At 45.3% G+C, this 70,621-nt stretch overlaps 1 protein-coding gene across 1 annotated transcript; it reads left to right on the top strand.

Moving 5' to 3' along the window:
- The first annotated feature begins 15,418 nt into the window (after positions 1–15,418).
- SIM1 (SIM bHLH transcription factor 1) lies at positions 15,419–63,210 on the top strand. The gene is made up of 11 exons (XM_049818327.1): positions 15,419–15,593; positions 26,309–26,391; positions 27,415–27,504; positions 27,642–27,750; positions 27,872–27,957; positions 29,120–29,319; positions 29,431–29,537; positions 30,454–30,601; positions 51,345–51,510; positions 58,886–59,291; positions 62,480–63,210. Exons 1-11 carry the CDS (start codon positions 15,419–15,421, stop codon positions 63,208–63,210), a joined length of 2,301 nt encoding a protein of 766 aa, XP_049674284.1.
- Positions 63,211–70,621: the final 7,411 nt, after the last annotated feature.

The raw sequence follows: 70,621 nt of genomic DNA, 5'->3' as shown, positions 1-70,621 counted from the left end.
GCATATGTAGAATTAATCAGTCTAAGCTCTAAACTATCCAGATTATGTAATTCTAAATTAATATACAAATTTGTTGTCTTTTTTTTTTTAAAAAGTGACACCTGGGTAAGAAACTGCTAAATCATTTTTTTCAAAAACATAACTAAATTATGAATTAAAGTAGTTGTAATAGTAGAAGGAATTGACTTAATGAATTCATTTAGTCCAGACCTATAGAGCCAAGAAATGCTACCAATCTCCTAGAATTATGTCCATTCATAAAGCCATGAGACAAAAAGCAATGACATTCAAACTCCTTAGGTGCTTAGGAGAAATGACATTTGGGTTATCCAAGCTGAATGAAGCATGTTCATGCAGTTGCAATATAAAAGTTATGAGATAATTATTTTTATTTTGTTGATGTGTGGAAAGTGTTTGGGGTTTTTTTTCCTGTTCAGCTTTTTTGGGACAGAAAAGCAGGTTGTTGTGCATCATCTTTGGCACATAGATACGATCTGAATCTCCCTGGAAAATTGTCAAAGAATGTGCAATGACAGCTCTTCCCTTTTATTGCTGAAACCAAAATATCTGCATCAATGTTACTCTACACTCTGAGACCAGGAACACTCTGAGAAAGATTGACACCAGACATTTAGTTCATTTTCTGTCTGGTTTGCAGGAGGTTCTCAGTCAGATGCCAGCTCTGGGGTATTGTGCTGTGACTCCTAAGCTGACAGAGGCACCCGAGCTCCACTAGAGGATGTGAAAATTTACACCCACTCCTCTGCCCTACACATCCTACAGCAGAGGACAAGTATGTCAGCCTTCCAGGTCATGCTTCAGCTTCCTTCACCAGCAAAAGAGCGTGCCCAGAGAGATGCTCCGATACACTGTTTTGGCAACAGGAGCATAAATTTCTATTCCAAACTTAAATGCACCTCAACTAAGCTGAGTCTTGTCCAAAATTTTCCAAGGACCAGGGTCCTCAGGGAATGCTGACCTTAAAGGATCAAAATCTTTAAGATATAGGGGTTTTTTAGAAATAAATGGTCCAGATGGATTGCTAAAATATTCTATTTTTTGTAGACATGAAATAAAAAATGAAAAATCTCACCAAAAAGATACTGACAAGAATACCAAACACTTTGTTTCTTCATGTTAAAAACATGTAGTACCTTCTTATTTGTCTGAAAGTCTTGGGAAACAGCTGGATTAATTTAATTGAATCAGTGAAAATCTTTCGGGAAATACAGGTGCTGCTAAGGAAACAAACAGAACCTGGAAAGAAATCCCAATATTAAGTGACCAAAACATGCACTAAAGTTTCTTTTCTGTTGATGCATTGCCCTTTTGCTTCAAGACCAGAGGATGAAATGCATTCTTCACATATATTATTAGAAGATCAAATTTAGCTTCTGCTATTACTTTCAAAGGATTTGATGAATAGACAGTAGCATTAGTATTATCTAATCCTTCACTCAGACCTAGGACTTAAAGATTAACAGCTGCAGATTTTATAACATTTCTAATTCAGGGATAAATTGTATTTTCTTGAATTGGATGGGTAGGTAATGTCCTGAAGTTATTTAATTCTTAGGAACCATTGACTTTACAGGAACAGACTAAGAACTCATGAGCATGAAAAATTGCTAATCGAATGAAATTAGATGAAAAAAAATATCCCTAATGAGAAAAACAGGATAAGAATCCCATCTCCAAAGAGGGAAAGAGGGACAGAGCTTTGAGTCATGCAGACAGGGCTGCTGTGAGGCAACAGTCCTGTTTGGTTTTATTATACAATCTCATCTGCTTTCATTATGCCAAATATTTTGGTATGATGGCACAGTTTCCACAAAAACATACCTCTACTATTTACCTGGTGATTAGGATGCATTAGGGGAAACCATGGTCAGAAAAGGGAAGAAAGAACTGAAAGAAGGAAGGAATTTTGTACAAGAACAAATGGGTTAGTGGAATGCAGCTAATTTTTAAATAAAAAACCACAAGTCTTATTTCTCATTCTGAAAGACAGCAAGCCTCCATTTTCACAGGAAAGTTCCAAGTAACATATCCTAAAAAGACAAGCACTTCTCCTGTTATCTTAGGCAAGGTACCAAATGTAAGTTACATTTCTGTGTTCCATCTTTGTGCCAGGCTTCCCTCTTCATATGCAGTTATCCAGTCTCATTTGAGATACCTAATTTTCCATATTCACCAGATAGGGGAATTTCAGCACCTCACATCTTGAATTCCACTCTGAGTGCATTTAGGCGTGAGATTCTTGCTATTTAAAAACCCTTTCTTAGCTATAGCCCTAAAGAAGTATATACTCTTCATTTTATAAATCACATATGCTCTTCTTTCCATTTTACACACGTATGCTTGTAGCTGTCATGTTACATCATACCAACTTGATGTTAAGGATAAGTAGTCTGCATTAAAAATTGGTCCATATCCTTACATTTGGAAGTATAGCATATGACATTAATAAAATATAGTCAGTAATGTCAACATTTCTCAGGGAAAGAAGAATAAACAGATTCATAGTAGAAAGTTATTTGTGTGTGTATATATATATATAACCATATAAATAAATATTATAGTAACATGAACACGTTACTTATTAACATGAACATAACAAGCCACTGAGATTACCAGTTACTGTTGCCACCACTATTGAAGGAAGGCAATAACCCACCAAAACTAACATTCAGAAGAAAAATGTCACTTTGATCTTTTGGAAGAGCAAAGAGATTACTGATTGGAATCAGATCCCTGTATATGTGTTAGGTTTATGCATAACTGCAGAATACAATCTCTTCCAAAATTAACTTCCACTGCTCCATTTCTTTACTTATACCCCTTTATTTTCCTGCAATTAAAAAAGGGGGAAAAAAAACCAAACAACTTTTATCCATGATCATTATTTCATTCTTTTATCTGCCACTTATCTTTCCATGTAAGAATCCCTGTCCAGTTCAGATCACCAATGCAACATTGTTCTGCCATCTCTTCTCTAAATCACAAAACTTCAGGCTATGAGGAATAGCAATGTAATATGATGCAGTAATAAGGATAAATCAAGTAATTCCTTGTTTGAAATTTCTATTTTTCCTAATTCTTCTTTCTTTCCCATAGTTACGCTCACTCTTCTACTTCAGCCCTTAACTTACCTCCATTTCCATTTCCCAATCTGTCTAGCTTTGCTTCTATTTTATTTATACACCTCTTTCTCTTTTCTGTGGTGTACCTTCTTTTCTCTTGTAAATAAACACATACACCTGAAGAAGTTAAAAAATTATTTTCTTACCACTGCTGCTGCCCAGAGCACCTTTCTCTGGGCTTTCTGTACTTTCCGTTGCCTTTTCCATTTCTATGCCTTTATCTTCAAACTGCATTCCAAAGACTGATTGTGGCCTTCCCCCCCCCCCCCTCCCCCCCATCACCTTTGTTATGTGATCTGTTATAACCCTTCTTAGAGTAGTTTGGTTTTGATCCCAAGCACTAGTCACAAATATCTTTGTGGCAGATCAGGGTCTCCATTGACGGAGGTCCATGTCAGCATCTAATTGTGAGCTACAGTAAAAGATGAGCTAAACCAAGACTCATTTTCACATTTTTTTATCCATCCGTTTAGTGTATTTGCTGAAGATTACTCCATGTTTTGGGTGATAAGCAATAACCAAGGCCTATCTTCTCTGTATGGACAGGAAGAGGAAAAAAGCACTCCTTCCCTTGGGCAAAAAGTTAAACAGTGTTAGGCATCTTCAAGAGGTATCAATATGCAAATACCTATGCTATCAGTAACAACTAGTAGTAAGATTAGACTACCCCAGAGTCTTCCTCTTTCCTCAGAATCTTTCTCATTTTGGTCACCCTTCACTTGCACATTAGAACACCATCTGTGATTGCACTTTTCCCCAGCCAAAAAAAACACAAAACCAGGAGGTTTTCTGCAGCCACACTTTCTTTGTTCTTTCACTCATACTGAAGAGGAATGAGCAACACAAACCTGAGTCAGAGGAGATACATGGTTTTTTTCAAGCCTAGACTATGCTCTTCTACCATCTGAGGCCCTCAAGCAACCAGTTAAACAACAGCCAACTGAGAAACCAACCAGGCCGCAAAGTGTCTACAGAAAACTTCATCTCCAGGGTTAATTTCAGCTAATACTCTCTTGGTCATGAAGTACTACTGAAACTGTCACAGGCAAAGATTGCTTATCACATGACAGTTTAAGAACAGATTCAATTTAGGTATAAAATAGCAAGTTCAAATATTCCACACTCAGACAGCAACAGTTATCAGGCCCCACACATGCACTAGATTGGATCATGACACAGAAGGTTATAAATCCACATCCTTCAGATCATAAATCAGTCAAACAGGCTGACTGACTGCAGACAGGACACCCATAGGACTGGGTTATTCTCTAGCTGCCCATGACAAGATTCCCCTGGTGCATTCAGCACTGTGAGAACCAAGATACTAGTCTGATTCAGTTGGATCCTCTTGTGTTATGTTTCAAACTGTTGAATATTAATATCTCATGATGTTAAAAAATTTGCGGTTCCAGTGTTCTGACCCTATACAGTTCTTCCCTTGACAGATCAACACATTTCTCAGCAAATGTTTTATTTCTGAAATAATTCAAAAAAATTAATTACATTCATTTGAAAACAGCTTGCCTAAGCACACATTTGAGGCAGACATACTCCTTTCACTTCATGCTAATTCTTGGATCGATATTAAAAAAAAAAAAACACACACACACACCCCACCCTATGGGTTTTTTGCTTTCAAATGAGGGGAAAACCCTATAAGAAGATCAGATCTGGGGTACAAGATAACACAGGCAATTTCCAACATAAATGCTAGTTATTAGGTGTCATGTAGAGTCAGGAGTTGCCATGGAATCCATTTGCTTCTAAACCAGCTCCTCCTGCTGGAATACTTTCTCATTATTATTTCTTTCAGTAGCACAAAAGGAGCTGGCTATAGAAGAAACATTATTTTAGGGTAAAGTTTCTACTTTGTCTGCAATCAGACATGAAATTAAAATCTAAATTTAAAGCTATATTTCTGTCCAAATGTAAAGCTACACTACTGCGGTCAGAAGAACAAAATCATTGTAGACTTTTTATAGATTCAGTAAAGCAGAGAAAACAAATTATAGCTGAAGTCTTCCTTTCAGCTGTCTTCCCATGAGTGAAAATAAATGTCATATCTGATGCCTACTGTTTACATTTTTGCTACATTATTCTCCCTTTATGCTTAAGTTTTAACATTTTCATACTAGTTTTTCTATGCAACAGTAGCCTCATTACCAGCCTAATTACTAATGTCCTGGTATACAGAACAGTGTGTGCATGCTGGACACTGGGTTTATTAGGCCAATGAACTCACTTGTTGTGATGTCAGTTTCAATAGATGGATTCTAGAAGAAAAAACGCAATCATGCCTTCAAACTCTTGACACGCCGTTTATTGGGTTTCAATTCTTTTGTATACAATGTGCTGCAGTAAGACTGGAGGACAATACTGGAAAGTAACCAGCAATATTAGAAAACTATGTCAGTGATTTGCAGCTTGGCATGTTAATACTTATTATTAATATTATTGTTTATTATAGACATTGACTAGCGTTGCATCTGGAAGCCCTAAACAGAAATAGGATCCTATTGTGATCAACACTGTATGGAGATAAACACAGCCCTTGCCTCCAAGAGCTTGTATTGTATGGTGCTAGCCTTGTAAACTGATCTGGGTACATAGATTCTTGTGCCCCTGTGGAGTCCCCCAGCCCTCCAAGGTGGTCAGAGCTTCCTGTGTAACCCTCCTACATGGAGAAGTGGCAAGCAAGTTTCGGGTGCAGGGAACTTGAGCCTTTCTAATCTGTTCCTTTCCCGCCTTTTAGCAGTTGAACTACACCAAAGCTTAAGCAAGTCCACCATCTTACCAAACTTCTGAGCCTGATTTACATCTCTCCAACTCAAAAATTTTGCTCCTACCAGGAAATCAGAGGAAGCTCTGTGCCATGCGACACCCTTCCCCCTCCAGCCCTGTATTTTCTAAGGTTCCGTAACTGCAGGTACACTCCTGCACCCATGGAGAGGTCTGTGGTACCTCTCAGTAAGCTCCCCAGAGTGCAACAGCTGCTGGGACAGGCACTACCGTTGGAAAAGCAAAAAAGCACAGACAAGCAGGCTAGAGACAGAGAATCCTTTGGACTGGAGGAAAGGCAGAAGGGTCATTGAAGCCCTACAATGAATAGAAGCAGCCCAGCATCAGTAAATAGTGAAGGCTGGGCCGTGGGGACAGGACAGGGAACTGCAAGCCAAGCATGGCAGCCAGGCCATTAGGGCAGAGGCCTCACCAGCCAGGGCTCACCCCATACTACCTGAGCAAGGAGAGCAGGGCTGGCACAGGGACAGCAGCCAGGTTCAGGACGGTCCAGGTCATCAGGCAAGTCCATAGCGGCAAGGCAGGTCCAAGGTCAAGCCAGGAAGTCAGTCTGTGGATCAGGGACCATATCAACAGGGTCCCTAGTGAGGTACAGATATAGCTGCAGTGCTTGCTGCTAGAGCCAGGAACCCCTACAGCCTGGCTCAGGCAAGCACTGAGGGCAGAGGGTGTGGGTGGAGCTGCCGGGTGAGGCTGGTCAGGGCAATTAAGGCTTATTAGTGCACTCAGGGACCTGACACCCACAGTCTTCTCTCTTGCCGGTGTGGCTGCTCTGACAAGTGGTTGACTTGAGGCATGCACCAGGAGCATTTTATGTTGAAGCCAAAATTAAAACCAGACTCCGATACATCCTAAGGTTTTAGCACATTTCAAAAATGTGGCATTAACATCACCAAGCTAATGCCAGACCAAAGAAATGACAACTCCTTGTTCATCTACCAGCTAAATTACACAGAGTAAGTGAGCCCTGGAGCTTCCTCCTTCCAGCTGCAAGTAGTGGACACTCCTCAGGAGAGGCACTGCAGGGAAATTTTCCTTTTAATAGGCTCTAGCTTCAGCTGGTTACATCCAGCTGCCGCATTATGTAAACAGAGTCCCACCATCAGCGAATAATAGTCAGAATTCAGGGTTTAGAGAAAACATCTCAACAGTGAGGCAAAACCTAAATAAAAAAATACTAATTGTGGGCGTATGCCAAGCCTTGGGAAACACCCCCACCCCTCAGCAACAGATCTAGCATAGTCTGAAATAGGTTAAAACTGGATTCAGGCTTACAAGTCTGGTGCCGTTTCCCTGTGCCCCCTTCCAATGTAAGCAACAGATGCCATGGTGTTTTCCTCAGAGACATCATCTCCTCCACATCACTTCTGAAGAAAACAGTTACAAACTCAGTTCATACTGCAGTCGCAATAAAGCATCTATTCACCACGTGGGGAATGCAGAGGAGAGTAGTGACAGGCTTGCAGAGCGCCCAAATAATTCAGAAACTGTTAAGCGACAAGGGGGTTGCTCCCATCTTAGTGCGCAATGCTCATAAATGTAATTAGACTTGTAACCAAACAGGTATGAGACTAAAACAAGTAAAGCTCCTACTAAAATCTATGCAGGGAATGTTTTTCCCACCTTGCCTTACAACAAAACTATAAGCATCCTGATGATTAGAATACACACCAAGTGCAATGGGCACCAGCTCTGGAGCTGTCAGGCAGCCTCACACCCTGCATCCCTCCTTTTCGGTTTGAGCAAGCCTATTCTTTGAGGTGATGGGAGGCCAAAGGCAGAGTTTCAGAGCAGCAGAGGGGGGCAGTTCCTCTTGCTATTGATTTCATCTGAAACAGCATGTGTTATTTCAAAGCGAAATGCGTCCTCGAAACAGGTTAAGCTGCTTTTCTCCACTGAAACAAAGCAGTGATACAAGTCTATTTGTGACCTCTCAATTATCAGGTTGATAGTAAGAACAGACTGTGGAACGGATCCCACTATTTTAAGCATTATTCTTTGGGGTGCTGAAATTTAAACAGGCTTCTGCTGACAGATTTTCCCCCGACTAATGAAATAACTTCTTTGCTAATGAAAGCCAGGCCTTGGGAAAGGAGATTTCAGTGATAGTGAGGGGTCGGAGGAAGCCCAATGCAGCTCCAGCTCCACTAGCATACGTGAGCCAGCGCAGATCTCATGCTGTACCTGAGGCCTGGAGAAGACCACCCTCCCGAGGAGGTTCCCCCCGCGGTGAGGTGGCTTGCCTGGCGCCGGCCTGTACCAGGGTGAAGCCCCAATAAAGACGGTCTCGGTTTGGGACAGGGAAAGCGAAATCCAACCTAGCAAGCCAAAGCAAATAAAATAACGTACAAGGGATGTTTCCTCCCCATCGGCCCTTGCAAGTCTCAGACCCCCTTTCTTGTAGGGGCGAGGAGGGCAGGTCCGACCCCAGGCAGATGAACGTACAAAAGGGGGGAGAGGGCGAACACCGGCGGCCGCCGTCGGGCGGGCCCCTCTCCCTGCCTCGTTACCCCCCCTCCCCGCCTCCGGAGGGCCGCGCCGCAGGTGAGGGGACGCCGGTTGGGGCGGGGGGGGGACAATGTGGAGTCCATGCAGCGCGACGTCTGTCCGCCCGTGTCCGTCTGTCCGGGGCGGCGGCGGCGGCGGCGGCGCCCGCCGCTGTGGGGAGGGGGGCGGGGCGCGCTGTGAGGCGCCGCTTCCCGCTCTGGCGCGCACAGGCGCGCTCGTGCCAGGGGCCGGCGCGGCGCGTGGGGCGCTGCGGGTCCCGCGGCCGTTGGCGGGCGGCCGTTGGCGTCGGTGCGCGCCGAGGGGAGGGGGAGGGGGAGGGAGGGGGGGACCGGGGCGGGAGGCGGCGCGGGGCTGCGCTTGCTGGCCGCCGCCGAGTCAGCAGGCAGCCCGGCGGAAACACCGCCGCCGAACAAAGCCCTCGGCCGCTGGGAAGGGGCTCGGCGGGGCGGGAGCACACCGGCAGCCCGGCTCCGCCCTCCCACGGAGGACAGCCGTGAGGGAGAGGCGGCGGACCCCGGGGGCGCCCTGCTGGCTGCGGCCCCGGGGCCGTGCCGCCCTCGGCGCTAGGCTCCCCCCCCCCCCCCCCCCCCCCCCCCAGCCCCCCCAGGAGGAGGAGGGAGAGAAATTGCGGCGCGGCGACCTGAGGGGGAGAGGGGTCACTCGCGACCGAGATGAGGGCAGCGCGCCCTGCGTGGGGGCGGGCCGGGCGCGGGAGGCAGCGAGGGTGCCGGGGGAGCGCCTGGGGGCGGCCTCCCCGCCGCCGGGCAGGCCGTGGGGCGGGGGGAGCCCGGCGCAGGTGAGGGGGGAGCCGGGAGGGCAGCACCGACACCGCCCGGGCCGCTGGTACCGTCCGGGGGCGGGAGGGGAGAAAGATGAACAGCCGTGCAGAGAAAGGAACACAGGAGCTCAGCAAGTTGTCTGTGAAGACGTAAGGGAGGGCAGGGGACACTTTTTAGAGTTTGCAATTTCTTCAAAGTTCGTTTCCAGTCCCGTATCCCTACCGAGCAAGGGAGTTTCAGCTCGGTTCGGACGTTCGGTATATCAGGCTCCTCTGGAACTGCAGAAGGCAAGAATAACGTGCCTGGGGGTAGTTGTTACTGACCATAAAGTAGATTTTTTGACGTTTCTTTAGTTTATGTTTTTATTCGCTGCTCCGCTTAACAGTAAGAAAGCTTGACTTCCGATCATTAGCAGGAGAGTATTCAATAAGATAAGGGCTAAAAGGTAGTGACCTTTGACTCCACTGGAAAAAAATGAATATAAATCATCTCGTTACGTTTATGCCAAAAACAATAAAATTGAGAGGGAGTGCGTGGTCAAGAGAAGTCCCCCTCAAAGCATCGCTTAAAAAATCCACGGATATACGGCCAGAAATTGTTCAAAAGAGTTCTCGAAAATAACTAACGATCCTGCCGGTGGTCGAGTACTCTCATTTTGCAACGTTTCTGTAATTATTTTTGAGAGATGCATTCGGAACCGCTTACATCTGAGAGCTGGTATCCAAGGGTCTGCTAGCTGTTTCCTGTGTTTTGTTAGAGAATCGGCTTTCTCGTTGTCCTGAACATCCTAATAACATTAGCAAAAGAGCAGGAATAAAGTACCTAGAGCATGGCTCGAATCTTGGAGGTTAAGATCTAGATCAGTTAAAACATATTAATTGCTTCTGAATGGTCTCCAAGAGCATTTGCCGTGTATATTTATGTCAATAAAGCCTTGATTAGGGCACGGATGGAAATGCACATCACACTCCAATTCACCAGGGTACCCCGAGTGTCTGAAGTTACGGGTCTCTTACAAGCAGCCTGGGGCTCCAGGCGCCCGCACTCGCATCCATCCCCGGGGCCGCGCACCTCCGGCGAAGGGAAGGCACCGCGCCTGAGGACGCGGCGGTGGCGGTCTGCTCTCCGCAGCCGCCCGGCTCCGTGCGGGGTCGGATCCTGCCCTTCTCGCCCGTACAGGGCGGAGGGAGCTTCGGCGTCTCAGAATCTGCCCCTTGCTTAATACCAGGCCGATGGGGGGGTTTAAGCAATCGTGAGAGCCACCCGCCTGCTTAATTCGCCAATAGTTGCCTTTTTAAAAAGCTATCAGGAAAGCAGTGTATAGGCGACGTCTCATGCGTGGAAAGATTTTTCTCTGCATAAAGAAATGGCCACCTTATTTGGGGGGGGGGGGAGGGGGGCGTTGGTAAACGCGTCCAAATTCGTAAACTAATAAATACATCAGAGTACGCCAGAATGTGCTGGAGAAGAAACTGGATCAGACGTGTCCCGTAGGGAAATGACCCAGTGGGGTTTTTCTTTCTTCCCCCGCCGCTTTGATTTGTACAGTTCTTCCCCCCGCACACGCACGCACGCATCCTGCAGTATACGCTCCACATTGTGTCTGCCTACACAAGTTTTCTACTACGTATAGTTGGAAACCTGTCTGTGAAACGCTTTGTTTTCACCCAGCCTTTCTTCAGATATCCCATTTTATTATGCGCCTTTAAAAATCAAATTGCGCTGCAGTACCTGTGTGCTCGGTTTTCCCAATATTAGCTGTTTCCCAGAGTTTTCTCAGCCGAAAATAAATGCATCTGGACTGAGCGCAGCTCCCCGGGGGCTTCAGGCAGCCAGAGGGTCTCCCTCGGCCCCCTCCCTCCCAGCCCCGACCGCGGTGCCGGCGGCAGGACGCGGCCGCCCAGCCGCTCCGTTCGCCGCTGCCGGCGCGGCGGGGGCGGGCAGCGGGGGGGGGGCGGACCCCCCGCGCCCCGCGGGGCTCAGCCCCTCCGCTCGCAGGTGTCCCCTCCGCGCCGGCAGCGCGCTCGCTGTTGTGAAGTCCGCTCCGACGGCTCGTACGCCGAGGAGTAACGGCAGAAGGGCCATCCCGCGGGGGTGCGTTCAGTGTATCTATCAAACAGGATCCCGTAGTCCCCCCCGGGACAGAGGAGCTTCCCCGAGGGGGCGAGCGACATCGGGCTCTCGGCTGGTACGAAGACCACGAATTTAGCTGCGGCGGGCTGCCTTTCTCTGTACACCTGGAACGGGGCAGTGCTAGCCCTGATCTCCGCTGGCAGAAGTCCCGTCCCTGTTTTGACGAAGGAAAACAGGGCTGGTGGCCCTGGAAGGGCCAAATTCTCCCCATCGTTCGGGAGCTGCCTCCTGAAATCCGCCGGGCAGTGTCCCTAGCGTGCTGACCCCGCGCGGCTTGGTCCGGAACGCCGTGACTTTGTCCACGTTCCGTGCAACTTCGAAAGCTGAATAATCAATCGCCTTTCGTCCGCCGGTCCTTTCACATCTCGCACTTTATCTACCGTAGCGTTTATACACTCAAAAATCTACACAGAGGGGCTCGCCGAGTCCGAGCCCCCGGGCTCCGGCCGCGGGGGGAACCGGGGCGGCTTCTGACACCCACCCGGGCTGCGGCTGCGGGGAGGAAACCGGGTCCCGGTACACCAGGAAAGCGGATCCTCGGGGAGCTGCTGTCCTCGCTGGGGCTGCCTGGGGTTGGTTAGGTGGATGCTCGTGTTCCCTGGTATAAATTAGCAGAAGTATATCCTACTGATTTATTTATTTTTCCCAAACCAAGGGTGTTACAGAAGACACTCGCTGCGGCTCATGTTGACAAATAACTCGTGAGCTACCTGACAGTGTTAGTCCAGTTGTTGCCCATATGTCTAAATACCCTCCAAGAGACGTCAGTGCCGTTGAGCAAGAGAATTACCTCAAATGAAAACCAGAAGGAAGATGGGGTGGGTTTTTTCTCTCCCCCAAACCACTTTACACCTGATGGCAGTAACACACGGGGAAGATTTTTGAAAATTCAGTATCACCTTCCCCCATAGCAGCGATCGCTTTGCAACACGACGGGGAGCGGGGAGGGTGCGCTTTTTTTTTCTCCTTTTCCTACTTTTTTTTTTTTTTTTTTTTTTTATAATCCATACCTTCACTAAATGACTTGCGTTCGTGTTTGTTTAACAACGGGTCGCTTCGGTAAACAAGACAATCAAAAGAACATTTGAGACTACGTGGATACATTTCTCTGCTGCTTGTAGACGCCTGGACACCCAGAGGAGTTGTTGAATGCTTCTCCTTCCATCCTTCCTTTATTTACCCAAATGAACACAGGGAAAGCTTTTAACCGAAGGGAGGTTTAAGGTGATAAGGAGCGAAGCTGCGCTTCGAGCTGCAGCCCTCCGTGGAGCAAAAGGGATGGATGGGGTGCTTCAAAGGCTATTTTTTTTGTTGACTTTTTTCTTCTTTCGAAAACCGAGACCGTTTCTTCTTCCTCGAAATATTCCGACGGTTGCCTTGCCAGTGCAATCTCATTTTAAACAACTATTTTAGCCGAACACTCGCACCGACTGGTTTGGCAATTATTTCAAGGCTTTTGAGCGTCCCTTATGGTTTTAGGGAAGACTCTACAACCCTTCTCTTCACACACACCCCCAGGCGCTCTCTTTCTGCCCTATCTACTCTTTTTAGGAGCCAGCAGTTTTAGGAGCCGCGCCTGTTGGGTTTTTTGTTGTTTTTTTTTTTTTTTTTTTTTCCAGGGGACTAGCGAGATTAGGAATGGTCCCGCTCCCTGGGAAAGACAGACCCCCCCCTCTCTCCACATCCACTTTGCGGGCAGTTTTAAAGTGCCTCTGTCTCCTGATGTAGGAGGTTTGGGGTTTGGGTTGGTTTTGGCTTGGTTTGGTTTTTTGCTCTTTTTTTGGTCTGTTTTGTGGGATTCCTTGTTTTTTTCCAGCATGTACCAAGAAGATTTGTTAAAACCTTTCTCCATCCTCCTCCCCCCGCTCCTCCGACTCGGTTCACGCTGTCCCACAGCGCATCAGCCCGGGGCTGAACCGTACCCCGTTAAGGGGGGGGGGGGGAGGAACACGACTACAGGGGACGTGGCTACAGCTTATTTCTCCCAAGCACGACCACTTGCCTTGGGGGGGGTGGTGGTGGTGTTAAAACTGCCGATCCTCACAACCCACAGTCCCGAGGGACTCCGGCCGCTCCTCTCCGGTGCCCACCGGGGAGACCGGATCGTCGCCTGGATCGCGATAGCTAAAAAATCCCACCTAACACCCCCCCAAATAAACCTCAACAGAGCGGAGCGGGCAGGTAGGCGCGGGGGGGGGGGGGAGTGGGCGCCGCGCGGGGACGCGCGCGGGGCCCGCGCGCGTCCCCGCGCGGCGCCCACTCCCCCCCCCCCCGCGCGGCGCCGCCAGGTCAGAGGGCGGACGCGGGGAAAGAGGGGAGGGGGGGTGTGCCCGGGGAGCGGTGACGTCAGTGTCCCCTCCGCCAGTGGGAGGCCGGGCGCGGTGCGGTGGCGGCCAATAGGAAGCGAGGTGGGTCCGTGAGTGGCATTAAGGGAGGTGCTCGGCCGGGGAGGCGGGAGGGGGGTGGGGGGGGGGGGGGCTGGGAGAGAAATGAAGTTGTGCTAAAAGGCTTTTAGCCATCAAGAAGTTATTAGGCATTTCTCAGCCGCAAATTAGGGATTCTTCATTAATACCAACCTCGCCCCCCCCCCCCCACCCCACCCCCCAACCTACCCCCCACCCCCCCGTTATGTGAGAGGGAGAGCCTGGGAGCCGATAAAGGGGATGGGGAGGCGGCAATGTCTGTCTGCCCATCGGTGTGAGGAGCAGTGACAGGCGCAAACTTTTCCCCGTGCCATTAATGAACCAATTAAAGAGTTGGGCTCCTCACCCCGGGAGAGCTCTCTGCAGGCTGCCGGGCTCAGGGACTCAAGGTAGGTACAAGAAGAAGACCACAGCCCACCACAAACTGCCAGCCTCAGCAAGGAGCCGCAGTGATGTGCGGGGCTAAGCTGTGGGTCGCTTCGCCCCCGGTGGAAAAAGAGGAAAAAAAAAAAGAAAAAATAGTAATTTGGTCGGGAAAATGTGATTTTGGGGGGGATTCCGGCTCGGGGCAGGGCTGGGCAGAGCGTGCCTCCCCTGGATGGGGAGCGGCTGGGGCAGACAACCCCCCACTCGGGGAATGAGGGGAGCACCAGAGACGAGGGAAAAAAAAAAAAAAAAGCAGAAATACTCCGGGATCGGAGGCGCTTGCCCCGCCGGTGCGCGGGGAGGTCTGGCCGCCGCCGCCGCCGCGGTGCCAGCCCGGGGGAGCGCGGAGGGGACGGCGCAGCCCCGCCAGCACCGAAACCAGCCGGTAACTCCTCCGCCTTTGCCGAGAGCCGGTTTCTGCCTTGGTTTTGTTCTGGCCATGCAGCGCACACCTGGGCTGGGAGTGCGAGGGCTGTGGGAGGAGAGTGCGGGGCCGGGTCCTCTACGGGCGCGCTAGATGGGAAAATATACTTCTTTTTTTTTTTTTTTTTTTTTTTTTTTTTTTTTTGTTCTTTCCCCTCTGGTGGGAGAAAATACTACACCCGCCGGAGGCTGGTTGTTGATTATTATTTCTCGCGGCTCCGCTGCGGCGTTGTGTACCGGCTCTCTCACCCCAGGACTGCTGTTGTCTTCACAGAGGCCCCCGGGAAGTCACCCAGCGCCCTGGGAGGCAGAGCACGGCCCGGCGTTTCGGGCCTCGGATTGACAGCGGATCACGGGAAGAAACGGGATTATTATGACCCTCTTCCGAGGAGCTATGCTGCCCGCCATGAGTAGGAAAAAAGGCCAGAAATACCTCATTTGGTTGCCGTGTGGTGCCGCAAGCTTCTAGCTTTTTTATTTTATTTTTCCTGCAGTTGCTTGGAGTCTCTGAGCTGCATTGGATAGATGCCTTTCCCATCCGATTGACTCTGCTTTTCAGAGATTTTTTTTCTTCTTTTTTTTTTTTTTTTTTTTAAGAACACCTCTCTGGTCTTCAATACTTGTTTGCGTTTTACACAACTGAACGGTTTTTCAGAGTAATGGCCGCGCTCCGAATTACTGCCTGATGCTCCGGAGAGATGAATTGCAGCTGAAAGTTTCCCTTCCACCTTTGGATGAATCTCTGGAGTTTAAATTGTAGGAAGGAAGGGGGGAAAAAACCACGATGAAAGAGAAGTCCAAAAATGCTGCCCGGACTAGGCGGGAGAAAGAAAACAGTGAATTTTATGAACTGGCGAAATTACTACCCCTGCCCTCCGCTATCACCTCTCAGCTGGACAAAGCATCCATAATCAGACTCACCACCAGCTATTTAAAAATGAGGGTGGTTTTTCCAGAAGGTAGGTGGGAATGCCTATTCGCCTCTATTTCCATTCCGATCCAGGTGTCGCTTGTCGCTTTTACTTAAAAAAAAAAAAAAAAAGTAAATCGCATGGGGTGGTGTGCTCGGAGGCCGGGTGCTCTCTGCTGTCACTTTTCTCTGTCGTAAATACTTTCCCTTCAGTTTCTATGACAGGTTTGGTTTGGGACTTTACGGTGCTTTTGTCAACACTTGAAGGCACTGAGCTCTGCTGCGTGTTCCGCTAAGGCAAACAGGGGTTTTCTTTTCCCCCAGTCTCCCAGTAAGATGTGCATCCCCCGCCAAGCACGTGCGTGGCGAAAGAGGGGACGATTCACCCCTATTTATAGCCATACTATGGGGGGAGTTAATATATGGGTAAATATTTACATAAGTCTATGCAAAGTCCTAAAGCCTTAGTTCAAGTCTCGAGCAAAGGTGCGGTTTACAGGTACAGCACAGGCGTACAGGCGTGCTCGCACACACACGCACAGCCTAAATAAATAAGCCAAGCACACCGAATCGCATCAGGAATGCGATGTGTCTCGCTCTGAGGATCATTAGGGCAGTTTGAAGGCGTTAATCGACCTAGGAAATTTTTAACGGGAGTTTTGTGCTCTGACATACTCAATCCCCCTGCCCACCCCAGCGTCCGAGCCTGGGCCTGATTCTCCTCCACGGTCAGGCAACAGTAAACTTCACGTTGACTTCCACGGCAGCAGCAACTGTCCTGCCTGTCTAGCAAAAGCAGACTTAAGCGTCCGAAAGTATGTCTTGCTTTTGTGTAGAATTAGGATTTAAAGCGACCGTCCTGGGGCTTCTAGATCGGCTGCCAAGGAAAACAAAGAGCATAGAAAGTTAAGAGGGTCGGAATAAAGTTCTCCTGTGTTCTCACTCTATTGCTTTTATAAGAAGCAGGAAACAAAATCAAAAATACTTCCGTAATCTTGTATTTGGATCAATGGAGATATCGTCTGCATGAAAGAAAAAGTATTGAGAGCTCTTTCCGACCTGTTAACAAAATTTGCTATATCTTTCTCTGAAAAGAGTGTGTTCATAAGAAATGGTATAATATAGGCATGTCCCTCTGTGTTTTCTGTCTCTATACCTCGAGTCGGTCGGTCGGTATGGCTGTCTATTATGTTTTACAAATCAAGGGTGTGTATACGGCCGGCTTGTTTGTTTGGCTTTTCTTTCTTTCTTTTTTTAACCTGATTAAGTGTGTGAACTACTGGTCCTAATTCTACTTTTTGAAAGTAAACATGCGCTCGGGCAGTCGTTTGGACTGGAGGAGCTACCCCCACACATCCCGGTTACGTATGAACGCTTATACCTAAAGTCCACAGCAGTAATTTCCAATCCAGTGCCTCTTGCAACAGTTTCTCTAAATAACTTTCCGTATCTCCGGGTCACTTAGAACCAAAGAAGGGGACAAATGAAACCTTTCAAAAAAAAAAAAAAAATAATTAAAGCCTTCATCAAGCCACTTTCCTCTTCTATGTGATCTGCCACCTTGAAGATCATTATGCGGGACAGTCCTCAGTTTCAAAGGAGAGCGAGCTGTCCTTTATACTGTCAGCGCATACTTTATAAAAATGAAGCTATAGCAAACTCCGGTGCCCACGATGTTCCTAAAAGGATTATTAGCAATGATTTGTCAACCCCTGCGGTCTCAGTAGGCTACCTTTCTGCGTGATTTCGAGCAGGTCTCGTCAATTACTGGTGCCTATGTAGCGGGTTGTTTGATCAGAAGAAGCATATGGTGTTGCTTGTAGGCTGTGAGTAATCACGGGAAGAGAAGAATAGCTGATCCCCGTCCCTCGGTGGCAGCGCAGGATGTTTGAATGCCCTGGGGAACCGTGCGGCGAAGTGCGCCGGGGCCGGGGCCGCTGCCGGCCGCAGCAGATGCTAATTTGAGCGCGGAGCCGGAGGGGGCGGCTGAGCGGGGGCTTCGCAGGCAGCACAGCCTCCGCGGCCTAATTAAAGGCAAACTGCGAATTAGAAAGGAAAGGAAGGCAGCGAGCAGGCACGAAAGGGCTGGCCCCTCCGAGGCGCGCTGCCGCGGCAGGCCCGCGGCACCCACGCGGGACCGCCGCGCTGCCCACCCCCTCCCGCCCCCGACTCCGCGCATCGCCACGCAGGTCCGCGGGACGGGACGGGACGGGGCACACACGCGCTGCGGGCTGGGCGCGAAGGCTGGAGAGCGGGGGCCGCGGCGTGGCGCCGGCCCCACGCGTGCTCCCTCTCCCTCCCACGCACTTCCGAGGAGGGGGGAGCGGGGAGCGCACCCCGGCCCCGCGGCGGAACGGCGGCTTTCCCTGCGCTGGCCGGTGCCGCGATTAATCAACCACGAGCGAGGGGGGGGGAGGCGAGGAAGAGGGGGGCGGCCCTGGTCTCCCGGTGCCCCCGGCCAGAGGAAGAAGTCATCGCTTCGCTGGGAAGGGAGGACAGGTAGTGGCAGCCAGGGAAACGACGCACCCGAAGGAAAAGCCTTTCCGAAAGGAGGAGGCAGGGTAGGGATGCTGGAAGGGTTGAATGGCGGGTCCGTCTGCTCGTTTTTCCCTGGGGAGGAAAGCGGCACAAGCCTCGGGACAGACCCGACGAGTCGGCCGGAGGGCTGGAGGTGGGCAGCAGGAGGCTCGGGACCACGGCACAGTGTCACGTCGTACATTTAAAGAGATCTCGGAGGAGTCGGCACAGAGAAGCGTTGTCTCTGTAAGAGCGAGCTGCCCTCCCAGTGTAACTCACACCCCCTCTCCCCGGTACAAGAGCGAATTTCCATCTGCCCGGAGAGTGCTTCCATAGGGGCTGGTTGTAAATAGTCACGTACAGAAAGATATACGCTCCTCATCGCCGCGCACACGCGGGGCTGGGGACTGGGGCACAGGCGGAAAGAATTGGTATGCATTTCTCCGCATTTTTTTACGTCTGCAGGGTTCCTGTAGCGAGAGAGGGTGGGTACATTTCGGGTTCATTTTGGAAACAAGAGAGTTTCCTGGGAGTAAAATGCCAGGAGAGTCACACGCAGAATAATCACGGTACCGTTCCCGTCTCACTCCCAGAAATCTAAACGCAAATCGGTGACACCGAATAAACTTCATAAACCGAGCAGAGATTTTCCAGCGAGCTCCCTCTCATAATGGCTCTGTAATTCTCACAAGCTGTTAAAACGCCTGGGTTGTTCTCTCTACCCCTGATTTCACTTTACTAGGTCTCCAGCAGATTAAAACTGTCAAGGGCGAAAAGCGTTCAGCGGTTTAGGTAGCTTGCACCGTTTCAGTGCTAAAACCCTCCTGTCTCAGGAGGAGAAAGACTATAAGACATATAGTAGTTTTCGGTGATCAGAGAGCTTTTGGAAAGGCTGAAGATCTGCTAAATAGCCAAGGACAGTGAGGAGGATTTTTTTTTTTTTTTTTTTAAGCAGAACTTACTAATAAAATCACTCGTGAGTTAACATTCATCTATTAAAAAAAAATCATAAAATTGCAATTTAACATTAAACAGTTAATAGCAAGCAACGTAGCCTCAAAAAATATCTCGAAGAATCTCCGGGATGTCGAAGGACTAAAAGAGTTTTCCTTCAAAAAAGATCCGGTCGCAATGACTAGGGGGGTAAGTCTTCACCGACCCTCGCCAGTACCCAAAAGTGAAGGGAGAAAACAAACAAACAAACAAACAAACAAACTAAAAAAAAAACAACACAACCAAGTGGCGCAATAAATAGATTTTTGTTTGTTTGTTTTTATTTGGGTTTTTTGTTTTGCTTTTTTAGTTAGGAATATTTTAAAGGTCCTATTCTCCTCCCGCGAACAGAGAGGGAAAAGGAGGGTTTGCAGTCTCTGTCCTAGCAGGGATGGATCGTTTCGGCGCGGAGAGGCGTTCGCTTTTCGAGACAAAAGCAGAGGCTCCGTTTACGTAAACTTCGCCGAATCAGGATGGTTAACATTTCAATATTGAAACCCTTAACCTTGTTTTATTTTAAAGGGGGAAGAGATCAGCAGAAAAAAAAAAAAAATCCCTTTCCCACGTGGATAGGTGATTTAATGCTGTTTTTCTTACTGCTAAGGGAAATGATTGAGCATTAGGTTTCAGTGTTTATTTTCTTACAGAAGTTTTTCTCATTTAAGCTGCAGTTTACTCTCCACGCTGCCTCTCTGTTTAATTCCAGTTTTGATGTGAACTTAAAATGTGAAGTGCAGAACTAAACTACTAGCATGATCGTTGAAAAAGCAGATTTATGTGTTAGAAAGAATGCTAAGTGAGATAAGTGGAAAAAATCATACTTTCTTTAGAGACATCCTCTCCCTTCTCAGCAATATATGACCGTTTTAATGTTGGAGGATATTTTTCAACTTGCATATAAATAGCGTGTGTTCGCAAGTGCATTGGTGCAAACTCTTCCTTCCCCCATTTCTTCGGAATAAGAGCTATTTGAATTTGCGTCTTCTGTAGAAGCGAATAAGTGGTTGGCGCTTGAAAATTTCCCTGATTATCCCCCCCCCCCCCCTCCAATTTGGGCATGGTTCCGTTTGTTTGCATTTCAGAGCGCAATTCCGTTACCCCGTGTGTGCCAAAATGCTATTTCTTTCTAGAGGGAATCAGTCTCAGCATTATTTCCACTACCGTTTGCTTAACAGGGTTGTTTGTTTAGTCAACAGGACTTTTCCTCCCTCTTATTATTATTTTTATAAAGAAAGCGGGATGCTAACTTATCTCTGCTTCAAATGAACACATGTGATTTACCGAGATAATAAATCTTTACAAAACCTTGCTAATGGCCTCCGCAGGCAGTTGGAAATGAGCAGCCTATTTTTTTATTTTTTTTTTTAAACTTAGCTTATTCCATTTCATCTGAACCCTCCGACGGCGACCCACTCCTTCACAGAAGCCTCATTTGGCCGAGATTTTGAGTTATCATTAACCACTGCCTGTTAAATTAACTGAGAAATCGGCCCTGTCGGGCGTCAGGCGATGGCAAAACGGAGCGCTGGCGGTGGACTATTTAATTAAACGGTTAATCGAATCAAGCGAATTCCTCGATACAACATCCAGTTGCCTTTTCGCTTGCCGGCGACTAGGGCGTACAGCTTCTGTCCCTGCGGCTCCCGCTGCCGTTATTTGTCATTTTCCCTGGGCAGCGAGGGAAAACGACCGCCTCGAAGACGGGGACCGAGCCGCCCTGCCTCCCTCTCCCCAAAAAACCGTCCGTGCCCGGCTTCTCCCCGCAGCAGCCGCAGGGAGGGTTATAGGGCAGCAGCGGGGCCGGCGAGAGGGAGGTAGGAAAGAAAGATGCTGCTTTACGAGCCGCGCACCGGGGCGAAACGCCCGTGCCCGCCGTAAAGCTTTGCGAGCGGCTTCGCCGAGCAGGTTGCACGAAGCCGGCGTGCGGGGACGGGAGGCGAGAGGGGCCCGGGCCGCCCCTCTCCGCCGGCTCCCCCCTCCCGCCCCAGCGCCGCGGGGGAGGCTGGCGGGGCCCGGCCTGCCTCGGTGCCGCGGGGAAGGGGCGAGCCCCGGGGCGGAAGCGGCCGGCGGCCCCGCATCCCTCGCCCCTCCGCGGGGTCAGCGTCCCCAGCGGCGCGGGCGGCGGGCGAGCCGCCTCTCCTCCATCTTTAATAAGCAGAGGGCGGCCGTTGAAAGGGCAAAGCAAACGCAGCGGAACAAAAGCGAGCGGAGACGTCCCCGGGCCGCGGCCCCCGGGAGGCGGCGGGGAGAGCCCGGCAGCGGGGCGGCGAGGGCCGCTGCCCGGAGGGGGAGTTCGAAGAAGCCCCTGGGAAAGCGAAACGCGCCGTGGAGCTGCTTGGACCCGCCTTAAGCCAGAGCCCCCCGCTGCTGCCCCGGCGGGCCGGAGCCCGGGGCGGCCCCGCAGCAGGGGGGCTGCCTCCGGGCGAGCCCCCCGCGCCTCTCCCCCTTCCCATCCTCAGCCACGGGAGGAAAGCTCTGCCCGCGGGGCCCTCGCTGCGAGGCAGCTTCCACCCGGCGTGCACGGCTTCCGTGGGCCTCGCGCCCCTACCCTCGCCCGTGGGCCTCGCCGGGCCGCGCGGGGCGGGGCGGCCAGGCAGGGCGCGGGGGGCAAGTCCCCGGGGGGGTCCCCAGAGGTTCTCCCGCCCCCTCCCGGAGGCAGCTGCCCCTCAAAGCCTGGCCCCCCCAAAGAAGCGGGTCTGGAGCTCAGGCCGGGCTCTCCACTACGTGATTTTTGAACGAGGACGTCAGACCGCCCGTTCTGCCGTTGTTTTCGCCACCGCGAATCCGGATTGCGCTGAGATTTCACGACGGATAGTCCGTTGGGGAAATCGTAGTAACCGCTTTTAAAAGCCGGCAAATCAACACAAAGTAGATAAGGGCTCGCATCTTCTGGCCACCCCACCCCCACGTCCACCCCCGCCCCCCTTTGCTATTGCCAGACAAAGGAGGGGGTCGAGGTGGGTTCTGCGCTGCAGATGCTCGCAGAGGGACAAGGAACCCGGAGATCAACCAGGGCCGAGGAGCTTCCCGGGCCTCCTGGAGTCTCACTTCCCGGCGCCTGCCTTCCTCCGTCCTTGCCTAGATCAAATTAGAAATGACTGAGGGATCTCTTCCCCCTTCCGTGGGACAGAGGAGCTTCTTGCGACAGTATCGCCACTGGGTAGGGACGATATCCACCCAACCGCTCCATTGGCTGCCGGCACCAAGGCTTGCATCAATCAAAAGATGAGGGGAAGGACAGGGCCAACGCAGCCGAGGGCTGCGGCGCTGGCCGTGAGCCTGGCTTGGGGGGCAGGCTGTCGGCGGGGGCCGGCTTGCCTAGTGCCGGGGGTGGGCACGGCTGGGGAGAAGGCATTCCACACGGCCTCGCCGGCGCAGCTATCCCATGAAACCGACGGAGGTGCTTTTTGATGTGGAAAGCGCCCTGGCTTTCCATTGGGAAATGCCGAGAGAAAGGATGAGTCAGCACGCTCGCCCCGCGCGGGATCCGCGCGGTCTCGGCGCACGCTGTTAGGTAACGAGGCTGTTGCTCTCAAACTAAGCAAGAGCCTGGCTAAAAGGCTTGCTTTTTTTTTTTTTTTTTTTTCTTCCCCCCTTTTTTTCCCCTTCTGACAGCGGACGCTTTCTTGTGCCCCAAGTTGTTTATCTTCTTAGAAAAAAAAAAAAAAATCCTCGAGTGGAAGAGATTGTTAGGTAGGAGCCTATAATCTACATTTTGTCAAGAGTATCAAATTCATTCCGAAAGAAAAGCTTGATCCATTTATTTTTGCTGCTTGAATAACACAGCTGGATGATGCCTTGAGCTTACTCTAGACGGTTGCTCATCATTCATTCGCCAAGAACTGGCCTAAATGGTGCCTGTGGGATTAGGTCAATTTTAGTGGATCTACTTCGCCTCATTTGGTTACTAATTGGTTTCTTGTTTTATAAATCGAAATCTCATTTTCAGGAAATTACAAAACCCATGCAGCCAGTCCATTGAGGTAATCCGTGGGTCGGGGGTATTTAAATGGAAATGGCTCTACGATGCATCAAGTATTAAGCAACAGTAAAACTTCGCCTCTGTTTCCAGATGAAATGTGAGCTCGCTAGCTCCTTAGATCCATAATAGATACATCCCTTCTAAGGCTACTTATGTAAATATGATAAACCAGACCTTGGTGGGGGAGGGGACGCAGGGAAGAAAGCAAATTTTATCTGCTAAGGTTAATGTGGCATATCTTGGAAATCTTCCAAAACAGATTATGTTTTGCTTTGTCTTCGGCCACTTTAGCTGGGAAAATCCTTTGCCTAAAAACGATTTAGTTATCCTTCCCCTCACAAAGCTGCTTGTTTCTGTTCCAAACCTATTATGCTACTGGCTCTCCAAATTACAAGAGAATCTTTAGATCTTGTTTCCAAGCGTAATCCTGAAGCAAAAGGGAGAGCTGATTTCCTTGTTTTGTTTTAAATAGACAATCAAAGGATTTGCAGAATTTTCTGCGGTAGGTCAAGTGCAAGAAATCACAGTTTGCCCCCTCGATAAAAGGAAATTGGATGTTAAAGCGAACAGACAGGGGGGAAAAAAAGGGGGGGGGGGGGGATATTAATGGAGAGGTTTTCTGGTATAATCTTTAAAAACAGTATTTAAGGGACATCAGGAGAGCCCGTCGGTCTGGGAGAGGCTGGGCTTGGCAGTGAATAGAAATAGTCTCCGACTTGAAAGTGCTAAAACATCTGGATGTACAAAGAATCTCTCGTGATAGGATTTCAAAAAGACGGTACAGGTAGACAAGTGAAAACGTTTGATTATAAACCATTAACAGACACAACCCAGCAACGCGGGGTTTCCACCTGAAACACGGCGAGGAGTTCAGCGCCCCGTGAAGAACCGCCTTCCCGGGGGGAGGTTAACCTGTAATGCCCATGAGCTGTTCATTAACCCGCCGGGGTCGGGTTATTTTCCCTTTTAGAAGAAGAATAATTAGAGCCGTAAACTTCGATTAATAAGCAACTTAAATCATAGGCGGGGAGCGCGGATTTAGTCCGGAATACAGAAACCTGTCACTCACATTTCCCTCCGGGTGGGGGGACGTCGCAAGGAGCCGCTTTGGCCACCCCTGCCCTAACAGGCCGTCCTGGCTCCCCAGCAGAGAAACTTCTGAGGGGCTTGGGAAAAACAAATATACAGCGGGTTTTTTTTCCTCTTTCCCTGGAAGCTGTGCAAGATTTGCCAGCTCCTTGCTGATTTCGGGGGGGGGGGGGCGAAGGTGACCCTCCGTCCTGGCGGCTGGCTCCCGGGGCGGGGGGGGACACACACAGGACGACAGAGGTGCCTGCGGAGCCCCCGGTGGATGCCCCGCGGGTCTACCCGCCCCGGAGGGCGCAGGGAGGAGTGAAGCCCAGGGACTTAGGAAAAAGTCAGTGGCTCCCCGCTAATTGGCGTGGAGGAATTAATGGGAAGGAGCCTGTTTCTGGCTGGCACACTGGTACACGCTGGGGGCTGCGGGATGGGGGTCAGGCCAGAGAGACGCCCCTGCCTTTGTAGGGCTGTGAAGTTAAGGAGAAAGAGAGAAGTGTAGGAGCGGTGAAGAGACAAGTTGGCGTGAGGAGGTGGACGGAGCAGGCAGGGGCAGGCGGGGACGAGAGGGGGCTCGTCGCTCGCCGCTTCGGCGGTGGGGAGGGCGGGCGGGCGGGCCAGGGTCTCCGTGGGATGCCGCGTTCAAACAGCGCGGAGGAAATCGTTAGCTTTGTTTGGACCGGCAAACACCTAGGTGAAGCCGGTCAATAGCGAGGAATGCCCGCGGCTGTCTGCTGTCGCAACCTCGCCCGTTTCCTTCGAAATAGCCGGGAAACGGGGTCCTGCCTTCCCCGAGCCCGCCCTGCGGGAGGGAGACCTCGCCGGCTGGGCTCTCGCCTCCCCTGGGCGATCCGCACCCCAGCCATCGATCAGGATTTGCATTTTTTTCCCTCCCTTTTGCTTTATCTAAGTGTCTGTGCGTGTCAGGCTGAGCCTTATTTCACGGCATAAGCGTAAAAGGCTTTAACTGCCCCGCTTAAATTATTTCAGCAGCAACGCTGTGAAAAGGCATCGCCCCTAAATAGTTTCACTCCCGTGGAATAATTTCCGTGTGGCTGTTGTTCCTCCTCACTTTGCACAGAAGAAAACAAGCGGCGCCTGAAGCGTTAGACGGGTCCGGAGGGATTCATTTCTGGAGGGGGCTCTTTGGGGGCAGATCTCCCCCGCCTGCAGAGACCCATCCCGCCCGCCAGAGCAGCGGGGAGGAGGGATGGCGGGAGGGAGGTGAATCCCGGAGCCCCGGCTTCGCGGGGCAGGAGCGAGGACGGTCCGTGCCGTCGGGCAGTGACTTGCCTGGGCCGCCCCAAAGTGCCCTACCGCAGCCGTGAAACCGCGCTGGGCTTAGCGACAGAGAGTTTGCTTTTCGTGGGCTTGCGTGGGGATGACTGAAAGGGAGAGCGTTTTAACACGGGGCTCGGGGAGAGCTGGATGAGTCGCATCTGGTCGCTCCTCTCTCCCTCCCCGAGTACGTAATTACAAACCTTCCAGGTGAGAGGACGGTGGCCCCGAAGAGAGAAAGAGGCAGGAGGTCACAAATCAAACTGGAAAGTGATCTCTGGCGAGCAGGGGGTCTAAGCCCATCCTTATCCCTCCCCGTCCAAAGCCTGCTGGCTAATTACCCGTCAGGTTGTGGCCGAGCTCTGCCTCCCGCGGGGGGCGAACCCCCCCGCAGGCAGCGCTCAGGAGCTGGCCTGCCCGAGAGGTTTCTCTTCCCCGGACACCATCGTGCCACCTGAACCGCATCCTTCGCTCGACATCGAAAGCTTCCCCCAGCACACCTCTCTCCTTCTTTTTAAATAGCTCTCGGTGCCGTCCAGGAGCCCTGCGGAGGCGTCAGGAGGAAAGCGCTTTCCCTGAACCTCAGGGAGCCAGTTCCCAGGAGCCGAAGGCAGCACTAAAAAGCCCTTTTATCCGGCACGCTCTCTCACTTAGGTCTTAGGAATGAACTTCACCGTTAACTCAAAATAGATATTTTGGTATTCTCCTCTCACGGGAGTTCGGTCTTAAAAAAATATCCACAAAAGACGCTTCTCTGCGCTACGAAATCATCTCTAGTTTTCCAAAGATCATATGTATACACGTTTTAGAGTGAATACGAGCAAAAAAATCGAAAAACAAATTCCTCTCCAGCAGGCCATCACGAGTCAATTTTTCATCTCCTCACCTTACTTTTTTTGTGTGTCTTAAATAAACAGGACTTGGAGAAGCCTGGGGCCACTCTAGCCGAACCAGCCCGCTGGATAATGTTGGACGGGAGCTGGGATCCCATCTTTTGCAGGTACTGGCCTGGAAACGACAGCCATATGGTATTAATGATTAAAGAAATCATTCCCTCTTCTGAGCTTTTAATTGCCACCTTGACTAATTTTTAACTGTTCACGTGTTTAATAAAAAGGGGGACAGGAGGGGAACAACTTCAGGAATACGAACCGTCGCGGCTGAATGTCGTGCGTTTTACCGGGGCTGTGGTTTGGTCCCTCCGGGTCCTCTGCCCCAGCATCGTCCAACACAGGGTCCGCAGCGAGGGATTCACAGTGTATCCCAGTGATGGCTTTTCCCCAAGTTATTAACAACGTGACAAGTCCCGTCCATGTGCTGAAGCTCAGGGTGGTCTAGAGACAGGGAGAGGCTCTAGAGATAGGTTGGAGGAGGCTGTCCTGGGCTCAGCAGGCACAGAAATGAGCATAGACACAAAACAGGCAGGGCACATTTGAAAACTCACGGCTGCCTGAAATATTAAGGAGTATTAGCTATTACTGTCACCATGCATTTTTGGTGAGGTTGTGTGGCCTTTTGGGAGCCTCTTCTGCTCTCGGCACACCCAGAAGTCCCATCTTTGTCTGCTGAAATGTGCCTGATAAATTCTCTCGTCCCTTATTTACACTACTGAGAGTTTTAGAGCCTCCTTGCTCACTTAAAGTCTCCTCAGCAAATATCCAAGCGTTAAACCCCCAGTGACATTTGAAACGGGAGAGAAATGTTCAGGATTTCTGGGACCGACATACTAATCGCCAGGACCTCTTCTTAGGTACTTCCCAGGCACTTTGCATTACTTTTGAGCTCGGCCCCTCCGAGAAGTGGGTTGTATCTCAGGTGTCCAGGAGATTTAGAGGGATTCTTGTCCAGGACTTGCCCATTTCCTTCCATCTTTTTGAATAATCACAGCCTGGACAGGGATGCCTGTTTGCTAAAATAATCCGAGGGACAGGTACTTCATGAAATCTCTCCGTCTTCACGGGTGGCTCTATCTGTCTAGCTATTGATATATTTATCCTTCCCACCCCTCAACCCTTTTCTGCAGACGCTGGATGGTTTCATATTTGTGGTGGCTCCGGATGGCAAGATCATGTACATCTCGGAGACCGCCTCGGTGCACCTGGGCTTGTCGCAGGTACGCTGGGGGGGCCGCTAGCCCCCGTGCCTGCCCGCCCCGGCCCCCGGCTGACAGGGGAGCTGCGTGCGGGGAGGGGGAGCGGTGCCGGCGATGAAGCCCTTCCTCCCCCTCCTCCTCCTCCTCCTCTCTCACAGGTAGAGCTGACCGGCAATAGCATTTACGAGTACATCCACCCCGCCGACCACGACGAGATGACGGCGGTGCTCACGGCCCACCAGCCCTACCACTCGCACTTTGTGCAGGGTAAAGTACACGGCCCTCCGCCCCCCCCCCCCCCCCCTTGGCCTGCGCGGCCGCGGAGGGCACCGCGCAGGGGCCGCGCAGCCCCCCGGCTCACCCCACCTCTGCCTTTCCTCCCTCCCAGAGTACGAGATCGAGAGGTCCTTTTTCCTGAGGATGAAGTGCGTCCTGGCCAAGCGGAACGCCGGCCTGACCTGCGGGGGCTACAAGGTGCGTGCCCATGGCCAGGACCCCCCCGCCCAGCCCTCCCACGCCTCTGCTGCGGCAGCGCCGGGCACGCAAGGAGGGCGGTGAAAACGGGGACAGGAGTGGGGACGAGCCCTCTGCCCGCGGGGGCTCTCCCAGCCCGGGGCTCTTTCATGTGGTTCAGAGCCAGGATTTCTCTCGGAGTTTCAGGTTAAAGAGCTCAAACCACAAAACCAAGCAACCGAGCTCCCCGTGGGGTTTTTTTTTTTTGTTTTATTTTTGCTTTTTAAAGTGAACCTCGCACAACCAACTGACGTTCCCGAGGTGTCTGTGGAAGCTGTCAGGTGACACAATGAGAGCCCCGGGTTAATTTATTCCTTTATTGGGTAATTCGGCAGCTCCAGGGGCAGCTCTCCAAGCCAAGGGTCTTGCCCGGGTGTTTCACACGGTTCTGCTCAGGGCTCCTCGGTGGGGACAGCCCCTGCTCTCCGACCTCGCTGCTTTTGTGTCAGCTGCACAACGCCGAAGAGCGGTGGGTACCTATAACCCAAGGAGATGCTGTGCCACGACGTGCCGTAGAACAAGAACGTCTGTTGAACTTACCCCGGGAAGAAACACTCTAATAACAGAGAAGTAAGGGTGGAAGTACATGGCACTCATCTGCAAGGATACGTTTAGGAGACGTACCTAAATCTACCTCCAAAGATGCTTTCTGGCTACGGATCGCTCTATCTATATAATAGACATAGCTTACACATGTGACATACGCACACATGTAAACTCTTTCTCTCACACGCATACACTCTTCATTACAAAGTTGTAACTGGCTTGGCACTTCCGCGTCTTTCCTTTTTAGAAGAATAATAAAAGCGTAGTTAGGAGGTGGTCCAAAACCCACTTAAGTCAGTGGAAAAAAGAATCTCGTTGACTTTAACGGGCCTCAGATCAGTGCTGAGCTCTCGTATGGAAAAAAAACCCAACCCAAACAGAAAAGCAGAAACCCGGCAGACGGTGCCGCTCTGCCGGAGCGGTGGCCCGGGGCGGCCGCTCCCGGGCACACGGCGGCCGCATCGGCACCGGCCGGGGCGGGCGGGTCTGTCCGGGTCCCCTCCGCGGGGAGGGACGCCTGCCACAGCACCCACCACCCCCGCTAGGCAGCCCCCGAGCTTCCCTGTGTCTCCGGCAGGTCATTCACTGCAGCGGGTACCTGAAGATCCGCCAGTACAGCCTGGACATGTCCCCCTTCGACGGCTGCTACCAAAACGTTGGCTTGGTCGCCGTGGGCCACTCGCTGCCGCCCAGCGCCGTGACGGAGATCAAGCTCCACAGCAATATGTTCATGTTTCGGGCCAGCCTAGACATGAAGCTCATATTCTTAGATTCCAGGTAGAGCCGGGGTTATTTCCGAATCTGTTCCCCCAGCCCATCCCTTCTTCTCCCCAGGCGTCCTCTCCTGTCCTCTCACCCACTGATATTTGCTGCTTGTGTCTCTTGCAGGGTAGCTGAGCTAACAGGTTACGAGCCCCAGGACTTGATAGAGAAGACCCTCTACCACCACGTCCATGGCTGTGACACCTTCCACCTGCGATGCGCACATCACTTGTGTAAGGAGATGATGTTCTTGTAGAGGCTCTGCCCCTCGCCCCCCCCCGCCTTCTCCCTCCGCAGATGGACTTTGGGTTTGCTAGCGTTGACCTCTAGGTCGGAACGGGGCAAAGCCAGCTCACCGGAGGGGAGAATAAGCAAAATCTGCAGCAGGTTTTAATGAAACAAGTCGTTAGAGACTTGAACTCCGAGCTGGAGGCAGGCGGGAGATGGAGGGGATCGGCAATGAAAGGCTGGGTTGCCCTCCTCGGCTCCCGCTTGCAGGACAAGAACTCCCCTGCACAAACTTCAGGCGCTCAGTTCCCTTCACGTTTCGGTTAGGAAAAACCCTTTTTTCTTGCTCCAAAAAGCCACGCCAGTGAAATTCAAATACATTTGTTCCACCAAGTCTCACAAATCTTGTCTGTGTATCTAATTTTGACTGCAGTAGTGAGCCCGATTCGGAGAGCTGTGCTTTATTCTATTTTGATATCACGGTGACATTAATACGTGGACAGATGAATAAAAAGGATATTAATTTCCGGTAATTTTCCTTACAGAGAGTGTAACGAGAAGAGACAAAACCCGAAGCCAGATTTATAGAATTAAATCTCGATGACGATACGGCGGGGTGGGGGGATTCGACCCCCCCCCCCCGGTGTACTCACCCTGCCCCACCAATCTCCCCGAACAGGCTTTGCTAACGAGTGGGAGAAGTCACCTCTGGTCTGGGGGCACCCGGGGGTCTCAGCCACCCTTGCCCACGGGGGTTTCGGTCCACGCCGCTTCCCCACGGGATGCTAAGGGGTTCCCAGCCCCTCTCCTCACCCACGGGGGCCCGGGGGGGTGGGTGGTGGTGGCGCACCCCCTTCCCGGGGCCGATCAAAAGGGAAGGCGGGAGCCGCGCTGAGGCTTCTCCCCGCTTTGTCCCCGCAGTGCTGGTGAAAGGGCAAGTGACCACCAAGTACTACCGCTTCCTGGCCAAGCACGGCGGCTGGGTGTGGGTGCAGAGCTACGCCACCATCGTGCACAACAGCCGCTCCTCCCGCCCGCACTGCATCGTCAGCGTCAACTACGTCCTCACGTAAGTCAGCCTGGGGGTCGCTCTACGTTGCGCGGGGCCGAGCCGAGCGGGGCCGAGCGGAGCCGAGCGGAGCCGAGCCGAGCCGAGCCGAGCCGAGCGGGGCCCAGCGCCCGGCGGTGGGCACCTGCCTGCGCCCCCCACGCAGGGCAGCGCTGCGGGCCGGGCCCGGCCGGCGCCCCCGCCGCCCTCCTCTCCCCCCTTCCCCGATCCCCCTCGCTGCCGCACTGACCAGGGCAGGCTCGCCAGGTCTGCTAGGAAACACACTGAACACTTTCATCTAGATGAAGGGTTTCCCGTCTGCCTGTTTCTTTCTCTTTCGAGAGGGGAAAAGATTTAGAGGTTTGTCACCCACATATTTTGCTGCTCACCCCCCCCCCTTTTTTTTTTTTTTTTTTACAGTTTAAATGCACCCAGCATTAAATAAAATTTAATGCAGCGTAAAAAAAAGGTTTCCACGTACGGAGTTATTTATACTCAACAAACAGGACATCTGTTTTTCTTTTCAAAAATCTGGGGTTTGAAGTTCTTAATTTCATCCAGAGTCTCTATCAAAGCTCTGAGATTTCTTTTTTGTTCTTGGAGAGCGATCTTTACAGTGAACCACAAAGAAAGTTGGTGACCAGAAGGGTCAGTTAAACTTAAAAAAAATTAAAATAGAATAGAATTAAAAATCAGAGGGACTGCCGAGATACCGTATATCTCAACGCATCTCCTTGTATTCGAGTATTGCTAGGCTGTGCTCTAGCTACGCTGCTTAAACCGAAACACAGAGGCCCAGGGAGGGAGGGGAAGCTCGTTCCGACGGTTCTGAAGTGTTTATCACGGTGATGGTCAGCATCTCCTCCGGGCACGGCAGTAGCTGCTGGCGGCAGCACCGATGCTTCATTAGCATCACAGGGCCGGTCAGGTCGGCGGTACCTCGTTGATCCTAGGGGCCGAATATTCCTCTGTTCCGCTGCTCATTTTTTTTTTTTTTTTTTTTTTATTCTGGAGGCAAATGTAGGAGTTGGAAACGCCTGAGAGGCACAACCCTCCCCACTCCTAAAACTGCGGCGATGGCAGCATCACGACCTTGCCGTTGCGGGTTTCGTGCATGAGCAGGTGGCGAGCGGTTTGGTAGCCGAGTTTACGACGTCCTTCCCAAAATGCAGTGGCTCGGCACGGCTCTCGGTCCTGCGTGCAGGCGCGGCTGGGGCGGGGAGGGGGGGGGGGGGGGAGCGGAGAAGGGGCTGCGGGTCCCGGCGCCTGCATTGCGAGGACATAATCGCTTTGGTACGGAAGGTGATAACGGGCACCGTGCTGTTAGCTGGGCCGGCAGGGGTTATTGCGCCTGCATGAAAAAGCATACGTTTGGGTGGTGGAGGGAGTAAACTGCGATTCGCCTTTAAAGAAAATCCCTTTCATTCGCTTTAAAAAGGGACGCGGGGCGCGGCGGGGTAGTGCTCTGGCATTCACCCAGCAAGGATGTGGAGCAGCAGAGGCATCATCACCTCTGTTCTAGCTGTTCCGTACATTTGTATGTCCATTTCCCCTTTACCAGCCCCTCTCTGTATTTTTCGCGTTTTATGCTTCTCAGTTAATTCCAAACACTTGCCTCAGGTGAACGGGTAACTGCAAAGACAGAAGTCAGTGTATCGTAACGCTAAGAAAACAAGGCAGCCAAAGGCAGCTAGCACGCTAGAGTGGTTTTGCACCAGAAACGCTACGTGTTTTTCTATGAGCACCTGAGATTATCGGCCGTTTCCCTCTCCTTTAATCCCCAAAGCGCGAACATCAATCACGGAACTCTACCTCAAATGACCCGAGTGGAAATGAAACATCCCAGCGGATCTGCTTAAAGTCAGCTTGGGGGTCCGCCTCGATCTGTCCCCTGCTTGCCGGGGTGACAACCACGGCACCAGCCTTTCAGGCTGGCACAGCGAAGCGAGCAGGGAGCACCCCGGTCCCGCGGGGGCCGGTCGGACAAACCCCTCGGAGCTGTTTTCCAGCAGCGGGAGGCGTTACACCATGAGCCGCCCCCAGCCCCCCTTGCCCGCGCACCGGTGCCGCGGCCACCACCGGTGCAACCCAGCCCAGGGTGGCTACCGGCGGCTCGGAGGGGCCGGGGGCCACCGCGGCCGGCTTGTTCGCGGTCCGTTTGCACCTCCGCAGCCGGCTGCCCAGGGGCGCTTCCACCCGCGCCCTCCCGTGGGCAGCCCCTGCGCGCCCCGCGGCTCCGCTCCCCGGTGGGATTTCCCCGCCGCCTGAAGCTGGGCTCGGGGAACCCCGGCCCCCACCCCCCCCCCCCGAACAAAAACCCCCAGCCCCCAAAAAAGGCGCTGCAGGAGAGCCGGCTTCCCCGTCAGGAGCGGTACCAAAATAGCGCGATTCCTGCGCCTCAGCTGATTTTCGCTGGAGGCAGCGTCTTTGTATTTTCGGGCATGTATATGGATTTCAAGAGCAAGGTTATATTTAAACCTGTTTTCAGCCAGGCTGATACGTAGGAGGGCCACAGTTGCTCTCTCAAGATTTCCCTTGGAGGTTACAGCGTGGTACGACTTCCTTACGCCGCGGTGTAAGCCCCCCCTTGCGCTCTTTGCTTAATTGCCTCGAGTGCGGAGGGCGGCGGGCGGGCAGAGAGGGCGCCGGGCTGGCTGAAAGGCGCTGGTGAGCGCCGGCAGGTCCGGCGCTGGCTGCGGCATCTGTCCTGTGCTGCCGGCGGCTGCGATGCAGGCACGGCGGCTGCAGCAAAATCTAGTTTTGGCGTGCTCGGGTCCTCGAGGTCTCGTCAAGCCTGCCTGGCTCTTCGTTAGGGAGCTGCAGAGGAAGAGGTGGCGTTCCGCTGGCTTCTGCGGCAGGGCTGCCGCTGCTGAAGTCGCTGCCCTGGGTCCGGGGGACGGGTGTAGCTTCCACTCCATTATCATCATCATCATCATCATTAACCTACGGCTAGCCTGCCGTTCCGAAAAAATAAATGGGAAGAACAGGCCCTGCCGTGTGCCTACAAGCAGTGAAGGGGCTGGTTTGTTAAAAGTGAGACGGAGTCGGCCCCTGCAATGGGTAAGCTGGGGTGGAGGAGAGCTGTTGGGGAGAGGTTCACGGCGGGACAGTCGGGCGGGGGGATGCTGACCTCCCCGTGCCCGGAGCCGGCTTCATTGTCTTAATGAGCTATTCGGAGCCAACGCGTTCTCTCTCGGGTGAGGCAGGTAGGTGGTGAAAATACAGGGGGAAATGAGAGGTTACGGGGACTTGACGTTTCCCTCTGGTATGAGGTAGGCTCCACTCCAGGAGGGCCCGGTAAAGGTTCCTGTAGCACTCCAAATTTGCAAGTGTTCAGTAGACTTTATGCCGGTATAAATCCTATAGCCACTGCAGTTCCTTAAGGATGGCGTGGGATTATTCCAGTCAACGAGGAAGAGCTGAGATGCACGTGTGCGTGCTGCGGGTTCCTCCCACGCTTCACCCACCCGGGCCCGGGTGCGTGGCAGGGCCACTTGTGCGGATGCAGCCCCTGGCAGGGGCGCAGGTTTGCCCGCTTGCAGCCTGGCCGCGCTAGAAAGCCAGAGAGGAAAAACGTGTTTAGGGCAGAGAAAGGCAAACCTTTGCATACCGGCTCTTGTGTGTGGAAGCCGAGGAGAAAGCAAAAGAGGTGCAAACCAGTGGTTTCGTGGTTGGAAATAACAAGGGAGTCGCGTTTGGGATCGCAGGGTGGGAGCTCGAAAGGTGGGATGCCTCTCGCCAAAGACTTCTTTGAAAATAGGAAACGTCGGTCTTTTTCACTGACTAGGGGTGAAAATAGCAAAAGGCATCACGAGCTTTGGAAGACACGGTGCAGGTTTTTGACCTGCTGGGTCCCTGGTCCCCTCGCGCGGCACTTCACCCGGGGAAAGCCCCAGGAGCTGTGTCGGTTTGCTCGCGGGGTAAGGAGCTTTTTCTCACTCTTGGGAGGAACCCGAGCGCTCTGGCGTTTTGGTAAGGAGAGGGTACCGAGTGGCGTAAGTGCCACACTGGCCTGGAGGACCAGTTTCAGTGCAGGCTGAGCAGGAAGAGCGAGAAACTCCTACCTTGTAGCTTCCCAACTCCCCTGGGCGATGTAGATGCTGAAAACGGAAAGACTGAGAACGGGCTGATGCAGAAGGGACACCCCCACTCTCCAGCTAATAGAATAAAAAAGGGATCATTTGCATCTTCCACAAATCCCAGGCTTTGAGAAAGTGAATTCTAGGCTTGGGAACAAATGTTCGTAATAGGTATATACGCTGAACTAAATAGGTACGGTGGCAAGGGCGTTTTAGCAACAAGAGGAAAGGTTATTTTTTTTTGCATAATAGCAGCGTGTAAAAAATTAATATAAATGACCTTTAAGGACTCCAGCTTTAAAGCACACATATTTGCTCTTCTTTGTATTCCTCTTGGCATATATATGTGAGTATGGACACAGAATATTTGTTTCTTTTCTTATTTGTTCTGTACACAGAGTTGCCATATCATTGATTATTAGCTGTGCGTGTTTATCACATAAAGGGACTCGGGTATGAGTCAATTAATAGCGAACGCAACTGCTGAAGTTAAGTTTATATTTAGATCGCAAACAACCTCCCTTTAAACAAATGGATAATGCAAAGTGCAAATCCTTTGACTTTTTGAGCACGAGCAAATATTATAATAATTTGTCCCCAGAGAAAGCGAAGGCAGCTTTCCTATATAAATTTCGTTGTCCTTTAGCGTTTAAAAGAATAGCAATAGCGGTAACATATACAGATAACGTGGATTAGGTACCTAATTGTGACTAATCTCTGTTCTGATGATATAGTACGTATATGATATAGTTCCGGTTGACCTCTTTACGTTGCATTATGTAACTGGCTGATTGGAAGCACAAATTGAATGCAATTTGTTTGAAAGATTATTTCACAAATAACTGTCATATTGACGAATGTTTTACTTAATGATGTGGTAAATGCAATTTAGAATAAATTAACCGTTAATTGTATCTACACACTTCATCTTTAAATTATTATTACTATTTATAGCTTTGTGTACTACCAGATTTAAAATGGTTGTATAAGCGATGCAGTATCATTATGCATGATGGCTCTGACGTTGAAAACAATCCTTGCCAGCATATTAAGCAGGCTTTAGGGAAATCTGTATTTTAGGTGGAAACAAAGCGCTCTCCATATTTTTTGACAGTTACAATTAAATATTTTCATAGAGCCTACCTTTTCTTAAGTGTTTCTCTCAAATTGACCAATTTGGAATTGCCACAGCGTCCTTTCCTCATTCAAAGGTAGATACATGTTCTCTTGTACCTCTCAAGTATGTGATGGAGCATGTAGGATAGTGAATACACTGTGAAAGTTATTGCTTGCAGAAGTGATCCTGCATACCCTTTTTCCTATCATTAGTGGAACTAGTTGTATGAGTAAGCTTGGCCATCTAACTTTAATACTTGAGATGAGGCTTAGGGACTTTAACTTGGTAATGTCTTTTTTCTCAAATAGTCGTAAATGGTAGAAACAAATTTGACCCGCTGCTTTTCCTTTATATTTTTCTGTATTAATGGGAATTTTGCCACTTGCTTAATTGTGCACGGAACTGGGTCCTAATTTATCTGTTCGGTCTGCAATGTACTTTTCCTAAGACCGGAAAGCCTACCACCATTCACGTGATTTGATTAGCAATGTAAATATATGGAGGAATTGTGTTAATAAATCAAAATGCTTGGGAAGCATATGCCTCAAAGAAAAAAGTATAAAAGGATTCCTCTTGAACTACTCAGTGCAGTATTCTGTTTGTTCACCATTAGTTTTTATTACAGACTTGTCTCCCTGGAACATTGTTTATATATTTCTTGCAAATAGGAGACAGGCTTTTCCAGGTGTCCACAATACGTTTCTGCAGTTCTTCTTTGTTCATGTAGGGGCTTTCCCAGCTACCATTTGTTTAATTCACTCCAAATTTCTAGGCTTGTATTTAAACCAGGTGACTGTAATGGCCAAGGCACTAAAACTGTGGGCCAGAGTCTACAGTCACTGCTTGTACGAAGAAAGTTTTATTTGCTAGAGTGAGGATTAAAGGCCTGCAGCTCAAATCCAGAGAAAAAAAAGCAGTCATTAGTTTAAATGCATGCATACTGATAGTCTCACACGGCATGAAATTCAGGATTGCAAAGAAGTGTCTCTATTCCAAGAAAGAAAAGTGACTTCAAACACTTTCCATTTCATCCTTTTCCCATTGGGTGTGCTGGTTGTTCCAGGCCTTTGGAAACTCCCTCCTCCCAAACACTGAGTTACAGATCTTGTAAAATGATTGCCTGGGGTTGAGACACATTCAGCAGGGGCAATGGCTGAAGCAATTACTATCTCCAGCTGTCTGCCTCACTCCACTGATGAAAGGTACAGAGCCTTCTCCAGGGACTCTTACTCCTAAAATGCCACAGTTTATGGTTTAAGGTAAACTGCCACAGATTCCACTTTACATGGAAGCATTGGACTGTACACTGTTGCACAGCTGTTCCTGCTAGAGGGGTTGTTCCCATTTTATCCTTACTCTGCCCTTCCACACTCTGAATGGCATAGATGAGGTTTGTGAGCACCACTACAGCAGCTGGGTGCTTCAGTCCCTTTGGGGATCAGCCCCAGTGGTCCTGCTACGTGGCACAGAGGGGGAGACCATGGGCCATGGAACTTAGGGTTTGTTCACTGCTCTGTGATAGTTCAGAGGGCTGAAGCAAGGCAGTTGGAAGAGTGGCTGCTGGTTTTCCCACACGACATTTGTATATCTCGTCTATGGATTGTGTTAGTGGCTGTGTGGAGGAGGCGGGCGTTGAACTGCTACCAAAGGATTCTCCTCCACGCTATCACCCTCTCAATACTCTGCACAAAACTGGATGCAGAACTGGCTCCTGCTCTCATAACAGCAACAGTGTGTTCCTTAAGCAGGTTTACAATTTTACTAGTTCTGCTTCTCTTTCCTTAATCTGTTGCATGTTTGCTCTCGTTGCTCTGTGCTGTATCTCAGTACTGTTGTGATTACCATGTTGTTTCACTGTAATTATCATGAGATACAACAGGTGTGATAAGTTACCAAACCGCTTCTGAAGTAAGCTCTTCCCTCTACATGATGGTGTTCTTGCTAGTTTTTATTCGTATACACACAAACGTGGCATTTCGACATGGCCTAAATTAAGTGTTAACAAATAAATCTCCTTTGTCCATTCAACAGTGGCAAGTATCTGTTTAAAATCTAATTCTCCTTCCCTCACCTCTCTTTTGTACTTTACAGCATGGGCCAGGCTCCAGCACACATGTTCGTACTCAGTAGGTTACTTCAGAGGCAGCCCCTTTCACTTTGATGACACTATTTATGGAGGCAGTCATTGCTCTGTGTGAACAAGGGTATAGCGTCTGACCCTTCTGAAGGCTTGGGATGGCTGAAGTCTGGAGTCAATCACATGATCTTTAACACAGTTAGACGATTTATTCCTGTTGTTGTCTTTTGTTATCATCCACTTAGTGCAATTAAATCGCAGAAGTCCTGATTTACTAAAGCACTTGAGCACATGGCAGGCTCTAAAAGTGCTTAGACATAACTTTCAGTACATGATTATATCCTAGTGAATTCAGTTTTGAAATAAAAAAACCCCTTAGGCACACACTTAGAAATAAGAATATTCTTTGGCTTTGCCAAATAGCGATGGCTTGAAGGATGCATTTGTTACTGTGTTGAATTGGGACCTAATAAAGAACAGCCGTAGTTTTTCAGCTACAAACCACTGTATATAAATCTTGGGGGCAGCAATGTTGAAAATAACAGCTATTATCTGCTGAAGTTTCAGTGCAGCTATGGAAACTCAAATGCCTGGCTAACTGAAGTTTGGCTGTATCCCTAGCATTGTGTGGATATTTTGACATAACCTAGAGTGAAGATCTTTAAACCCATCCAATATTCAATGTTCTTACATCTGTGCTGTCTGTTAGGAAGCGAACATGCACGGTCTGCCCTGAAGGCAGCCTGTTCCCAAGTAGCCTGTGGCTTTCGATCATCTCTGTACTATGTTTGGCAGCTGGCAGCCTGGGCTGTTGCTATAGAAAACTCTCTCCCTCTGACTTAGGCCGTGGTTAATTGAAATCCACCCAAAAGCATTGCATGCTATTTTTCTCTTGCTGTTTCCAAAGACTGGTTTGTACACAGAACAAAATAATAATCTTTAAGGACTGCTTCACGAGGCATATCCCAGTAGAGTGTTTGCTCAAATAAAGGCTTGACTTGGGGATAGATAGGCTGATAGCATCCTCTCATTTGCAGCCAAACTGTTGAACAGTGTTCCCCCAAATAATTCTGTTGATCTTAAACTGTGAGTAGGTGAGTTAAAGAAAAAGTGTCATCTTCTGAAAGATGATCAGAGTACTTGGTGCTGTCTAGTCTATGAAAACCAGCAATGGGGATGTGGCTTCAGTCCAAAGAAAACTGCCTATTTGTGTGACCACAACTGTGTAACTTAACATGGGAATATGCAATTAGGGCTTCCATGAAGATACCTAGTGAGTTCAAGAAAGAAAAAGGAGAGAAGGTGCACAGCAGTGTTTGCGCAGGTGTGATACTCTGGAGTTGCTGCATATGTAGCAACCACAGAAGTGGTCACCACAAGTACAGTAAATCTCATACTTTATGATATACTGGACTTGTACAAACCCAACTCGAATGTTCATTTAGTCCACCTGCAGATTAGCTGTAGTGTAGGACAGTTGTAGGGTGGCAGTGGAGTCGATCTGCATGTATGCTGTGGACATTTTTATGGGAACATACAGTGGCCTGGCCAGAGACACTTCTAGGCATCCAGAAACCCTCAGTAAATGTGCATGTGAAGCAGTGACAACAGAGTGGCTGAAGCATTCAACCCACTGGAGACTTCAGTTTCATAAGCTGCTTTTTTAACATGGGCATGCATTTCTGGAACTGTGTATATTAATGGTGAGTTGTTGTTAGGAGTGTTGTCAAAAAGCATTAACTACCATTAAAAAGGTATCTTTTCTGAATTTGACAAAAGGCATGGGGTCAGCAGTAGTTGTGCATGGTGTGTGGTGGTTTAACTTACTCTGTGGCCCAGACGGTCTAGGTAGTCAAGCAGGTTATCTTGTATCCATTTTAACATTTAATGGACCCACTTAACAAACATAACAGCGTATAATGTATACTTTGAGGAGATAAAATCAGCGATTACCAGGAAAGTATCAAATAAAACCAAGTATTATGTGTTATCTTAAAGCCTCATGATATTGGCTTTTCTTGCTATATGTCTCTCATTTTATCAACACAAACACTTCATATATTGTATGTCTATCAAAGTTGGATGACCTAACATGAACAGAACCTTAGGCCCAAGTGGCAAGTAATGTGAATAGGATTTGGCTGCAGTAGAAGTTTGGCTGTGGGTGGGAAGGAGCTAAAAGGCAGTCTAACTGAGGTACAAATAATGAAATGAGAAAACAGGTATATTAATTTGTAAAAAACCCCAAAAGTCATTCTCCCCAGATACCAAAAAACACATGGAAGTCCTTGCCTGTCTTCCTCCTCTTACCTCTTCTAAAATTTAAGTAAAACGAGGTTCAGTTGAAAAGCATTTATTAAGTATCATATCATGGTTGCTTGCTTTGTGGGTAGATAGTGACATACAACGGCCGTCAGGGGCAAAGTGCTGCCCCTTGGCCAAAGCTGAGGAACCCTGGACAAGTGAATTGGAAAGACTTTCATTGTAGAAAAATCTTGTTTCTTCTGAGGAAGGTGGAAGCCTTATGACAAGAAAGGACTAATATGATGAAAGACACAGTGATCTACTGTAAACGGGACCTCCTCACCACGATGAGCCCACGATCCTCCTCATGATGGAGTTCATGAATCCTTTTGGACTCAACATGCCTCTTCACTATGGCGTGCAGCTGATCAGAAAAAGCAGGCTGGAATGATGAAGTACATTATGAGGCATGCAGATAGGAAATTTCCCAAGAAGGAACAAACAGAATGAGCACTAAACCATTTTTCAAGCACGTTGTTTTTCTCAGATAAACTGTTCCCAGATCACAGAAACTTATCCAGAAAGTCATCACAGAAAAGCTAACTGATTTTTTTCAGTGCTCACCTTAGGATCTTAGGAAGGTTGTCACAACAAAAGCTTTAATTGTGGGGAACAGATGAGTTGATAAAACCTGAAATATCAATAAATTAACTTTTACAGTAAATTATTAAAAGTAGTAATAGCAAATTGTCAGGACCACTCTTCACTGCACAGTTTCAAAAGAACTGAAGTATGCTTAACTACTGTGGTATAAGGTGTAACGTAAGAGCAGCTATGCAGGATCAGACACATACTGATAGTGACTGTGGCAAATACTTTGGAAAGAGTTTAAAAATAGGACAAGTATGCAGTAATGCTTCCCCAGCACTTTCTCCCAGTCTTCAAGAAGTTCAAATGACCTCCTAGAAAGAGGTGAGATCTTTGAGTGTATTAGTTGTCAATGTTTTGTGGGTTTTTTTTCCTTCCACAAATTTATATGTTCACTTTTTGAAACCATGTGAGCTTTTGCCAAGCTTAAGTAAATGTGTTAAGAAAGTCCTCCTTTTGTTGGGAAAGTGCCACCTTTTCATTCCTTTCATAGCCCACACCTGCGTCAGAAGAAAAAGTGAAAAAGTGCTTCCTACTAATTTTCTCTCTGTCACTCATAATTTACAGATCGTATTTTGTTCTCCCAGTCATCTCTTTTCCAGCCTGAGGAGTCTTCTTAATTGTTCCTCATAGAGAGGCTGTTCCAAGCCCACCATCCTTGCTATCCCACTCTGAGATTTCTTCAGGCTTTCAGATGCAATGGTCAGAGTATACAACATTTGAGGTATCAGTGCATGAGGGGTTTGTGTCCAGTATGAGGTATAATCCTAATTTTTATAATCCTCATCTACTGCATAATTATGCAATGATATGCATTTTCTTACACCCAGGGTGGTCTGTGTTATCAGGGACATCTCTGCAATGTGAGGCACCTTTCTTTTGAGAAACTTCTCAGTGTAAGTGGTGAAACATATATATTAGAAGATTCTTCACCAAAATGGAGTTTAAGGCTACTAGTTTTAGAAAGAAAAATCTGAAACTAGGTTTTAAAAACCCTACTTAAGCCCCATAGCAGAGAGTGTTTTATATGCCCCTAATAACTCAGAGTCCATAGCTACACAATTGTCTTTTGTGGCTTCTAAACACCCAGAAACAGGACTTTTATCCAATTTTGTGCTAACTTTACAGTTACTGTTACTTACAAAACATAGAATAGTCAAACCTTGAACGTATCTTGGCTGTTTTAGCCCTTTTTCTTGCCGTGAGGGGACAGAACTGGTAAGAGGCTCTTATCTCTAAAAAAGTGCTTGGATTTTAAAATGAAAACACTCAACATCCTTCATGAAAATCATGAGGACTGCCTTTTAGTTCTCCTTATTACATACCTCAATGTACTATAGGAATCTTTAGGATTTAGAAACCCGTTAATTTGTAATCTCTGCCAAAAAATCATCAGCATCTGCTCAAATCCTTTTGTCCAAGCTTATCTAGCGTGCTATTTCCAATAATTTCTGCTCAGTTAGGTACACAATAACAATGGTATTACATGTATTCAATCAAGTATTTTTATTCATAGAATACATCTCAAATTTATTTTAGCAGTTTAAATAAGTGAGTTTAATGTATATTTAGTCAAGCATTACAGTAGTGAGGGCTTAAGTAGATTAGAAATAAATGAATCCAATTAAAGAACACGTCTGTGAAATTTGATATGTCATGGGCATGAATGAACTGTTTGCACAGCAACTGTAAAGAAATCATTAATGATTAACTATCTAGAAGAGGTTTAATCAAGGATAAATGGTATAGGACATAGTTAAAAAACATTTGCATTGGACACATGGAGATTCTGAAATAATAAAAACATGCTTTGCATCAGTAGTAACATGAGTACTGGTCTCGGGAAATGTACTTTTTTGTTATCTGTGGTAGACGTGCAGCTGGGGGCTGAAGCTGAGAGTTAGTTTAGTAACATTAGCTATCACGCATTGATAGAGGAAGATTGTTCCTTCCAACAAAATGCTTAAGTTTAATAGGTGAGATGGACAAAGATATTTCACAAAAGAAGTGTTTCGTACAAGAACATATTGTTATCCTCCCTTTCAGAGCTCATACTCAGCAAAGTTAAGGCAGGGATTCTCAGAAGTGATTACTGCTGGGCTAAATTTGACCCTACCAAAACTAAAAGTCCCATTGGCTGCCTTGAGGGCAAGTTCAGACAAGTGCCAAGTGCTTGCTAAAATCCCATGATACATGATTTGTCCAGTGTGGCACCAGTAGTCTCTGGGAGGGTTGAGAATTGAAACCAGATCACTTGGCTACTAGATAGGTGTCTTAAAGGTGTCAGTGGTATTCAAGGTATATTTTTTAACACATGAAAATATTAAGAAATCTGAGATGGGAAAATCTACCCTGTATAACAGCAGTCTGTTGCACTGTTGTCAGTCTGGCTTTCTGCAAAACGGAAACCGTCTTACAGGGATATGTGAGAACTTATGTTTATGTGGCGTTAATTCCTAAAGGGGTGCTGCATACATGCACTTGCCGATGCACTGAGGTGATATTGGTTTTTATGGAGTGATTGAAAGGGAGTAGTTGGAAGAAAAAAAAATCAGACTTTTTAAAGTCTCATTTAACAGGCCTTTTGTTTATTCAGAAATATTATTTTGAATGTGGAGGTCAATTTAAAGCAATGGAAAACCCCAAATGATTACAAAGAAGTCACCACAATAATTTAATAAAGGCTGACAGTATGGATGTGAGTCATGGTGTTCTGGAAGGTTTAACATGCCTTCAGATAAAGTATTGTTAACTATTTAGTGGCCATAAAAAAAAAAAAAAAGGCGCATTGTAGGCTGTATTCCTCTAAACCAAATTTCTCATTATCAGACAGATTCTAACATATACAAAAATTTATAAACTCCTGTCAAATATATTTCTCCATTTAACTTAGTGTCCCAATCCAATATCAGGGAGGTTTCAATATGATCCCAAGAGCAAGATTAAGACACAAATGAGGTCAAATGCCGTATACCCAAAATAGCTTTTATTATCAAAAGTAGAAAGCAGTAGCAATAGGATAGAATAGAATAAAAAGGCAGATACCAAGCAAGCATTCTGGATAGAGTTGCAAGAATAGTCACCACCATGGATCTGTGGTGTCTTGTTGGTCCTCAGTCTTCAGTTCTTTGGAGGTGGGTGTGTTTTCCTCGAGCCTTCGGTGGTAGGGTGCACACAGAGCTTTTGATGGTACCATTTTTATACAGTCCAAGTTCCAAAGTCTCCGCCCGATTCCAAGAAACTTCATACATATGCATGGTGGGTGTGATGCAAGGCAAGGGTAGGTGTGGTCTGGTTCTGTGCAGGCTCGGTGTGTCCAACGTGGTCGCAGGGGGGTGACGATTTCGGGGTCGTATCAGACGATTTTGGGGTTGTATCAGACGATACGCTCCCCAGGGTCAATGCCGTAGTATTTTGCACATGCACGGATAGCGGTTTGCAGGCACCAAAACCACAGGATAAAGGCATTCACTCCTGCCCTGCAGGCAGACCGCAGGGACTAAAACTGTTGCTGTGGGTTTTAGTCTAGCCTCTGCAGGGCTGGAAACCTTGCAACGAAGCTCACACCCGTTGTACCAAGAAATGTTTAAGGCAAAAATGTCTGTCCTTTTAAGACAAAATGACTGTCCATCACACTTGGCAAGCGCTGAATATACATTGAACACGGCTTTTAGCCAGTTGTGCTCCTAGGCGCCTCGCATTTGAAAGAAAGCACTCCCAGTATAAATGAATGTTACTGAATTAAACTCAGGTCATCATATTTTATTAAAGCATTTTTTTTCAGTGCTATCTGTAACTAAAAGTGGTAATTATATATAATTAGCCTAGGATATCTTAGGCATTTTATTCACAAACAATAATAAAACCCTGGTGCATATTTTCATCTAGCAAATCTAGTAAATAAAGGCAAATACAGTGTACAAAGGGCTCCTTTTGGAGCCAGAGATGGTTTCAGCCAGACATATGGTTGGCAATACAAACTGTACCTTCAGACAGCTGAAAACTCTGCCACACCATGATAATCTAGAGGCCAGGATGTTTTATTTAACTCCAACTGACAGTTAAATGACTGCATTCTGAGATGAGAAACCAATCAGGCAATATATAAAATTTCTCTGACAGTAGTTGTCTAGAGGATATCCTCAGACATTTGTGGAAACATTGTGTTTCAATTTTCCTGAATGCATCAAATAATTTCATTAAAATTCCTGGTTTGGATTTCTCTGTCTTTAAAAGCAAATACAGAAGCATGATATCATGTATGTGAATCTCATGGCTGGGGAAGCTGTAAACTTTGGCTCAACAAGATGTAAACAACTACTGTTGCTTATGCTATTTATGGAGATAAATAGGTGCCTGGAACTTAATGAAGGGATCCAATATACAGATCTCATACTTCTCCAAGTAGATGCATTGCTTAACCATTAAGTCTACTAAAAATAAACAACCACTTGAAAGATTTCTGGAGGGTCTTTCCAATTACTTTGGTGAGCCATAGGTCAGGCCTATATGGGACTTTTCACTTGAGAAATTTCAGAAAGGAGGATTACTAACGTCATCCCAATAACTGATGGAAAAACTAAAGCAAGAAGTATCTCTGACGTCATACAACTGACTGTCAGTGTTGTTTCATAACAAGCCGTGAGGTTCAACAGTTTTTTTCCCACTTTGTCCTGAAATTTGGCTTCCTGTATGAGCTAAGTGAAACCTCCTTATTTTGACTGGTTCTGGAAGATGCTAAAGGGATTGTGTACGCTCCTCCTCACAAGTCTCGTGAGCAAACTGAGGCCTCTGTAAACAATTCTGAGACACATTGTACATGAACAGAGGACAGAGCAGATGAGGAAATTGTCTGTTTTGTTGTACCATCTGCTGATTTAGAAAGCCATGAAGATGACAAACAGCCAGAATCTGTTCTCTTTTCACTCATCTGCTGAATGGTGCTCTGTTAGCATTGCATGAGCTGGAGTGTGGAAATGTTAAAAGTTGCAGGCATTGTTTGAAAGTAGAAGAATGATATATTACAGTACTGTGGTCAGACATTCATGAGGAAGTGCCAGACTTTTACCACCTTCATGGCTGATTTTAACTGAATTGCAACAACTCAGCAAAATACACTGAACATTAATGACATTAACACCTTTAGTTTAATCTCACAATTTCTATTCCGTGTTCTGTTAGACTGGCAGAAAATCTGGCAAATGTTAAGTTTTCTGATTTTTAACTAAAAGAAATGCAGAGTGCGTATGACCCTGTTCATAGATTTTTCATGTAAAACTAGAGGAAATGATGAACATATATTATGTGTTCAATAGAAATAATAGTGCAACCAATTAAAATTATACCTTCTTTTCTCTTGCATGAACAATGCTTTCCACTTTGCCTCAGTCCTGTGAATGACTGTACCCAGGATTTAGGAACCTGCTGCATTAAGATCATCTAATGCTTTTACTTCTAGCTTGTACTTCATAAATTACATTAATATGTGTAAGGAATGATATAGGTGTAGGTTATCCAGTGTTTGTTTGATTTAGGTGGTCACATGATGCCTTTTTATTCTTTATTTGCTGTGATTTCCAGTGACAGTATGATCACTGCATATTGTTCAGACTATCAGTTAAAACATACCTTAGAATAAGAGTAAGATCTGTTTCCAGTTGTATACGGATATTTTGATTGCTGCTGGAGAGAATGAACTGAAATGCATTTCTAATCCAATGCTGTAACTCTAGGTATGGAAGCCGAATTTCTGTCAATCTTTACGGTGTCTAAATTTAGTGTCTTTTGATGGAATTAAATACACTGTAAATATCTGCCTCTTTGTTGGTTATCTGTGTTTTCTCAGTCACTGCACATACAGTTTATTCTTCTTTTCTGGCATGTTGTGGCATTAACATAAAAAGATGCTCTTTCTTATGGCTTTTGCAGAGTTTTCCATGGGCTGAGCATTTTTTTTCTTTTTTTGAAGGTTTTCTTCTTGTTTTAAAAGTTATGTTGTTTATGACTGTAGATATAGAAGACCTCTATTCTTGAGTCTGGTTGTCTTTAATTTCTTTTGGTTGAATCTGGATATTTATTCTTCACTAATGGATGTCATTATTTTACTCCTTCTTCTGCATACATCCTGTCGAGCTACTTTTTCTATTTGAAACCATTTTTCAGGGCTTGAGTTCTCTTCTGTTTCACAGCCAACACTGTCTTTAAGTAGGGAATCTTAATATCTTCAAAACTGGTTTTGCCTTTAGCTCTCTAATGTTAATGTCTAATCTCACTTTAGTTTTTAGATTTTGGTTAAAGTAGTCCCAAACTTCACCATATTACTTAAAGAAACACAACTACAAAAAAGCTTGGCTTGTCTGTACAGTTTTAGTTTGCCTCAGGCCATACTGTGTCCCCTGGGCCTCTGTCACTAATTCCAGTCTTCCCAACATTATTTCTAGCAATGCTGACTCACCCTTTCCTCATCTCTTTTCCTTCAAAAAGACCATATAAAAAAACCTCTCATTTTTTTCAGTGTCATGGTGAGCTCTATCCACATGCTCCGTTGCCATATTTGTGCAAGCTGTTTTTTTGCTGAGAATTCAGGTTTTGTGGTGCTCTGTTACTCCCTTACTGTTCTTTTTTTGGGTCTATCTGCTAATGAGTCATTAGCTCTTCCTCAGACTTTTGTTAGGCAGAGTGTTGCCACCACATTTCATACTGTATATCTGGGCAATAGTAGTAGGCAAAAAGTGTGTTCTAGAGCTGAATTGTGAGAACTCTTCACACAAATGTTGCAGATCCAGATGGCAACCAAGTCAATGTGCAAACAGATTGGCTTCCTCTTCCAAATGCTTTTCTGCTTCAGCCTTTGTCCTTCACCATCTATGCAGCTTGCTATAGCTAGATCTCTTTAGTAAAGAATGCTTTGTACTCAACTTGCAGATGCTTTACTGCAGAGAAGTGCAGTTGGTACAGCCATCCATCCTTGTTTTTTCATGATGCTAGCTCTAGTACATTAATAAGTGCTTTGAAAAGTTGGCTCAGTGGGCATTGGAAGAGCCAGAGACATGGCACAGAGTGGCAATGCTTCTGGGAGTTAGATCTGAGAAGAAAATGGGAAGCAGCATATTGTAGCGACAGGATTTTCTGCTTTGTCTTCTGATCTCTTTTTGCTTGCAGTGAAGCATGGTAATCCAGTCTGTAGGTGCCTGATACATTGATCACACTGGGCAGATTCTCATAGGGGGGGAGGGACAAGACAGAGGAGAAATAATACATTTTTGGAAGCATATGATACCAAAAGCATATGCATCCACGTTTTTTGAGGAGTCAAAGAGGACCTAGAATTTCCATCCAACTGTGGAAGGAATGGCTGTTTCCCGTCATGAAAAGGTGGAGGTCTTCAATGTGTTTCCCTTTGCAAAGAAGCATCACTTTGGTCTTGTCTGGATTCAGTTTGATCCATCTGTTCTTCATTTAAGAGCTAATTTCCTGTAGTTATTCTGATGTTTTATAGTGATGATAGTTGCATCAGAAAATGAGATAAATAGTAGATTGTCAGCAACATACTGTTAGCAATTGAACACATGCCATATCACTCTCTCTCTCAGCAGTCTCATGTAGATAGATGTAGACTGTATGGATCCCTGTGGGATCCTGAAGGTGAGGACCTTGGAGGAAGGGGCTCGTATGCACCACCTTTTTTTGAATTACATGTAGAACACAAGATGCAGTACTACTGTGTTGCTGGGACTGTGTAATAGAGGATTCAGGTGTCTGAGTACAGGAATTTGGAGATTACAGTTCCATGGTTGGTGTGAGTTTTATAAATTCCTCCAGGAAGTTGTCATAATTTCCATCTGTAGTTTGCGTACCACTAGGAGCCCTGGTTCCTCTAGTCCTTTGCCTCACAGTGCATATGGATATACTAAAATATTTTCATTTCTTGGTGGAACAGCTTTTGCATCTGACATTGAGACCACAGGACCCTTCCTCCATTTTTTCTTTGCTTTTTTTTTAAAAAAAAACTTCAGATATTTTTCTTGGCCTGTTACTATTGGCTCTTCTGAAGGGTAGCTGTGCTAGGATAGGATTGAGACGGTATTGAATCATGCCTTGGTGATGTAAAAGTGTCCTGATTTGCCTGGCGTTTTTTTAGATTTCCCATGACCTAGAAGCATTGTACAGTGTAGTCTGTATGATTTGAATGCTTGGCCCTTACACAGATTGTAACAGCAGGCAAGTAGTGTTGGAGTGACAGTCTGTGGTTTGAATACTGGGGTGGTTCATCCAAGTTTTTAAAACTCTTCCACTGACATGAGAAAGCAGCAGACTGTTACAGGGTGGCATACACCAGAGATGGGGAGGTAATAGCAGGAGTAGAGGGCTATGGGTTCTCCAGCAAAAAGTGAGGCAAAAGCATTGGTAGGTTCAAAACCGAAACAGAACCTCTTCATATCCCTAAGATTGTGAACAACTTGTCTTCTTAGTTTTGACTAATTTTCATTTCTGAAGGCAACACTTTCTGCATCTGACACTGAGACCACAGGACCCTTCCTTTTCTTATAATCAAATAGTCAGGGGGAATGTGTATATCAGGATGAGACTGATATTTTTTTCAGGACTATTGATAATACCTCATGTTACTGTGGTAGTTAAATATGAAGATTAATCAATATCCTTTGTTTCTGATGTTTTGTATAACATAAAAATAATTTGGTAGGACTCAATCATGGAGGCAGATGCTTTGCATGTCAAGTCAAGGTGTCTGGATGGAAATTTTGAGGGTAACCACAGGAAAGACTAATGCTTTCAAAGTACGTGGATGAGCCTTACCTGTCAAATAGACCAAAGCAAATCCCTATATTCAGATGCTTTCACTGCAGGCAGGATATTTGAAATGCAAATATTATAGCAGAGGCCTATCTCTATTAAAGACAAAATTTGAAGAAATGACCTCATTAAGAAGTAATTTCGCATTACGAAACATTAATTATACTTGGCCAATCTCTGTCTGCTATGGACTGCAAGCAGTGTAGTCAGCACAGTTCTAATGTCAGTGATTCGTTTTCATGTGTTGTGTGTACATGGATACATACACATTGTCTGCATTGCCAAAAACCCTAAGCCTCTTCAACCAACAAGTTTGTTGTTTATCAGGTGCAAAAAAATTTTAGTGTATAACAGACATGAATTAGTTTGTCTGTTCTGCAGATTTATCTGTGGCTTTTCAAAGATTCATCCTATTTCACTTATTTCAGTGATTTATCAAGTTTATCCTTCTGCCCCTGACTTTTATCTGAAAGCATTTCAGTGTACTAAGCTGTGATATGCTCAGGTTGTGGTGCAGTTCATTCCTAAAAAATGTTAAGACTGTCACAGCTTATGTCAATATATGTGTGATTATAGAGCAAGGTATTGTTGCTAAAGCTGGGTGAACAATTTATTATTAATATAATTCATTAAGGATAAGTCTTCAGGTTTAGATGGAGTATGGGGGGTAATGTGTGAATGAATATGTTGCCTCCTTGACTGCATAAGTGAAGTATTATTCTTCCCTTGCTCTCCTACTTCTCTGCTGATTAACACAAAGAAGAGAAAAGCCATGAATCCTTCCTCTTTTCCTCCAGGTAGGTAGGTCAGGAAGAAACCCTTGCTTCACTCTCTTTTAATAAATCATTGTCAGAATAGGTTCCGTATGACTACATGAAAGCTGGAGAGCTCATTTCTTACTCCCCCCGGGTATCAGCAGACATGCAGATGTGTGCAGAGGGGTGCAGTCCAATGCATATGCCCTTTTTATGCTTATTAAGACATTGTGAATGATGCCAGTTATCCTTACTTTTATGTATTCATTAGAAAGTTTGAAGATGCTAATACTGAACTTCACAAACTGCTGTTATACCTAGCTCCCCATAGAAAACTTGTAGCATTTTGTGAGTGGGGGACAGACTGTTTAAATCACAGGATTTGTATTTATTTAGCTGTTTTCTCTGACTGGTAAACTCTTTCAGTATAAGAAACTTCAAACAGAGGAATGAACACTCATAAGACTCATAGAAAAAGAAAAATTCAAAAATTTATACCAATTGGCTGAAACCTTGGAAACAATGAAAAATATAACCTTAAAGATGAAGTGTTTTCTGTAAAAAAAAATAAAATTGTTCAATTTATTTAGTTGTCTATGTAGGCTGTTATGTGCATCCCCACACATGCATGAACGCACACACACATATACACACATGGTAAGTTTGTAGTTCTAGAGTTTTGAGGAAAATGTATTCCATTTACTGCTTAGCTATGTGACCAATGCAGAACTGTAATGTAAATCTCAGAAATTTCCATCCCATCATTTTTTTTTACTGAAGAAAGTAGATCAGGATGATAACAGTTGGATGCAAAAAACAATTGTATTTTCAGTATAAAAATAGTGCTATTGTTTAGTAAGCTATACTACTTAAATGTATTAGGGGGATATACTGGCTTGCCCTGGATGTTTTTTTTTGTTCCTTTTTCCTTAAAAATATCTTTTGTTTCCACCCCCCCACTAAGAAGGAAGGAATGTTTCCCATTAAGATATGAAGTGAGTATTTTTTTTCACTTTTGCCTTTTATATAGGGATACTGAATATAAAGGACTACAGCTCTCCCTGGATCAGGTCACTGCTACCAAGCCGGCATTCTCATACGCAAATTCAGCTCCGACCATAACGGATAATAGAAAGGGAAGCAAATCTCGCCTCTCGAGCACAAAGTCAAAATCAAGGACATCACCATACCCACAGGTAGTTGTCTTTGAAAACCAAAATTTAATCTTTTTGAATATCTTGATTTTGACTGCTATTTTACCCAAGTAATTAAAATGGGCCAAAGAATATGTAACTCAAAGAGAATAAAGGACAACAGGTTATAAGATCTTGAGACAGGAATATGTTTCTTTAAACTGTTTCTAAAAAGCTGGAAACATTTATGTTTCAGCGTGCATATTAAATCACCATCAACAACAGTAAGAGCACAGGGCTCAGAGTTAATAGGAGTGGACAGAAGGACAAGCGAAAATGTTGGTTTTGAAATACTTGGTTTGATAGGATTGTGAGTTTTGCCATTTGAGAAAGCTTGCTTTTTCTTACTTACTCTTTAATAATTCCAACTTATCTACAAAGCTGCCAGATGTTTGACAACAGTTTGATACTGAAATCTTAGGAGGAGTGAGTTTTGAGGAGGGAAAGCAACAAGCTAACTTGCTGAACTGGAACAAGAAAGTTTTTCTATGTACAAAGCTTTGTAAGAAAGAAAGCACTAGGAGGTGGCCATTGGTGTCTGTAGACTTTAATTTCATAGATTTAATTTCAGGCCTAACGTGTAAGGAACATGCCCCTGCTTGGGGAAGGGACCAGACTTGATTTGGTCTCTGAACTGGTGCTTACCTAGTACATTTATGTAACTGATTTCTGCAGACAATACCACAGCACTTGCATGCTTACATTGTCAACCCTTTAGCTCAAATAATTGTTTGTCGAAATAACCATTATGCTTACTAAATAATGATGCAAGTCTTACTGCCCTTATGCCACCACACAGTGGATATAAGTGTATGAATTCATGATGTAACATTGAAGAGCTATGTATTTTTAAAGAGTCCAGGTCAATATATAACTGATAATGACCTTGATGACTACAGTTTCTCTGCAGGCACAATGTTTTCTAAACTGACCTCTAAGAGTGTACAATGTGAGCCCAAGTGTCTGCATCACTTCCGTGTTTTCTTCCTTTTTCCCCTCAAAAGTACCAAGGGTAAGAATTTCAGTTAAATGACAGCTGCTTTTGGCACAGGGAATATTTAACCGAGCGCCTAGATATGAACTCAGATTCTTAATTTTAAGAATCTAATTTTGCCAGAGGTTGTTATGGCTCTTGTTGCTTAATCATTTTTCACGTGCATTTCTGTGGATTGTTAAAGAATAGTCTTTCTCTTGAATGCGCTACACCAAACAATTGTAATAAAACTGCTTTAAAGAATTGGGAAAGATACTACAATTAATTCTGAAATGGATTTTTAAGGTTACCATCTTTGATTTACTGAAATTACCCTTCATCTCCCCTTAAACAGTCCTTTCAGAAGTCCTCGTTTGCTAGCAGGACAATCGCAGCTGAAGACCTGTTAACCTCCCATATCAATTTGCTTTCTGAAAGTGTGACTTTCATCAGTACCTCCTTATTCTCTCTGTCACCAGAAAAAATCCTGAACTAGCAGTGCGGTGTTGAGACTGTTGGTTTATTAGGGATCGTTGTCTGAAAGCTCAGGATATTTAGTCTTCAGTTTCATTTTACATCCTCCTTACCAGAAGCCTGGTAGTAAAGTCACAGATTTCATCATTCAGAAAGAAGCAGCCGTGCTAGTTGCCAGTATCTTGAAAAATGGTCATACCGTTCATTGTAGCACATCACCACAAGCAACACTGGCAGCTTGGCTTTGCATCCCTCTCATCCTTCTCCACCACTGAATAAACTGTTGAAAGACTAAGAAAAGCTGTTGTGAAGAACATGCAGCAGGTGGTATGGCCTGTGTCCCTCAGTCTCCAGCCCACGTAATTTGCCAGTCAGTTGCGGAGAATTACGAGCGCGACTCAAAAGCCATGGCTGAAATGTGAAGTCATGGGTTTTGGCTTACACAGCAGCTTGCATTTTGGTGGAGGAAGGAAGCAAGGAGTTTATTAGTAAAATAATGGCAGTGGGCAAAGTATTTCTTAAAGTTAAGAGCACCTAGACAATATAAAATGTACATGTTTTCTTTCCTTTTTTTTTTTTTTTTTTTTTTCTCTTTTCCCATTGCCATTTACTTTGCTTCAGTCTTGATGAGAAAAGGGAATCATATGCTTTAATATGCTTTATTGGGTGATGACTGAGAATCCTCTCCCTTGCCAGCTGTGTGCCCCCTAGGATAGCTACATGAGACGTGAACTGTGTGAAAACCATGTTAATAAATTTCAGCTGAACGTTTACTACTAGGGCAAAATGTGAATGTTTTGGTCACCTAAGACAGGGTTAATGTTTTTTTCCTCAAAACTTATGCAAAAGCAGGCATAGTGTAATATGGTGCTTGTAGACTCTTTAAGAAAAAACTGAGTTCGTTAAATTAAGAGGTATTGGTCAGTATCTGATTAACACTGACTGATGTTAGTACAGTGGGCTAGTGGGTTCTCTGAAACCAACCCCAGGCAGGGGAAAGGCAAGCAGAGAGGAGAGCAGTCCTAAATTCATGACACAGCTGTAGTATTTGCCCAGACACTTTGAGCAGTGCTTTTCTAGTCCTGTCCTTCCAGAGAGGTGGAGAGCTGAAAGAGGAGGTGAAAAACCAGGAAAGATGAGGACTTGATAGAGATTTGCAGAAAAAGGAAATTGTGAGTTGGTTAAAAGATGCTTCTAGTCTTCTCCCATAATAATAATCATTGTGAGGGGCTCCCAAAATCTAGCCCTGGACCTCATTTATTTTGTGTTCCAAAAAGCTAGCCCTGGACCTCATTTATTCTGTACACAGGAAATAGCAACAAGTCTGGAAAAACATTTTAATTGTGATCATCTGAACAACTGCTTTGGAGTTTAATCTCCCATTAATGATGATTATTTAAAGAAAATACTTAAAATTCTCTGTTGTCTGCCTCTAATGGAAATGTTTTATGGTCAGATCTGGATAAACATTTATTGCTTCGTATCTCTTCTTAGTTCTTGGATAGAGATTATATATGTATAAAACAAACGCACGCATACAAGTAAGGATGCACCCAAGAGCTGTTGGATGGAGGCTTTGGTGTGTGTTAAAGCATGCATGAATTTTTGAAAGTAAGAGCCTCCTCTAGTAGATGTATATTATTACACCTGATTTTGGAGGTAAATTGATTTTATAGCTCCTTTAAACTGATAATCTGAATTAATTCTGCAATCCACCTCTATTTGGGTATATCACCCTATGGGTAAAGATAACAGGTTGAATTCTAGTCAGCATTTTTTTGTTGTTTTGTTGTTTCATTTCTTCCTGTAGCCTAAAGCTTTGGCAGCTTCCAGTGTATTCAAAAGCAAAGCAACCCCCTCTTTTTATAGTAAACATAACTCCTGATCTGCTGAAGAGTCACCAGCAGTGGGGGTTATTTTAATGGACATGCTGTATTACTTTAATCTAAGCCTTTCACCATCTGTTCTGCCTATAACAGTGAATGCAAAAAGAACATATTTTACATTTCAGGATTACATTAGTAAAAAGTAAGATAAAAGTGATTTAAAAGCATGCATATGTTCTTAGTACAATGCAGCCCGCATCTGTGATGTTTTTTTCTCATGGTTAAGACACAAATCAAGAGGAAAGCTGTTAATGCTGATGTAGTGAAAGTTTTTCATGGAAAAGAGAACTCTGAGAGGGTTTCACTATATATTTAATGTTTATAATGATAAAAACCTGAGTCGGCTGCCAGAAAATTAGATATCTGTAACTTCTATTGTTTGAACATCTGGCACGGTGTGTGGAGCAGGCTGCTGTTGCTGCATATGGCAGGATGAGTGCTCGGGCCAGTGAGACACCTGTAGGAATGGAAGGTCAGGCAAAAGAAAATCACCTGAGAAATATTAAATTGTCTACTGGCCTAATGCACTTCCATGGGCTCTCGTAAAGTAAGCTTTTCTTAGATATGGAATTTCTATTTTCCTATTTCCTTGCCCCTTCAGCCCTTCTGAAGATTTTCTTGGAGTGAATACAGCATCAGTGATGGCCTATAGCCCCTTTTTATGTCTGCGCTAATCCCACTGGTGTGCTCTCACTGTGATGGGACACTGGATTGGCACTCTGGAAGAAATTTCTAGTACCTGGAGGTGGCAATTCAGTTTCCAGGAACCAGCTGGAGGACCATCCAATTTATTTATTGTTATTGTTTATGCCAGAAGACAATTCAGAGATCACCTGAAGGGATTTCAGATGTTGCCTGTCTGAAGTTCTTTATCATGTTTAACTTCTGTCTGCTGGTTAAACTTTGTCAAAAAACCCCCAAAATAATAAATTCTGCCCAATAGGAGTAAGAAGGCAAAAATTAGCAGAAAGGAATACATTTTTGGTGAGGCAGGACTGGGACTGAAAAAAAATTTATATTTTCACTAATTTTAATTGGCCATAATTTCCAGTAGAGCTGATTCCGTTTTCCATGGTCTTTCATCACTTGACATATGGGAGCCTAATTCTGACTTGAGAGATAGTGTTTCTACTCCCATTTCAGTAAAGCAGTATCTTTGATCATCCTTTCAGTTCCCCCCCCGTCAACATGTCACACATACCCGTATTTGGAGTCTCCACCTGTCAACATCAGATTCCCAGAAGAGGCAGTGGTAGGACTGCAGCAGTAGAGGCAGCCTGATGATGCCAAATAGAGATGTGATTAGCTTTAAAGGGAATTTGACATATTTTTGGCCTATGTCTGCTTATGTTGTACCTTAAGAGTAGGCAATCATAATCAAGCCTTGGTAGACATGTGGGCCACGAGCAATTCAGTGTGTTAATTTAATTCTGTCCATGGCCTAGCAGCTGCTATGGGTCAGATCTCAATCATCATTCACATCAAGTACAAAAAATATGCATGAAGTATGGTTGGTCTTGACTACATGGTTATAAGACATTACATGGTGCATTTCTGATGTACCAAACACGTACCTTTTGAAATGTTTTTGCTTTCTTTAAGAAAAGTGCACAAAGGCCTGTGGAATTGAATCCTCTGTGGTTAGGTTCAGGATAAAAAAAAAAAAATTGAGTATGTTTTCAGTTAAATGGAGAAATTCCCTTCAAGAGAAGCTGAGTTGGACCTTGAGGTGTCCTTACAAACAAAGAGCTAACAGAAGAATAGCTATTGGGGCTAAATGAAATAAAGAATTTTCAGTTTGAAAGAATCTCTGGCATTTATTATCATCATAAATTGTCCAAAAAATTGAAATTTCATTATAATATAATTAGAAATTAATTTTCCTTGTCCTCCTTATGAAAGAAATACTTACTATGAGTTTTGTTTTTAATAAGAAAATAAATGAACTTTTAACTTTTTTATACTTACACTTATGCTTATATTATCCTATATTTCAGCTTAACTTTAAAAAAAAAGCTAAAGTTTTTTTTAATTAAAAAATCTGGTTTATAATGGTCAAATCCCCCAAAAGCACTAAAAATAATTCTAAAATTAAGAACAGGTACAAAAGTAGTTTTCTTTTTGTGCATTTTCATTTTAACTAAAATTTAACAGTCAAAATCTTGTTATAATTTCTGATTTTTTCGTTGGAAACAATAGTATCTATATATTTTTGTCAAAAAGTTTACAATAATTCAGTCACTATTTATGAAGACAACTTTGTGACTAAGCAGTTTAAAGACCTTAGATCTGAAAGGAAAATAAAAGAGTTAGATGTTCCAGTTGGTCACATAACATTGTGATGGCTGAATAAAGTTCCTAGTTACTGGCATTTAAAAGAACTCTTTTGTGGCTCTGTATCTATCTTACCTCCATGCAAAATCAGATTTATCATTTCATCTCTAAAACCTTGCGATGAATATGGTGGTACTAACTTGCTGACCTCCTCCATATCTATTGGTAGGCTTTTTGCCTACGGGTGTTCTTCTGACAACTAATAACAAAATGGAATTGAGCTCCTCGAAGCCATGACCTTTTCTTTATTTCCTTTGAATAACCTATCATGTTAAACAAACAGTATTCACAAATATAAACTGGAATACTGAAGAAATACCCAATTAAATGCCAAAACCACTACTGATGTTGCACAGATGGTTTAAGTTTCTGTAAGTCGAACATCTGGTCAGTACTTTCGATTGGTAAGCGCATAAAACCTTGATTCTGGCTGATAATGAGGAGTTTCATAGCAACTCAATCTAATGAAAGGGAAGGTAAGCTTATGTTTTCAGGAGAGAGGCCCTAATGCCTATTAAAAGAAAAGGCAGAGTGGGCATCTGGAAGGTGAGTGATGGAACGAGAGAATTCCAATGTTTCATGTTGTAATGCATTGATTTGTGACATGAGTGCAGTACTGAAGAGGTGAGCATGTACAGCTTTGGTCTCATCCCAATCCGTAATCATGGGTGAAATTGATTTAAAGATGTTCCATGAAGTTCGACAGTTCCAATAAATAAAAAGATTTAAAAATGAGATAGATAAATCCTAGGAGGTTTAATAAGCATTCTTTTTATTTCTTTTCTTTCCTCAAAAGTATCTAAAAGTTTGAAACATTCATTATGAACATCTAGAAATCTGTGACATTTAACTTAACCCTTACTTCTCTCTGAACAAATGCCCGCGCTCCTATTCTGTGTGCTTTTCCAACTGCCTGCTAGTTGCCGCTTCTGTGTTGGGAGGGCCCTGCTTAAGCGAGGGTGCCAAATGCTCACTCCGCCTGCTTTGGCTAGCAGTCACCTTTTCTGGCGAATAGTTTCTGGATTTTCCTTGTTCCCACACTGGAACAGAGCTGTGATTTTTAGCTTCCTACTGATCTGCCATCACTTTGGAGCTTCACTCTGTAGTAGTGTTGGTAGTCCCAGGACCTACAGGAGGCTTCTTTTCCCTACTAATAGGAGGAAAGAAGTTCAAAGATACCACTCCAGGTAAGAAAAAAAAAAAAAATCCAAGAACAAACAAAATATGAGGAAAAGAGAGGGAACCCCTAGAAAAAGAACTTGAAATACATTCAGTTTCAATCTGACATGCAAGAATGCTCCAGGAGCGACGTTATTTCAGTCCCTTTTGAAAGCGTTTTGCCAAGGAGCATTGGAGCACCATTGCTGAGCATAAGCACCAGCTTTCAAAGCAATAAGAAAAACCTGGACATATGAAAAAAATATTGAATTGCAACATTGACGTTGCTGAGCCTAATATTACACATCATAAAGGAGATGGCTGTTAAGGGCCGACATGGGATGTTTTAGACTTTCATGAGGTCTGTCCTGTCATCCGTGAGCTCATTACAGAGTGTTGTACAGGAAAGGACTAGGAGTCCAATCAGAAGGTGCAGAGGTGGGCACACTCACCAAAAACACCCTCTCACCTGCACACGCTGTCTTTTCAGTGCAGTTACTTGCAGATTTCACCCAGGCATCGTAATTTCCCCACTGCTTCTCCTGTTTTGCAGTATTCTGGATTTCACACCGAGAGATCCGAGTCTGACCACGAGAGCCAGTGGGGCGGGAGCCCCCTGACCGATACGGCTTCTCCCCAGCTCCTGGAGCCGGCGGACAGACCGAGCTCCCAGCACCACGACATCTCCTGTGCCTACAGACAGTACTCGGACCGCAGTGCTCTCTGCTACGGTTTTGCGCTCGACCACTCCAGGCTGACCGATGACAGACACTTCCATACTCAGGCCTGCGAAGGAGGCAGATGTGAAGCTGGCCGGTATTTTCTCGGCACGCCGCAGCCGGGAAGGGAGAGCTGGTGGGGTTCTCGTTCGGCATTGCCTCTGACTAAGTCGTCCCCTGAGAGCAGAGAAGCGTATGAGAACAGTATGCCCCACATAACGTCAGTGCACAGGATTCATGGTAAGAGATAACAAGGATTTGCAGAAGTGGCACCATCTCAGATAAAGCAACATGACGTGCAGCTGTTTATGTGAGAGACAGAAAATGAGAGAGACTCTTGATGTATGTCCTTGTCTCAGAGATTGCATCTATGGAGATGAGGAATACTTAAAATTCAAGCTGAGTTTGACAGTCTGTCTTATATGCAGCAAAATAGAATTTTGTTCCATATTTTTTAATCTGTGAAATTAAGGTGGAAATATCTGACTGGTGAGATTTTAAGGGTGATCTTAAAAATATAACCAAAATGATACACCTGACAGAAATGTGTTATTTATTTGACTTAAGATCAAACTACTTTGGATGGAATATATTCAGCAAAAAAATAGAGCTAGATCCAAGGTAGATATTAAAAAAATCTTTAAAAGTCTTTGGAGAAATTGTTCTCCAAATGACTCTTTTCTCTGCACTGGTTATTACTAGATTCTGTAATGTTTGCTGTTTATTTTTCTTTGAAATGGGCAATTCAAATTAACATTTTCTTTTGGTTTCAGACATTTATCCCCAGCTATAATTTTTAGCCAATCTGAGTCTCTCCATCCTTTCAGCACCAAGCCTGAAGCCTTGCTTGGTGTCTGGCGGGTTGCAAACTCAGTGCATTAGCACATCTTCAGAGGGTGACGCTAACAGAAAAACCCCTCAGTGAAAGGCTGATCTTGGGTTTTGAAAAATCCAAAGGTCCTTGGGTTTAAAGGGTAGGCTGAGAGTTGAAAGACTGCAACTGACCCAAAAGTCAGAGTTCAAGTTTGTAAGGATAGATACAGCATAAAAAAAAAGCTTTTCTATTAAAATAATCTGTCAAAACATAGGTTGTATTACAGAACTCATAAAAGCTAATTACCTCAGTACCATTCCATTGACTTGCAGAATGAGGTTTTGGAAATCAAAAAGAACTGTAATATTTTACTCCAATCTGAGGGAAATTATGTTGAGATTAGAAAAATGGTTAAATAGGAAGTTCTGGGAAATAGAGTCAGAGGAAAAATGAGGAAAGAAAAGGAGCCCTAAATTTTGCTGATGAGGACTGTTCTCCACTTTTCCAGTGAGAGTACATCTCCTTCCTTGTGTCTGTTCTGTACTTCTGTCATACTTGTGCTTCTCTAGCTTTTTCTTCTCCAGAAAAGAAGATTAAGAAATGTATGATAATTTTGCTGGCAAATTCTATGCATGATAATTCTTGCCGAACAAAGATAATAATGTAGAAATATCATATGGAGGTACAAATACAAAAGTGTTAAATATTTATTCCATACTTTCATCAAGGATAGTCAATGCAAATGGATAATATAATTTGATTTTAGTTTGTTCCTTGATTTTGCTGTAATTCCTGGTGCTGCAGTTATTTTCTTTATTGTATCAAGTCTTGTGTGTTTCATTAGGCCTTCAGTCTGCATGTAGCTTTGGTGGTAAAACCTGACACGTTGGTCTTAGTTGAGGAGAGGAACATCTCATCTTCCCTTACAAATGTGCCATTTTCATTTAGATTTAGGCAGTTTCAAACCTTGGCCTTTCACAAATGAATCTCCTTTTGACAATACTATGTGAACTTTTCTGTCAGGGCAGTTTCTTTGGGCGGAAAATATTTTCTTTCTTTTCTGTTATTTTAATGGGTCTTCCGGTAGTTCTGGCTCGGAGTCACCTCACGATAATGACAATTAGCTGACCAGTATGGCAGACCCTGGATATTGCATATGAACCCACGTGTTTCTGGTCACACTCAGGAAGTCTGGGACACTGCAGATATGGTCTGTGCAGTGAGACAAACTGAGCGTGTGGTTTAGAGCCGTGGCCGACCAGCTTCCCAGTGTGTCGTGGTGTGCCGGTGTACCACGTGCTCTGGTGGCTGGAGCTCGCTTCCACCTCCAGGCCCTGGCATTTTGGGTAGATTTATGCTCATGAGATACTCCACAATGCAGTACTTCCACCGACAAATGGCAGGACACGTTTATTATAAAAGCCCATCACTGATTTTTGTCATGAACTCTGCAACACAGCAGTAGGTCTATCACCCAAACAGATCTATATGCCTCGACCCAACACAGATCAAGGGGAACTACCTGTGCTAGTCTGAAAATGGGTTTCCTTTGAGGAGTCCTGTCAACCAGCGTAACAGTCCTCATGCCCAAAGAGGACTTTGTATGTGCTGAGGCAAAGGCATGGTTAAGTAATTTGTGCAAGTCCAACACGTGCCCTCTTGCAGGCACGTATCTCAGCAAATCCTTTATCGAGCCCTTCATTGTAGTGTGGCATTAGCTGGCTGTTCACGTCTGGGGGCCACTCATTTTCTTCCTAGTGAGGATTGACAGGTCTGGTTCCGTCTGTCCTTTCAGCTACAAGCAAGCTGAACACCTTCTCTGATATGTCTATGGGCCTTATTTTTTAAAGAGCCGTAAGAACATAGTTATATTTTCCCATTCTAAAAGTTTTATACAGCAAATATTTATGCATTGGGATATGACATCACATTTTTACAGTAACCTCGTCTAACAGCCATGGGTTCTTATGTTTCTAAAGAAGAACTGCTTCATTACTTGTGTTTATTTATTGTTGTGTAAGTAAAGTCACTACAGGGCCACAAACTATTCCACAATGCTGTCTCTATGTTTTAACTCCTGGAAAGGCCTAAGAAGACATGCTGGAATGATGTCCATTTGTAATTCCTTGAGATTTGTGGTTTCACCGTGGTCCCAATTCACTCAGACTTCGTTGATGCAAAGAGGTAGTGAGGGGTCAGAGGCCTGAACTTTGGTGTGGAGAGCATTTTGACACGCCCTAGGGTACCCTGCCTGGCCTCTAGCTGCTCCAGAAGACACAGAGCTCCTGCAGAGTTGGTGCCATACCTGCTGGGCCTGTGCACACGCTTGGTTACCCCAGAGTGTCTCAGGTGGCACTGGATGTCTGTGTTGAGGTGCTTAGATCTCTTCTTTGTATATTTTCAGCTGTGTTAGTTGTTCCATGTGCAGACACTGGAAACTAGAGGTTGTCACTGAAAAGCAAGGGCTCTACCATAGCCAGTTTGGGTGGATTTGTTACGAGTCACTTGCCTCTGTCTCAGTTTTCTGCCTGTAAAATAAGGTTCAGTGTACTTGTTCTTCAAGATTGCTTGCCTCCTTCAACCTCAATGCTTCTCTCCTTTCTCTCTTTCCTAGGGAGAGGACACTGGGATGAGGACAGTGTCGTTAGCTCACCTGACCCCGGCTCTGCCAGTGAATCAGGTGACCGATACCGTACTGAGCAATACCAGAGCAGTCCGCATGAGCCCAGCAAAATTGAAACTCTAATAAGAGCCACCCAGCAAATGATTAAAGAGGAAGAAAACAGACTACAGCTGCGGAAAACGACCCCTGATCCACTGGTCTCCATCAACGGCACAGGGAAGAAGCACACTATCTGTTTTGCAAACTATCCTCAGCAGCAGTTGGCAGGAGATGTCTGCCGCGTCCCGACGGTTGCCAGCACTCCTCCCTGTGAACACATCCAGCAACGAGATGGAAAGATTATGAGCCCACGTGAAAATGACTATGACAACAGCCCCACAACACTGTCTAGGATAAGCAGCCCCAATTCTGACCGAATATCAAAATCTAGCTTGGTACTAGCTAAAGACTACCTGCATTCAGACATGTCCCCTCATCAAACCCCAGGGGACCACCCAGCAGCCTCTCCAAATTATTACAGCTCCCACAGGCAGTACTTTGATAAGCATGCTTACACATTAACTGGCTATGCCCTGGAGCATCTATATGACACTGAAACCATTAGAAACTATTCACTAGGCTGTAATGGATCACACTTTGATGTGACTTCTCACTTAAGGATGCAGCAAGATCCAGCACAAGGACACAAGGGAACATCTGTTATAATAACCAATGGAAGCTGACACTTTTTTTCTAAAAACTTTTGTCCTTTAAAAAATAACCTTTGAGATCTAATTGGAAGATATTATATGTTTCCATGCCCTTGTCGTTACCAGCATTTGATATACCACAGTGCACTAGAAAGAATAACCTAAGGTTTGGGGGGATTAAGTCAGTTAACACACATTACTTTTAAAAAATAAAAATGCACTGGCATGCAGGGTTAGAGTGAATAGATCTAAACTCAAGGTTCGTGCCATGCAAGGTGAGAAGGATGGAAGAGGTCTAGGCAGGGAGTGCTTGGGGCAGGATAGCAGAGCAATTTATGCACATTGTGTAAGAGGTGGTTGTTTGGAAACGCTGCCTGGGGCAGACCTTCTGAACTGCATGTGCCCCACAGGTCCCAGCCAACAAAACTGCTGTGCACCCTTTTTATGCAGAAAGTTGGAATGTGTTCCTTCAAAATACACGTCAAAATGTGTACTTCTGGTGATCTATGTATTCCCTAATGGCCAAGTGTGTTATGCTGCTCCATGGTATAAAGCATCCATGGCTAACCAATACAAAATCAAAAAGGGGAGAAAGAAGAGAGAACTCCTCAAATTGTTATTTCCTTGTGTACTCACATGCATAGCTATTTACATATGCTTGATTTGAAAGGAGTCAAATGAGCAGTATCCTTATGATTAGTACGATCAAATATTTACTTCTGTATTTAAAAGAAAGAGGGCCTTTCTCAGTGTAGTTTTGAGAAATACATAGGGCTTGGTTGTCTTGATGTAGAGATGGGACATTGTCCTCATATTTTTGAAACGTTGCACAAAGTGGGTAGTGGAGTGTAATGGAAGAAAATTGTCAAGAGAAACAGGGAGAATAGGCTGGAATTAGGAGTGGTCCATGATAAAAACATTTAACCTTATGGCTATGTATGCCATTTACTAATAAGTGTAAGGAAAAGTGGTTCTAAATAGCCAAATAATAATTAAGAATTAATTTGAAACACAGAAGGAACTCAGTAGAATCATAGAAATTTTGCTGTAAAATACAAAGGCAGTTGTGTAAGTATAAAAATATGAGAGGCGAGAATAGACAAAAACTGTATGGTGGTTTGTCCTACTTCAGATAAAGTTTTGGAGTAAATTAAGAAAGTAGAGAAAATTGTAACTACTCTGTCTGACATACAGTAAAGTAATAGGTATGACTTTGAAAAAGACATATGCATTCTTTTCTTGCTTGCAGCAGAAAATTTAATGAATATCAGAACATATTAGGGATATCAAAATCAGTCATATGTACATAAAAAAGTACTGAGGGAAATCAAGGTTCCAAGAAATTCGATTGTATTAAGAATGCTGATATTATCAGGGCCTGTCCTGGAGTTATAGAAGACATCAAAAGAAGCAGAGAAACTTTTTGCAATTTTTAATAATCTCATGAACAAAGAGACACTAATTGATTGGAAAAGAGTAAATAAAAAACATATGCTAAAAGAAGTAAAATAGAGCATTTGTAGGCACAATTGCTAGACCTGTCCTTCTTTGTATGGCATTTGTATGAAGTCTCAGAGTTGACTGCAATGGGAGCAGGACCACCACTCCCCATTATACCAATGTGGAGGTAAGGGGACTTGAGGTTGTTACTAAAATGAGATTAGCACTAAGTCTAGCTTCATTTGTAACATTAAGAAGCTCGACATATGGGACTGAGTCATCAATGGGACTAAATATAAACCAGCATGCTATGGGTGAGTTAAAAATATCTATTTTCAAATAAAACTAATCAGAAGCAAAAGCTAAATAATAACATTATAAGCCACGTAAGTAGAGATGTACTTGAAAGCAGAGGAAATTACCTCTCTGAACTTGGAATATTGTGTATAGTCCTGATCATTCCAAGGCAGATTGTGAATCTTGAATTGAGTAGTACCTTACTCCATAAGCAATCTTTGTTGACTGCAGTGTGATCACTCCTGGTGAAATGTACGTTGAACACAAGGAAGAGCAACACAGTCTGGTCTTTATTATCTAAAGCTTATAATAGAAAAGGTGGAGCAGAGCTCAGCAAAAGATAAAGAGACTGAAAGATCTAATAAAAACTTTAAATAAACTGGGTCTGTCATCTTTGTAAGGGAAAAGAGTAAGGGGGAATGTCACTGGTGTGCACCAAGCTCTGCACAGAGGAGAGATAAATAATGGTCTAAAACTATTTGAACTAGCGGCAGAAATGAGAGACAGGGCATTGAATGTTAGCCAAGGCAAAATGAGAACAAAATGATTTGGCAAGAAGTTTATTTGACTAACTGCCAAATGAATAACAAAGGTCATAAAGAGAAGGAGCTAGAGATTTTTGTTTGTTTGTTTGTTTGTTTGAAGATAAAAACAAGGCAAATAATTGAGAGGAAGAAAACCATTGACAACTGTTAACTCAGAGGAAGGAATGGACCAAAATAGACTTCTTTCAGCCCAACAATTGTATATATTCCTAAAGCATAGGAATGAGAAAGTATTTTTGATAAATCTAGTTCTGGATACATATTTATTTCACTTATTCCTATGAATAATATGAATAAACTTGTATTTGGAGTCTCATTGTACAGTATTAAAATACAATTTGCAAAGCGAATTAGAGTAGAGGTACATGGTATCATATTAGCCCTAATAGTACATATAAAAATAAGTCTAAGTGTCAATATTATTTTGTATTACAGAAGAGTTTCCTAAACTGTTTGGACGAATGGGATTTTGTCAGCACCCAAGTTTCTTGGGATCACTGGGCACTCTTGTTATCAAGCTTTTAATTAGAAGGCAATAGAGTTCTGCAGACCAGCTGCAGTTCCCTGGCTATGGTCTAATGGCCGCGAATAGTCAGGAAACCACAGTTTGGACACTGTTGTATTTGCATTCTGACAGGCACTTTTGAAAAATAGAAGATTTATAAAACAAACAGGCACAATATGAGATGCTTGTACTCTATATGGTTTCACCTAGGAAAAAAGCCAGTGTGCTATGCAATAAAAATTCCCCATTCTTATTTACTGTGATCCCAAAATAAAACTTCCCAAACTGTAGTAATTTATCCTATTTTCAGTAGTTCCAGTCCACTATCACGACAAATGCAGCAAAATGCACTGTAATGAATGAAATATATCAGTAGAGAGGTCTGTACATGCAGCCACGTTGTGCTACAAGCAAAGGCTGATGCTCACTCCCCTCATGGGATTCCAGCAACTGGCGCTCCTTAGCATTTCAGTACAGTCTGCTGGAGATAGATGCCTTTTGTCAGCTAATTTGCCATCCTGCTTCTTCAGATAGCCAGGAATTACTTCTTAATTGACAGAAAGCATTGAATGTTGTAAACATAGACTCCGCATGCTACATGAAAGCAAGTTTGCAATCTTAATTATAGCATATAATATCACTGCAGCGCGTATTACATGTACTTTTCGATATGGTATAAAGCTTATTTTTTCCATTACATATTTATTTAATTCAAATTTTCATTTAGTATCCTTCAAGGATATAATCTTTTTTTGTTTCTTCCTTTTCTAAATCAGATAAGATGAGATATTTTGCAAAATTGAAAAATGCAAGGCATTTGTACCAAATACATTTCAAATGTATCACATTAGCTAAAGGTTATCACTTTAAATAAGGTATATAGGTTGTGTTTTGGAACAGGAACAATATAAATTGCTGTGTTGCATCATTTCTCTAACCTAATAGTGTTTTGCTATTAACACCAAATTAATATTTAGTAGCTACTCCAAATACAGAGTGACCACAGCTCATTCAAACCATTTCTTACTGATATCAGTGGATGGTGCATTATTTTTGTGCATTATGATTTTGGTATACCTCTTTTGTTTAAAGAAGCAAAAAAACCCCCCTCTCTTCTTTATACAAAATTGCACCCCAGGGGCATGGAGTTTGTAATTTTGGACAAAATAGCAAAGCAATTCTTAAATTAGAAGAAGAACCTTACTCAGCAATTTGTCCCATTGACTCAAATGGGAATATTTGTGGAGTAAGGTACTACTTAATATGTGTAAGGGCAAAAAAGCTGACTTGTTGTGAAGTGGCAATAGGTTTGGGGTTTGTTTGTAATTTTTATTTTTTTTTTAATCTCAAGATGCGAGTATGGAAACTATGGAAGGTAGTAGCTGTATTGGCTGTGTTTCTATGATAGAGGTTATTTATACATGCTTTGAAAAAATGAGTGCATTTCTCTGCACTGAAGAGCCCCAGAAGTATTTCTTAAGCTTTAACTGGCTTTTGTTGATGTGTCCACAATACTGCCACAGGTTACACAGTAAAATCCTGCTCTTTTAAACTCTTTTAATCACTCTTATCTGAATCTCATTTTTATCTCTGGACATGCAGCATTTATTCATTAATGTCCCTAAGTATGTTAACCACCATATGTTCATTTATGTGAACATCCTGAGTGAGTTGGAAAAAAATAAAAGGAAAAGGCACAGCCACCCCAGAAAATCAGACTGGCTGTTCCAGAGGTCAGTTAACCTTTCAGTCAAGGAACAAAGCTGTGGCATACGCACTGGTTTCAGGCCTTCTGCATACAAAGCTGTATATAATGGGGATTATAGCACACAGTTCCAGGATTAGACCCAGCTATGTCTATTTTAAGGTGGCTATAGTTAATGTCTGGCGGCAAATGGATTCAGGCTCTGGTCTTTCCATGAGTTGCAAGTTTACTTAAAACACCTAAGGGTCTAAAGGCAATACAGGCTTTGTTATTAGGAACAATGGTGGATGAACATGCTTTCTTATAGGATTAACTCCAGACACCTCTACGGTGTGGAGAAGAACTTATTTTATTTGCAATTAGTATTGACAGTTAAATATTTCAGCTGTATGCACTGAGAAGCAAAAAAACCCAAAACAACCCCCAAACAAACCCAAAACCAATAGCAGAAAAAACAAAACAAAACAACCCCCGTTTTTTTTCTGTAACCCTTCAGTTTGGTGTTAGTAAAGCCTGCTAGAAGTGTAGCTGAGGGTTTAGCTGTTATTCTGAAGACCAAAAAATGAAATAGTCTTCTGTTCAAAATGGTGAGAGCACTAGCATGACTCCATTTCACATTTCCTTAGAGCATTTATTAATGAAAAAAAATAATGATGTGAGGTTAAGCTTCACTGTGGCATTTAGCTTATGTATACAAGAGTTCTGTGGATAAATCTGGCTCTAAGTTGCTAGGAATACATCCCTTTCTGAAAAGAGGTAATTTATGACTCCATCTATGAAGCTGTGTTTGAAAGGAAAGATCAAATACAGGAAGAAAAAAAGCTTTTTGTCTGGTTGTGTTCACTATTTAACTCCCCTCACACGGAGTTCTCAATATTTCCTATTGTTCTAGGATTCAACATACAATTTTAAAACACTTTTATTTATTGCAATTTGAACTACATGCATTTTTTTCTTTTCAGCTACCGATACAGTGGGAAGTTTAGCAATGCAAGAAATAATCTTGCTCACACATTATAAAACATTGGCACCTTTACATTTCTAAGGAAATAAAGTCTACCAGGAAAAGTACTTTTAAGGCACTGCAACTTTTTCCCAAGGTAAATATTTCAATGCATAAAATATACTAATCTAGGAAAAAAAGCACTTGAGACATAATAAAGCATTTCATGTTTGCTTTAAACCAATGGGTTATATTTATGAAAAAAAAGGCACAGATTGCCAGCGTTTCAAATACCATGCCTTGCAATGTATAGGGTCTAGTGACATTGTAGCATAACATCTGTAATTTGAAGTTTTCCTTTGGAATGTAATGTAGGAAACACAATTTAGCTATGTCAACAATATCTTGCAAAGTGTTCCCATTTATAATTATTTATATTGTAAATAGCTTTCTGAAGTAAATTTGAAGTTAATGTGCATAAGATGTATTTATTATGTGAAGATTTTTTTTTGTTTAAAATATAGCTACCAATACACAATTTTTGTCTGTTTTTCTACATTTTTAAACTAAGGATTGTCCTATATAGGATACAATTTAGGAATTCATTTTAATTAATGAGACTATTTCTCAGAATTGGGAGGGGACATTGTAAAAGTAATTTATTTTGATTCTTGTGAATCCTAAGTGCTCTCTGAATCTTGAATGAAGTTTATCAAAATGTGAAGGGACACTGGTAATATACTGCTACCTTATTCAAGAAAGATGCCCGAATCTGCTCGAATACTATTCTGTCAGGAAAAGCTGACTTACAGGGGCTTAATTAAGATTAATTGTCTACTTTGTGAATAGTCTGCCATGTTTCTTGAAGCCATCCACCACCCCTGTGCCTCAGCTAAATCAGCTTGCTGACTTGGAGCGTGATGCCCCTGAGGCCCTTAAAATACTATACTCGGACAAAAAACAGTTTTACGACAAGCAAATAGGTGAGAAGTTATGCTAAACTGCATTCAGACTTGAGCGCTGGCTATTCCTTGGGTTTGCGTGCTTGTACAGTTCAATCGTCCCATAATAACGTGAGCCACTGTGCTGCAGCAGCTTAGCTGCCGCAACCCTTGTCTGGTCTGGAGTTTAGGTCCTTCTGAGCTCAAGGGTTCAGGGTCACAGCTCTCACTTTCTAGACCAGTTTCTGAGCCATCAAACCCCATCCTCTCAGTCACTCTCACTGAGGGTCTCCCTTGCAGGTGAACAAATGCGAGACTGATGGGTGGTGTCAGAGAGTAGTGGGAGCCCGATAATGTGGCTGGGTGAGAAAGCAGCTTTCTCAGGAGAGAAAGTGGTTGCTTACATATTTTCCATTTGCAAGACTCAGAGCAAAATACATAACCCGTGGGGATGGGGGTGAGATGCACAGAAGAGTCAGTTTTGAGTCTCAAGTAAATTAATTGCATAAAATGGAGATGCAGTTGCGTCACTGGCCCTTCACTCCTGTGTGGACATAGGCACTCAGTTCTTGAAGATGCTCCTGGGAATAGGGAATGCTCTGCAGCAGTGAGTTAGATGTTTAAGCTACGTTCATGATTTTAGCATTTCCTATGGGGTAGTTCAGGCAGTTCCCCTTTCGTTGGCCTGAATTTGGCCCTGGTTCTCCATGCAGGCAGGAAATGGTGTCATCTTTTCCCCAAACGATGCTCTTTAGCTTTGCAAAACATGTGTTGGGTTTCTTTCTTTCTTTTTTTTTTTTTTTTTAACGCATGGGTGAGGGGTTTCAGAAATGCCCGTTAATGACCCACCTCTCTGCCTTTGAAGCCCATGCTGAAAAAGAGACTCTGAGATCACTGGGCACTCAGGGGACCATATTGTCCTCCACAGGACAGCAGTAGTCCTTAGTTTCTCTATGCTCAGCTCTGCAACAAAACTGACTACCATCCTCGATGCTGTGTGCCGAAAGTCCGGCCACATCCATGCCTGCTCTTCAGTCTTTCTTCTAGTAAATAAAGAGTACCCATTGC

The sequence above is a fragment of the Accipiter gentilis genome, chromosome 15 (genome assembly GCF_929443795.1).
Source record: "Accipiter gentilis chromosome 15, bAccGen1.1, whole genome shotgun sequence".
NCBI lineage: Eukaryota > Metazoa > Chordata > Aves > Accipitriformes > Accipitridae > Astur > Astur gentilis.
The sequence above is the reverse complement of the archived record's forward strand: the minus strand, read 5'-3'. Positions and strand labels throughout refer to the sequence as shown.

Excerpts from the sequence above, each read along its gene's own strand:
- SIM1 (XM_049818327.1), top strand. The coding sequence starts at position 15,419 with ATGAAAGAGAAGTCCAAAAATGCTGCCCGGACTAGGCGGGAGAAAGAA. Across the intron at positions 29,538-30,453 it reads GCGATGCGCACATCACTTGT|TGCTGGTGAAAGGGCAAGTG; the intron begins GTAAGGAGATGA and ends TTGTCCCCGCAG. Across the intron at positions 59,292-62,479 it reads GTCAGTGCACAGGATTCATG|GGAGAGGACACTGGGATGAG; the intron begins GTAAGAGATAAC and ends TCTCTTTCCTAG.